General features: G+C 31.3%; 9 protein-coding genes and 1 non-coding gene across 25 annotated transcripts; 4 read left to right on the top strand and 6 right to left on the bottom strand.

Annotated features, from left to right (window-relative positions):
* Nucleotides 1-571: 571 nt before the first annotated feature.
* TRNAY-GUA lies at nucleotides 572-661 on the bottom strand. The gene is given in 2 exon segments: nucleotides 572-607; nucleotides 625-661. It is a non-coding gene; the product is annotated as a tRNA-Tyr (tRNA).
* A 1,838-nt stretch (nucleotides 662-2,499) lies between these two features.
* LOC113870835 (probable xyloglucan endotransglucosylase/hydrolase protein 32) lies at nucleotides 2,500-4,281 on the bottom strand. Its single transcript, XM_027507330.1, has 4 exons — nucleotides 4,083-4,281; nucleotides 3,896-3,996; nucleotides 3,571-3,788; nucleotides 2,500-2,866 (listed from the first exon to the last, which is right to left on the bottom strand). Exons 1-4 carry the CDS (start codon nucleotides 4,279-4,281, stop codon nucleotides 2,500-2,502), a joined length of 885 nt encoding a protein of 294 aa, XP_027363131.1.
* A 7,828-nt stretch (nucleotides 4,282-12,109) lies between these two features.
* Nucleotides 12,110-16,710, top strand: LOC113872964. 9 transcript variants are annotated; one of them, XM_027510882.1, is made up of 6 exons: nucleotides 12,110-12,247; nucleotides 12,839-12,951; nucleotides 13,222-13,362; nucleotides 14,020-14,107; nucleotides 16,165-16,231; nucleotides 16,325-16,710. In XM_027510882.1, the coding sequence occupies exons 3-6, from the start codon at nucleotides 13,254-13,256 to the stop codon at nucleotides 16,376-16,378; spliced, it is 318 nt and encodes a 105-aa protein (XP_027366683.1). In that variant the 5' UTR covers nucleotides 12,110-12,247; nucleotides 12,839-12,951; nucleotides 13,222-13,253; the 3' UTR covers nucleotides 16,379-16,710. The 9 variants fall into 9 exon arrangements, with proteins under 9 accessions (XP_027366683.1, XP_027366682.1, XP_027366675.1 ...); XM_027510881.1 differs by having other exon boundaries at nucleotides 13,219-13,362; nucleotides 16,325-16,614; XM_027510878.1 differs by lacking the exons at nucleotides 12,110-12,247; nucleotides 12,839-12,951 and adding exons at nucleotides 12,286-12,312; nucleotides 12,474-12,539 and having other exon boundaries at nucleotides 13,219-13,362; nucleotides 16,325-16,614.
* Nucleotides 16,711-17,607: 897 nt separating this feature from the next.
* LOC113873280 (pentatricopeptide repeat-containing protein At2g22410, mitochondrial-like) lies at nucleotides 17,608-19,609 on the top strand. The gene has a single exon (XM_027511332.1). The coding sequence runs from the start codon at nucleotides 17,666-17,668 to the stop codon at nucleotides 19,598-19,600; it is 1,935 nt and encodes a 644-aa protein (XP_027367133.1). The 5' UTR covers nucleotides 17,608-17,665; the 3' UTR covers nucleotides 19,601-19,609.
* A 1,992-nt stretch (nucleotides 19,610-21,601) lies between these two features.
* Nucleotides 21,602-28,564, top strand: LOC113870937 (FAD synthase-like). Of its 4 annotated transcripts, XM_027507513.1 has the most exons (17): nucleotides 21,602-21,830; nucleotides 21,920-22,026; nucleotides 22,858-22,903; nucleotides 22,986-23,143; nucleotides 23,327-23,444; nucleotides 23,675-23,757; nucleotides 24,631-24,645; nucleotides 24,866-25,111; nucleotides 25,771-25,867; nucleotides 25,997-26,047; nucleotides 26,137-26,217; nucleotides 26,471-26,542; nucleotides 27,064-27,126; nucleotides 27,327-27,479; nucleotides 27,760-27,817; nucleotides 27,909-27,961; nucleotides 28,053-28,564. In XM_027507513.1, exons 2-17 carry the CDS (start codon nucleotides 21,926-21,928, stop codon nucleotides 28,128-28,130), a joined length of 1,473 nt encoding a protein of 490 aa, XP_027363314.1. In that variant the 5' UTR covers nucleotides 21,602-21,830; nucleotides 21,920-21,925; the 3' UTR covers nucleotides 28,131-28,564. The 4 variants fall into 4 exon arrangements, 2 of the variants coding, with proteins under 2 accessions (XP_027363314.1, XP_027363315.1); XR_003505713.1 differs by having other exon boundaries at nucleotides 21,652-21,830; nucleotides 24,586-24,645; nucleotides 27,064-27,082; nucleotides 27,372-27,817; nucleotides 28,053-28,523; XR_003505712.1 differs by having other exon boundaries at nucleotides 21,653-21,830; nucleotides 23,006-23,143; nucleotides 24,586-24,645; nucleotides 27,327-27,817; nucleotides 28,053-28,460.
* Nucleotides 28,565-31,874: 3,310 nt separating this feature from the next.
* On the bottom strand, nucleotides 31,875-34,385 carry LOC113870938 (S-adenosylmethionine synthase 3). Its single transcript, XM_027507515.1, has 2 exons — nucleotides 34,280-34,385; nucleotides 31,875-33,288 (listed from the first exon to the last, which is right to left on the bottom strand). Exon 2 carries the CDS (start codon nucleotides 33,284-33,286, stop codon nucleotides 32,114-32,116), a length of 1,173 nt encoding a protein of 390 aa, XP_027363316.1. The 5' UTR covers nucleotides 33,287-33,288; nucleotides 34,280-34,385; the 3' UTR covers nucleotides 31,875-32,113.
* A 568-nt stretch (nucleotides 34,386-34,953) lies between these two features.
* On the bottom strand, nucleotides 34,954-36,393 carry LOC113872998. Of its 2 annotated transcripts, none has more exons than XM_027510925.1 (6): nucleotides 35,985-36,393; nucleotides 35,812-35,909; nucleotides 35,662-35,733; nucleotides 35,473-35,597; nucleotides 35,320-35,392; nucleotides 34,954-35,243 (listed from the first exon to the last, which is right to left on the bottom strand). In XM_027510925.1, the coding sequence occupies exons 1-6, from the start codon at nucleotides 36,241-36,243 to the stop codon at nucleotides 35,139-35,141; spliced, it is 732 nt and encodes a 243-aa protein (XP_027366726.1). In that variant the 5' UTR covers nucleotides 36,244-36,393; the 3' UTR covers nucleotides 34,954-35,138. The 2 variants fall into 2 exon arrangements, with proteins under 2 accessions (XP_027366726.1, XP_027366727.1); XM_027510926.1 differs by having other exon boundaries at nucleotides 35,040-35,243; nucleotides 35,473-35,623; nucleotides 35,703-35,733.
* A 1,092-nt stretch (nucleotides 36,394-37,485) lies between these two features.
* LOC113871221 (protein PTST homolog 3, chloroplastic) lies at nucleotides 37,486-44,183 on the bottom strand. Of its 4 annotated transcripts, XR_003505779.1 has the most exons (14): nucleotides 43,946-44,175; nucleotides 43,756-43,875; nucleotides 43,556-43,653; nucleotides 42,891-43,451; nucleotides 42,201-42,348; nucleotides 41,978-42,038; nucleotides 41,837-41,887; nucleotides 41,647-41,700; nucleotides 40,460-40,579; nucleotides 39,504-39,628; nucleotides 39,069-39,120; nucleotides 38,674-38,815; nucleotides 38,406-38,522; nucleotides 37,486-38,183 (listed from the first exon to the last, which is right to left on the bottom strand). XR_003505779.1 is itself a non-coding variant. In XM_027508164.1 (13 exons), the coding sequence occupies exons 1-12, from the start codon at nucleotides 44,098-44,100 to the stop codon at nucleotides 38,717-38,719; spliced, it is 1,635 nt and encodes a 544-aa protein (XP_027363965.1). In that variant the 5' UTR covers nucleotides 44,101-44,175; the 3' UTR covers nucleotides 37,489-38,183; nucleotides 38,674-38,716. The 4 variants fall into 4 exon arrangements, 3 of the variants coding, with proteins under 3 accessions (XP_027363965.1, XP_027363964.1, XP_027363963.1); XM_027508164.1 differs by lacking the exon at nucleotides 38,406-38,522 and having other exon boundaries at nucleotides 37,489-38,183; nucleotides 39,069-39,111; XM_027508163.1 differs by lacking the exon at nucleotides 38,406-38,522 and having other exon boundaries at nucleotides 37,490-38,183; nucleotides 41,647-41,691.
* Nucleotides 44,184-47,331: 3,148 nt separating this feature from the next.
* On the top strand, nucleotides 47,332-48,693 carry LOC113873315 (transcription factor RAX2). Its single transcript, XM_027511379.1, is given in 5 exon segments — nucleotides 47,332-47,467; nucleotides 47,652-47,781; nucleotides 47,984-48,160; nucleotides 48,296-48,649; nucleotides 48,651-48,693. Coding segments are annotated over 5 exon segments (840 nt in total).
* A 4,363-nt stretch (nucleotides 48,694-53,056) lies between these two features.
* Nucleotides 53,057-56,151, bottom strand: LOC113872994. Its single transcript, XM_027510922.1, has 5 exons — nucleotides 55,756-56,151; nucleotides 55,123-55,223; nucleotides 54,437-54,553; nucleotides 54,253-54,354; nucleotides 53,057-53,343 (listed from the first exon to the last, which is right to left on the bottom strand). The coding sequence occupies exons 1-5, from the start codon at nucleotides 56,060-56,062 to the stop codon at nucleotides 53,173-53,175; spliced, it is 798 nt and encodes a 265-aa protein (XP_027366723.1). The 5' UTR covers nucleotides 56,063-56,151; the 3' UTR covers nucleotides 53,057-53,172.
* Between the last annotated feature and the right edge of the window lie 13,026 nt (nucleotides 56,152-69,177).

Below are 69,177 nucleotides of genomic sequence, written 5' to 3'. Positions count from 1 at the left end.
TAGGTCATTAGATTCTTTCATAACTTAAAATTGTCTTGAGAAGAAGAAAGAAAAAAGGAAAAACTTTGAATATTGTCACATTAGAAGAACATTCTAACGAGTGTATTTTAGTTTGATTTTCAATTATAATCACGTCTCAGGCAAGAAAATTAAAAGATATATTTCAAAAGTAATTATAAAGTTGACACAAAATAAAAAGGTTTAATCATGTTATTTATGATTAATGATATCATAAATTTATTCAACTTTTACAATACGATATGTAATTTATGTCATGTCTTTTATATAAATAAATTAAATAATTAAAATAGTACATAAAATTATATAGCTTAATTGCTAAACATACATGATAAAAATTTAAATTATAAAATTTTTACGTTCTTAAGCTTTAATATTGAACTTGAATTTTTTTAACCTTATAATTGTGTTGATAAGTAACGATGAATTGTGATAAGTTAAGTTTTATTAATCTTGAATTAAAATAAACACCCATTAAGTATTCATGAAAGGAGGGGACCCCATTAAGTCACGTGGGAAATTCTAAAAAACAAAGATTAAAAAAAGTGAAAATTCCGACCTGCCGGATTCGAACCAGCGACCTAAGGATAGCTGTTGGATCACCCACTACAGTCCTCCGCTCTACCAACTGAGCTAAGGTCGGATGTATATGGGGTTTGCTGCTTATATTTGAGAAAGGCTCTACAAAGATTAAAGAATGTCGATTAGATTTGTTTCAGGAGCCAAAAATAAAAATAAAAATTATAACAATAAATACATTAATATTTTAAAAAAACTTTATTTAATATTTGTTTTTAGATATTTGACAAATATTACTAGAAAACTTGTTTACCTTTAACTTTAATTAAAATGTAATATGAATTAAGAGCAGACAAGATTAAGTGTAATTCTTAATATTATTTTCTACATAAAATTGAAATTTCATTTTAATTGTCATTACCAATTTTTATTGTATAAGTCAACGAAATGAATTTTTTATTTTTATTATAAAACTATCACTAACATTACCCAAAAATTATAGTGTTAAATTTGTATCGTTATTTTTGCAACTATTCACTAGGATGACAGAAAATGTCAGGTAACTTGTCAAAAAGAAAAAGAAAAAGAAAATCAAAAGCATAAAGGAGGACAAAGAGTGGGGATTATTTATCACCAATGTTGCTTAACCACATCTATTTGCTAATTAGGAAACATTTCATCTTTTTCACTTTATTAATGGTTCGACTTCGAAAGCTCTTCATCTATTTGTTGATCTTTTGATTATGGGCCTCCACTTTCCGCATTATAATCGTCTCCATTATGCCATGCATCTTTAACAAGAAATCACGCATGCTATTTTGGAGGAACATGTCATTTCTCCAATTCACATAACACAATTAAGTTGCCATTTTAGTTTGTTTTCCCACTTTCTTTTTGCCTTTGTATATGTCTTGATTACTATGATCCGCGTGATAACACTGTTCCTTTTCTTCAGGAGCGCATCACAGAGGATATCAATAACTATTCAAGAGCAAATTACTCTTTATACAAATAAACGATAAATTTGCATAAGTTTTTGTAATAAAAACAATGTTGTGATAAGCACAAATTATAAAAAATAAAAGTAATTTGCTATACATTTATTGTTTAAGGCCTGTTCGACAAAAAGTATCAACAATTTATAAAAAACAGTCTATAAGTTATTTTTAGCTTATTTCAATAACTTTTTTTGGTATAATTTATTAAAAGAATTTTTTTTAGCTTATTTTCATTATTTTAAAAAAAGTTGATTATATTTCAAATTTAGTGGGTCAGTGTCAATGATATCCTTGATCATTAGATCATTGTAGCAGTCTGAAACTAGACTAGTATTGCTGATTGATTCAAGAAGATCATGGCAGACCCTTGTGGTGAGAATCTGCTGAAACACTATAGAAGTTTCTTTGCAATAAATCGAAGAACCCATTGGAGTCTCAGAAGTCAGAACAAGTGCAATTTTAGTTTCTCTGATAAATATCATTGTAGATTGTTTCGCGTGAATCAGACTCTCTCAACACACTTAACACAAGTTGACCAACAAAAGAAAAACAACAAACTTAACACTAAAATGACAAATCTCATTTTCATCATTAAAATGTCTAACATTATTATAAAATGAATAATGTGCTTATAATATTCGCACTCACGCTGGCCCAATACTCCTCGGCCTAATCGCTCTTCATTGCACCTTGATGTTATTATTTTCTCTTATCTCCCTTTTTTTTTTCATTGTTCTAAGCCGAAAGAGAAACATAACAAATACGAAAAATCCTCACAATCTTGTGTCTAGGAGGGCTCTATCCCGTACACTTGCATTAATGTAATGTCAAGGGAAGTGCCTCATCTCATGTTATCCCTATAAAAAAGAAATTAATTAAACTCTCTCAAAAATACCACAACACATATATAACAAATCTCATTAAGGGCACCTAAGGCATCCCTAATTTATTCACTTATTAAGATTTAAGCCCAACACTCAGGTGTTAGTGTGTGGTCTCTTTTGGGGTCTTGGCAATAGTTATAAACCATGTGGTGTCTTTGCACCCATCTCATGGCCCAATGCTGTTGCTTGGTCAACCCACCAGACCTATATGGCGAGGCTGAGACTGGATGACACCAACGAGAGGCATAGGCTGAACAACCACTAGCTTTGAAGTTGGTGTACCTTGCAACAAAAGGTTGGTATTTGTAATCAGCTTTGTACTTTCCATCTTCTGTTGCCCATGACGAGGCATCCCATATAGAACCATAAAGCCACATCGGCCGTAGTGGAAATGTTGCACCACTCTTCCTTGGGTACCTCCTTATAGGCACATCATCCACAAGGAATCTGAGACATTGTTTCACGAAGTCAGTAAAAGCAGTTAATAAAACTCACTTTTAATATGGTTCTGGTGATTGTATAACTATAATGTTACAGTGAAAATAATTTTATTATAACGTCGGTGCCCATAAAGTATATCACTAAATTAATGTTACTTCATTTGTTAGGAGTAACCAGATTTTAAAAAAAATGATAATACGTGCCCTGAGGAATCAAAAATAAAAATATTTTGTTAAAAAATATAAAAATTCACTAACTTTTCTGTTTTTTTAATGCATTCCAACGCATTTCATCAAGGGAACTGGTCAACAGTACTTTTTTATTATTACCCTGCACCCATAATGGTTCTATTTCTTCCTTTCTGTGCTATTCATCTGATATTGATTTTATATGATTAAACCTGACAAAGCCTCCTTTGCTTTTCCTCCTTAATTTCAGAGAAAACGAAATTCTTTTCCTTTCAACTTTTAGAATATCACTCTGTAGTGCCTTAACTGTGATACCCTTTTATAAGAACCAATCGAATCATAGCCACAAGCACAAGTTTATACTGTTATTCTTTTTATGCTCCTTCCTATTTGCTCCAGTAGAAAATGAAATGTTGCCTAACCTGTCTGTACTACTTTTTTTAACTAGGACTAAAAAATCTAGGCATTTCGAACACTATCATACAGTCATACGCATACACAGTAAAATGTATAGTAACTTACATGATCTCCTTAGGACTCCACAGTATAGCATAGTGATGAAAATCTTTGGTAGGATCAAACCAAAGATGGAACTTCATCTCTCTGCCAATAATTTTGCCATCCCCACTTCCTCTTATATAAACATTGGTTTGTAAAGTATAAGGCTTTCCAAATGTTGTCCCAAGAAACTCAATATCCACTTCATCATGGAAGCCCGGATGTGCTTCATTGTTAGAAAGCTACCATCAATTAACCAAATCATTAATAAACCTAAACTAAAAGTGAATGTGTAAACTTTCATCAATCAACTTAATACTTCTTTCAAAATCATTTAATCATATCTTACATAAAAAGCTGTTATAACTCCTGCAGTATAGCCAGGGTGAAGCTTAATGGAAGCACCAAAGTACCCGGATCTAAATGGACGAACTGACTTGAATCCACTTCCTGATAACCCAAATATGTGTCACATTTCAATGATATATATAGTAGATAGAGCATTGGAAGTGAATTGAAAGTAATAAGACTCAGACCTGAGGTTCTATCAAGCCAAATTGTTAATGCATTTTGGTCTAAGCTTTGGTGCTGAGGGCCCCAGAGATTTTTAAACCCTTTGTAAAAGCTCATAGACCTGAATTTGGAACTTGGCCAGTAACCAGGTGAAGGTGGCCAATAGGCATTGCTTGAAGAGGCCAAAAAGAATAAAATAGCAGAGAGATATATTAGAGCCATGAAGAAAGGTGAGTAAGCTAAAGTGTAAGGAGTAAGCAGAGTGATGCTGCAATGTATAAATGCAGGGTGCGAGAGTGAAAGGGAGAGAGTGACTGCTCAAAGAAAGGTGCATATGAAAGAAGAGTATGGGAGTACAGTTTGATATAATTAAGAAATTAGTGGGTCCCCCCAACGGTGAAACTGAGGAGAATGAAGGAGTTAGAGAATTATGAATAAATTAAATTTTCTGATATCTTATATTTTTTAATGAAAAATTATTATATATAAATTTTTATTGTGTGTCTAGAACATACGATAAACAAATCGATTAATTATTGATAATTGCAAGACAAAAAGGGAAGGACTTTAATTATGGGATTACATTCAATAACACTTTGCAGGGTCCCTTCAAAATAATGCCATTCTCTTTTTCCCAATTCAACTACTTTCCTTCTTACTATTAATGACAGAAAACCTTTTAGCATGGTTGGAGAGCTTAGAAAAGTTGATGGCATGCAGAAGAGGGTAGATGGGGTGTCTTAAATGTACCTCTGTAAATCTGTGTTGTGTTTGCATGGCTCTCGCTAAATATAATGATGTTATTTGCACACAATGTTCCTTGCACTATTATAACTTCCTTTTTGAATAATAAAATAAGAAAATACTTGTCTCAATTCACACCCTCTTTATTTTTCCAAACAGTAAACTTAATAGAAGTAGTGAGTGAAATATGGTGTGCAAATAAAACAGCCTTTTCTATAGATGTGTCAGAGCTCTGAAAGCAACTGTTGGATTGGCCCAATTTTTTGCATTTTTCACCATACCATCTCCCTCTTCATTGTGTCCGCTACTATTCACTGAAGCATAACTGCGAGTGGAGAACAAAATAAACAAATAAAGAATACATAAATATTAAGTTAAAGCGAAAGAGGTGTGGGCCAGATTCTGATATAGTCAATTTTTATGAATCTCAAGTGAGTAATGGTGTGTTTTAATGTGTGAAAACTTCATGAATGGAGTGGGTCTGGAACTATCCATTATTAATGGTCCCCAAAGCTTGAATATCAGGGGGCACACGCATAATTGATTGACTCGTAGAATAACCCTTGTATGGTCGATTCTTAAGGCGAATAATCAATTAGAGGAGTCAATATAGAGTGCAACCAACCACACTAGATATAGATAACAGAACATCAAATTTTCTACCTAGGATCAATTAATCGAAATCCACCCTCTTAATTTAAAGTCAAGTAAAGATTTTGAATCGTTAGACATGATTATATGTAAATAAAATCATTTGAAATATATATTTTGATATAAGTATGTATTTTTAATTGAAAAGTATAATAATTGATCTTCTTAATACAAAAGGACTAAGCGCTGGAATTTCTGCTCCAAATTAGTTTATCTTTTTTCAAATGGAGCAGATCATAGGATATATCACATTATTGGCTTTAATCTTTTGAAGTGAACCTCTAGATAATATTTATAATTTATTTGAATCAGCATTTAAATACCTGTAACTTTATATTTATTGTAACATTATTAATTGCCTAAGTTTACACATTTTAACTTGTTTTTAAACACTATTTAAGATGCTAAAGGTATTAGGAAGACAAATTAACAATAACCATAGTGGGCTGGTAAAGTGCTTCAAGTTTTTCTCTATGGGGAGATAAACACGTGTGCTTACCATATTTTGTTCACAACTAGTTATACAATTCCAATCGAAATGGCATGAGCCCCCAAAATAAGCAATTAACTAGATTTTTTGAAAGACTATGTATGAGCAGTTTTTGAGAACTAAAATACCAAAATGAAAAAACTGATAGGTTAGAACCACCTTCAAATATTTGATATAGTGGACCACTGATCATTGTCCCGCGAATCTAACAATATAGAGTCTTGGATGCTTAAAGGTACAAGAAATTAAGGCATGGTTTCCCATAAGCAAACCACAAAATCGCAAGACATAATAGATCTAGACTAGAAGGCATTTGCGAGTTCCAGCGACAACCACCGCTACAAAATGTTTAAAAATAACAACCCCCTTAAAAAAAAGAGAGTCGCAAACTATACATATAAAACCCCAAATTATGCAAATAATAAATGTGACGAGAAATATGCATAATAGGGATTTTCAGTTACCACTTGCAAGAGCTTTTCTTGATCTATATGCTATGCATGTAGACGATACGATACACACGGTTGGAAACACGCACTATTCTGTCGGTAACACTGAAGAAGTGAGATTGAGGGCATGATGAGAATGGCTGTAGGGCCACCATGCCTTAGCCGACACATATCACAAAGCTTATATCATATGACACTTGAATTGGTTCCTCTGCCATATCAGAGGTCTTGTCCTTTGGGTCAATTGTAAATTTAAAGTTGCTCATATGATGCTGAATTAGACCATGGTTCTGGGGAATGGATTTGGGTGCTCTATAATTATTGATATGACCCTATAATTTTAATTTTTTAACTATTGATATTAAAAAATAAAGTTTAACCCTTTTTATTTTACAATTTCATTTTGAACTTTTTTTGAAAACTTAGAGGAAGAAAGAATGAAAGAGGCTGTTAGATAAGGAAAGACGAAGGTAAATAATAAAATTTCTCAATTAATCATAACTTAAAAATATAATTTTATGAAAACTTTGTAAAGTTTATAAAAGCTTTCTTTTACATTTAAATACTCTTAAAAAATCATCATCAAATAAATATTTTTGTTATTTCTTCTAAAATTAACTCTCAAATAAAATTTGTTTTATAATTTTATTTTAATATTTTTTAAATATTATTTCTCTAAAGTAAACACCAAGCTTATGTATTGGCTATTTTGTTAGTTTGTTATATTAGATTTGAATTTTTGTAAATGGTTTTATCTATTACACGCATTGAGCATACTTTTTATTTTGTAATTAGTTTATTATATTTAATTTAGTTAAATACTTTATATGTTTTATTTTATAATTAAAATAAAAACAATTCTTTTATTTAATTAAGGAGTGAATGTTATCTATATACACATAAAATATTAACATTACTACTTCTTAAAAAATAAATCATATTTAAAAAAATATAAATATTATAATACTTTCCTCAAACTCTATTCATTGTCTTTTTCCATGTACGTGACCTGCTTGTTTCCACCTTTACATGCATGCTGATGGTTTTTTCATTAAACAAACAACAATTGGGTAAAGAGCAATAACAAATATATCGCATAAGGCTCTAATATGCTCAAATCCATTACTTCAAGTACCAAAAGAAAGTACTTCAAATTCATCCTAAAAAAAAACAAAGTAAATGCACTAAACAATTATATAGATTGATATTATGATTTTAAGATGAATTTAATGTTTCTCTAGCATCTATGGATGTGACGCATGTTAATCAAAAGAAAAGAACATTTAAGAAGAAAATCAATCTAGTGAAATCTATTGGAAATCAATTTCTACAGAAGTTTTATCATCTTAATTAACAGACTATAGCATTGAAGGTGATGGAGATGTAATCCAAACGTAACTTGGCTAAATATGTGGACCTAGGAAGTGGGAACACAGTTGGATGCTTAGTAGAGGGCTCTCTAGTACCAATATATGATGAAAACCAATTTCAACCACTAGATTGCACAAGAGCTTGTACAGGAAAACTCATAAATGCAATTAAGAAATAATATCCATTTATCATATATATATATATATATATATATATATATATTACAACACAATTTAAGATTTTTATTAGACAATATTTAATTACGGTGTTATTATAAGTGTTTTTGTGTTATTTTTAATTTAAATTTAAATTTTACTTCATTAATCTATAATGATATTGAATACAAATTTTCTATAAAAATAACACTTTTATTTTAACTAATAAACAATACAAAGAATACCTAAAATATAGCACGTAAGTTTTCTCCTTTAGGTGTTTAAAACGAAACTTTAGCATAATGTTCATTATTATAAACTAGAATTTGCATCCGTGTAATATATTGACATGCGTTTTCCTATTTTTACAAATATTAGTTACTCAGAATTTACTCATTATAGTGTTAATTACGTTAATATTATTTAAAATTATATATATATATAAAATAAATTTTATTTTAGAAATACTAAATTATACTTATTTAATTTTTCAAATATTATTTTTTTAAGTTTGCTAGATCAAACTAGTCTTTTAAAGATTAATAAATTATTTTATATAATTTTTATATTTGTAAAAGTTATTTAATATATCAAAATATTTTAAAAATTGCATTACTGTCTATTTTAGTGCATATTTAAACTTAGATAAATAATAATGATATTATTATTATTATTATTTTTAATTCATAAAATAATTCACATAATAAGAAATAGATTAATTTGTATATCTATTATTAGGTAAGATAAGTGAAAATATTACTTTTAATATTGATTAAAAATAAAATTTAATATCAATTAAATAATTGATATAGATACAACTAATACAATAAATTATGATTTTTAATATCAGTTATAACAACTAATATAAAAAAAACTTATTTTTTATATTAGTTATAAAATAATTAATTTTAAAAAATAATATTTTCATTAATATTTATCAATGACTTCAATGTTTAGTAAGTAATTTGTTAACGTTATTAGTGTTTATTAATAACATTAATATTTGTTATTTTTATCTTCGTTGATTTTGTAAATAAAAATATATAATATTTATTAATATTGTGTATAAAAATAAATGGGTTAATAAAGAATAAAATATAATATAAAACAAATAAGATTTATTATTAATATCTCTGAACTTAAGTAAGAATTCATATTTGTTAATAATGTATTAAAAAATGTTAACAGAAGATTGACAATATAAATAAGAGTTTTTTTTTTAATTTATATTATTTTTACTATTGTACTAATTCAAATCTTACATTTTAAATTGCCTTTAAATTGATTATGAACATAATAATTAAGAAAGTGACATTTACATCAATTTTAAAATATAACTGATATAAATAATTATATTTAAATTACTTTGTATTGACTCTAAAAATAATTGATATATAAAAGATATTTTTTACATCAATTTTTTGATAACCAATAATTTTTTTTTATAATTTTTTATATTTATAATCGTAAATGGATATAATTTTGAACATAAAACTTTTATTTATATAAATTATTAATCAATTTTAATTATTTTCTAAAATTACAATATTTTTATATTTTTTTATTAGAATAATATATATATATATATATATATCCATCACAGATTTGAATCAATGTAAATATTATTTTCTATATCAGTAAAGAATAAATTGATGTATAAAATATTTTTTACATAAAATATTTTGTCAATTAATTTTAAAAATTTATATTATTTTTAAAAATGTCAATAATATACAATGTATTATATCAATTAATTATTAATTAATGTAAACAATATTTTTTTGTACTAGTAGGTGAAATACTCTTTAATACATACTATTTTAGATATACAATAAAATTTAGATACCACTAGTTTTGTGTTTTTTTTTTAATTCCTATTTTTTTCTTCAAAACTTGTGTCTTTTATTTTATTTTGGATCTATACTCTCATATTATATTAGGATTTTTAGTATGTAGGCTTATCCATGGACGAAGGAGAGAAATTAGGCTCAATAATTGGTAACTCACTTGTCTAAACTATTTTAAGCTATTGCTCTCTTATTTATACATAATTTGATTTGTTACTAGCTCTTCTTTTTTTATAAACGTTATTTTTTCTTAGTTTTAAGTCTTACATTAAATAAAAAAAAACTGAATAAAATATAAGTAACAATTACTCATAATTTAATAACCTTAAAATTTTAGGTAGAGTATAATATTCAAGTTTTTTTTTTCATATAATTTACTTGAGGAATCATAATGATTTTTTTTAGTGTTTTAACCTCTGTCCTTCTCTCTTATTTAAAAATATTAAGAGAGTTAAAATATAGTCTATTTTAATATTTTTATTATAATAAAATTTATTAATTATGATTGATAATTATAAACGTGTCTTTCAGTGATATTTAATCTTTTTCTTTTTTAATAATCATGTTTTTTTTTATACTTTTAGTGTCAGAAACAACTAATTTTAAATGTTTTATTATTGATTTTAGTACTTTATATAGTAAAATATACTTCTCTAATTAATTTTAAATATTTACTTTTAAAGTCCAATGCCACAAAAATATAATATAATATTAAAATAAACTCAAATATAACCCATATGATCTTTTGAAACAAGACAATATGTTTTAAAATGTAAAGGACAAAAAAGTAAATGAAGACTCCAATTCAATATACCTTTCATTATATTTTTAACGTAAAAAATAATAAAACTTTAAATTAATCAACGATAAAATTAAATTATTTTTAATTCAAACTTTAAATTAAAATAATAAAATTAACTTATAAATGACTGAATATATACCAAGTATCTTTTAATTCCTAACCCATATTAAGCATCTTTTAGAAACGTCTATTAATATCAAATTTATCGATCAAATTATTAACTAATAAATAATTTCATCCTAAAAAAAATTAACTTGCATAAACTCTAAAAAAACTTCAACAAGAATTAAAATAGCATAAAATATTAATTTTTGAACTGATTTTCTCAACTTATGTCAAAGAATAAAATTATAAAAAATATGTAGTCTCTTTAATTAGCTTTCATCATCTAACAATGTATTAAATGTAATAAATTGCGTCTTAACGTAATATTTATATAACTATATGTGTTATTGAATAATATAATTTAATTTGGTAGAAAAAATTTAAAATACTGAATAATGATGTATGGCTTAGTTTACTGTTTCACTTCAACTCATTTTGAACTAATTTTCACACGACATTATTACTTTCTTATTCTTTTGTGTATGGTATTATTGCTATTTTATTTATTAATTTTTTATAATTTTAAAATCTAAATTAAATAATATTTATACTTTTAAAGATAAAATCAAACGATACAAATAATTTTAGAAATTAAAATATTAAATTCTATATAATTCACAATTTTTTATTTACTAATTTAAATAACTAAATTGATTCATATATAGTTTAAAAGGCTAAAATAATTAAATTTAACAACATTAAAACTAATTTTTTTTCATAATTTTAGAGATTAAATTGATTGATGCGGTAGTTTTAAAAAATAAAATAATATGTTATTCAATAGAGTTACATAGGATTCTAATTAAAGAATTTTTTTAATTAAAAAATGTACAAATATATTAATCTTTGATATTTTTAATGCATTTTAATATGGTTTTAATAAATAATTTTGTTAACTTTAAATTGTAAAATTAAGTTAAAACATATTAAAATAGTATTAAAAATAATAATTTTTACATTTTTTTTATTTTTAAAGTGTTAAATTATTTATTTTTAATAATATGCTTCCACATTTAATCATTTATTATCTTATATTAAGAATATCATTTATTAGTTTATTGATTAATCATCTTGTATGTATAGTTTATGATTACAAATTTTTTTAAATAATATTTTTTTATAATTTTTTGGTATGAAATTAATTTTAAGTAAAACTTTTAATAATATCAAGTATAATTTTCTATATTTAAATAAATAAAATCTTATCTTGTTATGGAGTTTTGTTTGATATTCATTAATAATTATAAATTTTTCATTTTAACAGTTATAAAATTTATTAAATTTTAAATGATTATATAATATATTTTAAATTTAATTGTTCAAAAATATTTTTTAATTTAATAACATACCTAATGCATAAAAAATTATTAAAATCTCAAAGTACCATTTAATTATAAAAAAGGGTTATATAGTTTTACTTCTACTACAAAAATTACAAATAAACTGAAGTAGTAAGTGGAAACTGGGAAGAGTGCCTGACGTTTGCTCCTTCAAGCAAAGGGAGGGATTTCAGCCATTTTCTCTCTCTCTTCATTTCCAAGTGGTCGAATATTCCGAAGGATCCTTCGTCCGTCGTAAGCAAAAACCAAACTCTGTAATTTTTTAGATAGAGTCGCACTTTCAATCTTAAATCCCGTTGATAACAATTTTTTTTTTCTTTCGTGCTGATTGTTTAGGCACTGGAACTTCGCTGTTCAAATGGCTATTAATTAGTATTTTCCGTTATTATTATTTTTATTGATAAGTTTTCACTGTTCAATGTGTTAAATTGGAAGTGGATTCGATTCTATTTGACTAAAGAGTAGTGTGCTTGCTGGAAAGAGTAATAGATTGCTTGGAGCAAAAATTTGATGCAAGGAATCAAGGGTACTTGTGTGTGTGTGTGTGTGTTTATTATTTTTAATTTTAATGAGTAGGTTTTGTGGTATATTTGTGTTGGTTTGTGGCATTTGTAATAACTGCTAAGATTAATTGAAGACTGAGAATTGTGAAAGCAGAGGGAAAATGCTTATTATTCGTTTAAGGTGTATATGCTATGAGTATGTATTAATCGAATCGATGCTTTGACACCAAAAAGGAGATTTAAGCATAGTGGTTCATCGGTGATGCATTTTTCCTGACAGTGTTTCATCTTTTCCTTTGGTTTTGGTTATCCTTTTTCCCAGGAACTGGAGCGTTTGATGAACCCTAAACATTCGAGACAAACATTTTGTTGAATTTTCTAGAATTTCCCAGTTGTTTGGTTGACTCACAGTCTCACAGAGCATTCCTTTTGAAAGTAATTTATTTTTCCCTGTTGACGATTTCTTTAATACCTGAAAAGTGAGAACAGTAGAAATGTAAAGTTGAAATTTGAAAAATTAAGTTTTAGTTTTGAATGTGGAATATATTAGCTATTTTTTTTAAAAGAATAGTTCATCTCTAAGTGGCGCACATTTTTAGTTCCCAAAGACCGAATTGCCCTGCATTTTTCAATTGCTTAAAGTTGAAACTCTATCTTGATCGTTGGTCAAAGGATTTCCTCTAACCGAAGCATGTGGATTAGTAGTTTAGAAGGCATGGTTGACTGGTCCATAGAAGATGGAACCCAATGGTAGTAGTTCGAATGCCCACCAGAATCACTCTTCAGAGGGTTCACATGATGCCAGCAAAGACAAGTCCACTCAGAAAGAAGTCTTTGTAAACCATGGTATGCCCTTCTTTTACATTTTTATTTCTAATTTAGAAGACAAAACATGTTTTAATGTGCAAAATCTCCCATGTTTTGAGTTATTCAAAGTGTTATATAATGTGCTGCCGGTTTTCTTAGTAGTATTCATAAATAGTTTTCAACACACATCTTACACTTCTCATTTTCAAGACTTGTGTATTCTTTTTCAACATTAAATTAGTAGGATTAGTGAATCTTGAATTTTATATTGAAAGAATTTTAAAATGTCCCTAAATATTGCTTTGTTTACCCTGTTTCTTTTGAATATTATAATTTCTGGGCATGATATTTCTTGTTTGATATTTGGTTTCATTGTTTCTCTGTAGTTTAACTTGATTGGGGTAAATAATTGCTCATGTGTTTTTATTAATCTCTGTGCAATATTGCAGTATGATTCAAAAGTACAAACTAAGAAATATATGCATGCAAAATATCTATATAATTGATATAGACTACAGACTGATGTAAACAAAGATCTGGGAACCTGTTTGACACTAATTCTTTCTGGTCCCTAAAACCTTTGGAAAATATACGTTGGCCATTTTGAGACTCTTTTATTGATTTCTCTAGTGTCAAGCGCTGTCCACTTTAGTACCTGTTAGAAGATCTTTAAGTATATTTTATGTTCTCATGCAGCTGAGATAACTTGGCATCAAAAGAGGAAAGAATGGGTTGGTAATCAATCTGAGAAACTGGAGAGACCACCAAAAGATTCAATTGTGAGGTATATGCATACTTCTGATTTCTTCTATTATGATGATATGACCAAGACGAAGGGGGCAGAGATGCTAAGTTAATGTATAATAATACATTTTTTAAGGATTTAATTTTGTTCTACCTTATAAAGAGTATTACACTATCAGTACGCCATGTGGTGCCACATGCAACATATTTAAAAATTATTAGATTTTAGAAACGTTTACTGAAGCTAATAATTCTACTTTGTCAGATGTAAATCCCCCCTTTTTTTTCCTTTAAAAAGAAATGTATTTAGGGTGCATCTTGGAATACAACTTAATTAAGCACTTACTGAATAAGCTTTTCTTGTAAGAGGGCTTATCCTATAAATTTGACTATACAACTTTTTTGAATAAGCTGAAAAGAGCTATAACCTATTTCTATAAGCTCTTTTAAATGCATCCCTTATTAGTTTAGAAAGGGTTTGCTACACCCTGAGTTTCCCAGTTTATAGCTAAATTGGGGACTATTGAATCATGTATGTTGTATTTGTAAAAAAGGGGTATCTGCATTAATTTGAAGTTCCAAACATCTTCATTTTCATTAGAAACATATTTGTTGTAAATGTGGAAGATTATTCTATCAGTGGGGGTAATTCTGCACTACGAAAATTTGATCCCTCCTCCTCCCCCCGCCAAAAGAAAAAAAAAGACCATGAGTCAAACACTCGAGAAATTTGTGGTTGAACAATAGATTGATTATGAAGTGCAAACGGATTGGGTTACAGACAATATTGTGGATTTGCTTGTTATTGCTAATGCATCCTCCTGAATTACACAAATTATAAATATATTTCAGTATCCCTGGCAGTGTGTAGCATCTTATGAAGCTTTGTGGCCATGCATGCAGAGAAAAGCTTGATGTATGCAATTAGTCATCCATTTGGTTTATAATTGGTTTACTGTCTGGGACTGCTACTGTTTACCAAATGTGCTTATTTATTTATTTTTATTGCTTTTAGAAAAGTAATAAAAAATAATTAACTCCAAATTGAATCCTCAATTGAAAGAGTGGGGCAATAAGTGAATCATGAGGCTCAGGGACAAAGGAATGGACATTTTCATATGCCAGATGTTGAACTTTTGAAATGGGTGGGAACTGATTGTAATTTGAGGGAGGACTGGCAACCACCTCCATTTTTCTATTTGTCCCCTGATGAAAGAGTATATGAACGGCTTTGGATAGATAACAAGTTGATGTTGGATACTTGGATGAAATAGTACCTTGGAAGTTACTAAGAATTTCTGGTATCCAAATGAAGTTTTCTAGCTTCGTTCTTAGTAAATATGCCTCTTGGCTGAATGCTAGTTCGTGCAGAAAATCCCCTATCTTGAAATCTAGATATTGAGTTTTATGATTTGACAGCCTAGCCCTTTAAATCCCACTTTAATAGCTTATTTTGATTAAGCTGTGCGAAGGGATCTGGACAACAATATCACATGTCCCACATATATAATTAATAATTGAAATCCCTTCAGAGAATCTGTTCTTTTAGTATAGGTTGTGCAGTTGTCAGTTAAACTCTTTATAGAGAAGAAAAACTGAAAAAATGAAAAAGGGGTGTTGCCATTCAATTATGATCATGCTGATGAAATATATATAATAGAAGAAAAAGATTGACTTCGATTGATGTATTAGATGGTTTACCTGCTGTTTGAAATCTTGAGTTAAATGTGCAGCATGACCCTGTGCGCATAATTTATCTGATGTTCAAATCAGAAGCATTATATTCATATGGGCAAGAGGTTTGGAAATGTTGATTTTATTAGTAAAATTCCTTGAGATAGTGGTTTACAGTCTTCTATGCATGCCATTTTAGGATTCTTTATGTTAAAGATAAGTGCTTTTTTCTGTTGAATGTCAAAACTGAAATATAGACACCAAATAGATAAAACAATTGTCAAGACACCAAATGCTTGTGCCTTTGTAGTTTCTGCCATATTATGCATCTTCATACTGTTGTTTCTGTATGAATCCAACTAGTGTTGTGAAAACCTATATATCCATGTGTGTTACCAAAAGTAACCTGGACATCTCTTGCAGCTTGTCAACAAGTTATGAGGATCTGCTTTTATCTACAGAACCTTTTCAACAGCCAATACCATTAGCAGTAAGTTCTTTAAGATACAGAGGCTTTGTTGTCAAATTTGGGGATAGAATATGTGAAATGAAAATGATGGAATGTTGGGTTATGCTCGTGCAGGAGATGGTGGATCTTTTGGTGGATTTTTGGCATGAGGAAGGTCTCTATGATTAGATGATATAATTCTACTGTAAGTTTCAGTAAGAATCTTGCACGGTTTTGTTTGTGCAGATTGTTGCTGAGGCAAACTTGTTTGGTGGATAAACCGTTTACCCTTAGGATTGATTAAACGATAGTATAGTTGATGATTCTCCTGGTAAAACAAACAAGCTTCATTGCAATTTAGATTTGAAAAATCTCAAGATTTGTTAATCATATTGTCGCTGCTGCTGCTGCTTAGAATTTATCTAACCAAAATTTTACAATAGAGCGGATTATTCGTGCTGTTTTATGGACTATCTCAACATATGTTTTGACGAAATTTGATAGAAACACTGAATTCTGCCTCGTTGTTCAGCAGCTGTTCGAAAAAGCTGTATTTAAATTGTACAAATAATTTATGACTGACCGCCAACCACTTAAAATTTGTGGCCAAGAGAGAGCAACCGGTGCACTTATGTTACAAGAAGACAGAAATTTTGCACACATTAAAAATGTCCGATGATTATTACTTGGGGTGATTACGACTGGATATCAAGTTGTTTTTGAAAATAAATAATATATATATATATATATATATATATATATATATATATATATAAATTAATCTGAACAAGTTAATTGGATCGGTAACTGCATTTATTCTGATCTCTTGCAAAGATTTTGCGAAAATGATTGAAGCTATGGTAAATAATATATATATAATATTTTTTTTTCTAAAATTATAAAAAAATAGTTATGGTAAATAAAATTAAATAATTGTGGACTTTAGTGGGTCGTTATTTGTTCTATCGACCCTCAACATAGATTGAAGCTAAATTAGTTATTAAGTTGAAGTTAATGTCTACTTTGCTTAACGCACCTCTTACTCATTTACCAATGCTATTTATGTAACTTTGCACAACATTTTGACTTTAGTGTAACTCTCTGATCTCTTGCAAAGATTTTGCAAAAATGATTTTGTTTTATATTTTTTTTCTAAAATTATAAAAAAAAGAGTTATGTAACTTTTCTTTTTCTGTATATTTTTCTTACGTATCACATTGCATTAATATTTTATCCCCAATGAGTTCCTTTATAATATTAGTATTATATTGAGTTGGGTTAAATTCATTTATTTGCAAATCACTTTAATATATTTTATTTCTGTGAAAATCTGCATGTGATGAAATCGTGTTTCTTCTTCTTCTTCTTCTTCTTCGACCCTTGGGGTGAGTTTCCAGCATTTCTGCAATGAATATTGTTTGGTCGGGAAGCAAAGCAAGTGTGAACTAGTAGTTATGATAAGATGAAGAAGCATGGATGTATAGGAAGAGCAATCTAGAAATGAATGGATTGAAAGCATTGTTTGCATCATGCAAAAGCATTCAACAAGCCCTCCAAATCCACGCTCACATGGTGGTCACCGGGCAACACCACGATCTCTTCCTCTTCACCAGACTCATCTCCTTCTTCGTCACCACTTCCTTGCACCACTCTCACCTTCTCTTCTCCCAAATCACCAACCCCGATTTGTTCCTCTTCAACGCCATGATCAGAGCCTTCTCTCTCTCCCACACACCCCAATACGCTTTCTTTCTCTACAAGTCAATGCTCTCTAAATCCCCACCCATTTTCCCCGATGCCTTCACCTTCCCATATCTTCTCAAGTCCTGTGCCAAGTTATCGCGTCCCAAACACGGGCTTCAGGTTCATTGCCACGTCATCAAAAGTGGGTTTGAATTGGATATCTTCGTTGTCAACGCTCTCTTGCATTATTATTTCGTTTTCGGTGATACCAATAATGCGTGCAAAGTGTTTGAACAAAGTCCTGTTAGAGATTGTGTTTCTTATAACACGATGATTAATGGGTTGGTGCATGTGGGTCGTCCTCGTTGTTCTCTGAGGGCTTTTGGGGAGATGAGAGGGTTTTGTGTTGAGCCTGATGAGTATACCCTTGTTTCTCTGTTGTCTGCTTGTTCCCTGTTGGAGGATCATAGGAGTGGGAAGCAGGTGCATGGCTTGGTGTATAGGAAATTGGGTTGCTTAGGTGACAATGATTTGTTGATGAATGCGGTTGTTGATATGTATGCAAAATGTGGGCGCTTGCAGGTGGCTGAAAGAGTTTTGAGTAGGGTGGGATTGGGAAGTGGCAAGGATGGTGTTGAGGCTTGGACTTCTTTGGTGAGTGCATATGCTTTGCGCGGGGAAGTTGAGGTTGCTAGAAGATTGTTTGATCAAATGGGTGAGAGAGACGTGATTTCTTGGACAGCCATGATTAATGGTTACTCTCATGCCGGGTGTTTTCAGGAAGCATTGGAATTGTTTGTGCAGTTTGAGGGTTTGGGGATGAAACCGGATAAGTTTGCGGTGGTTGCTGCTCTTTCTGCGTGTGCTCAACTTGGTGCCCTTGAGATGGGAAGAAGGATTCATCACAAGTATGGTGGGGAGAATTTACAACGTGGTCAACACGAGGGATTCATTTGTGCTGTTGTTGATATGTATGCTAAGTGTGGAAGCATAGACACTGCTTTGGATATATTCTGTAAAACAAGTGATGATCTAAAAACTACTTTCCTCTATAATTGCATTATCTCTGGTCTTGCTCACCATGGCTTTGCCGGAAATGCTATGGCATTATTTGAAGAAATGGGTTTATTAGGATTGAGACCGAATGAGATCACTTTTGTAAAACTTTTAAGTGCTTGTGGTCATAGTGGTTTAGTTGATGATGGAAAGAGGCTGTTTGAGTCCATGTTGACTGGGCATGGTATTACCCCTCAAATGGAGCATTATGGCTGTATGGTTGACCTTCTTGGAAGGGCTGGTCGTCTGAATGAAGCATATAATTTCATTCTGAACATGCCATTTAAGGCCAATGCTGTGATATGGAGAGCACTGTTAAGTGCTTGCAAGGTACATGGAGATGTGGAATTGGCTAAACTTGCAAACCAAGAACTTCTTGTTATGGAGCATGACCATGGAGCCCGTTATGTGATGCTATCTAATATGCTAACTGACATGGATCAGCATGAAGAAGCTGCTAGTGTGAGAAAAGCAATAGATGATGGTGGCATCCAGAAGCCACCTGGTTGGAGCTATGTGGAAATGAATGGAGCTCTTCACAAGTTTCTGGCAGGCGACAAGTCTCACCCTGAAGCCAAAGCCACTGAGTTGATGCTTAGGGACGTTAATGTGGGAGTGAATTCTATTGGGCATGTTATCAGTGCATCAAAAACGGCGTTTGACATAGATTAAGGATGTGCTTTGGGCAATTTTTTTTTTAATTTTTTAATCAATACAATTTTTATTATAATATTTTTATACTTTTATATTATACAAAATATTTTTATAATTTAATAATAATAATAAAAAATCCACCCTCCTTCCTGCTGATACTTTCCCCCATTTTGGGGAGATTTTATTTAAGGTTCTATCACTACAAAAATCCATCTCTTTTCTTCCTTCCATGCAAAGACCTAAAATAAATTTTTTGGACTAATGACTCAATGAAGAAATTCAAGTTAGAGTAACTGAGTTGAAATGATTGAATCGGGGTGCATCACTAATTCAATCGGTTACAGTTAATATATACTAAATAATGGGCCTGCATATCTCAACGCTAGAGACACAATGGTGAAGCAAAATCAACCATGATTGCACATTTAAAGAAAAATATAAATTATGGGCTTCTGCAATTGGAAAAGGCAGTCGAATTGGTGATAACCAAACCACAGTGCAAAGTGCTCTGCCGGCTTCCATAAAACCAACCCCCACTTCCTCCAATTCCTTGGGCATTCGTTATTAGTTCCGATACAAAAATTTTCAACATATGATGGAATCTTTTTGCTCGAGAAAAGAGCACTTGTGTAAGTTAAAAGGCGATGTACAATTAGTTTGCACTTTGCACCAATAAAAACATGAAAAGCAGGTGAGAAATTGAGGAGATACATGCTACATACTAAGAAAAATATTCACTACTTATCCATTGAAGAGTTGATATAAAAAAACTTCGTTACAAAATAATTCTAGTTAGTACCCTTCTCCCCCACCCCTTTTTCAGGATACCTTTTAAATACATTTTTGACGAAAGTAGAGAATGTCAATTGGAAAACTCAAATGGAAGGGAACAATACAAATTAATTAAATCTCACAATTTACTTTTCTTCATTGCAAATTAAATAATTCTGTTTTGAATTGTTTTATTTTGAATTTAAAATCACATACAATTAAGTTTTAAGATTTTTTTGTTATTTTAAATTTAATAAATTCAAACATGTATCAACAAGAAGAGTTGTGATATTTTAACTAAAGTTTTCTCTTCATAAGTTATATAACATTAGTCATTATCAATTTTCTCTCTCTCTTATTTTTGCTTCATCAAAAGAAATGATTCACGGTTTCGAGATTATGAGAAAGAAAAGCTTAATTGTATTTTTAATTGTAATATTTTATTTTATGTGAAAATTTAGATCTCTTCATTTTTTTTTATATTTTCTGTTTATAATCTCTTAATTGTTAAAATTAAGTATTTAATTTAATAATTAACAAAATTGTTATAGAATTGAAACATAATAAAAATTTCTATTGCTTAAAAAAATGAAAAAAGAACATATAAAATATTTAAATAGAATAAAAAATAAAAATCACTGACATTTTATTTAAATGTTTTAGATACTTTTTCTTTTGTTAATTTATATACATAATTGATACGTTGTATTTTAATTATATTTCCGTTAATACTTAAATTAAAATATGAAGTAAAAAAAAGTATGAAAAGTAAATGTAAATAATTAGAATTATGAAAATTAAAATTACATGTGTATTCAAATATGTGGGGTTAAAGTTACTATTTTGCCCTCACACGCTCCTTCTAAGAGAAATCATACATAAAAATAAAACTTTTATTTCCCAAAGGAATATTCTTTTAAAAGTAATCTTAAACTATGACTTCAGAAGAGCAAAATCTTCTTAGTGGAAGTTTAGGTGGGCAATCTCCTTAGTGCATGATTGCGTGGAAATTCGTTCTTAACAATTTTTTTAATTATTTAAAGAGGGAAAAAACTACAAAGAGAACTTCGAAACTTCAAAAATCTGAAACAAAGTACACTTTATTTCTTTTTTCAATTTAATTAAGAAAAGGTATCTAGTCAAGCATTTCTTAAGTAGTTTAATAGGACCATTTTTCACTTTCATAATAATAATCGTATGGTTTCTTTGGCTGAGATAACCAACCTGTGACTATTGCATGTCCAAATTGAAAACCTTTGGTCCAAATTATATTATCTCTTACAGATTCATTTTATTTGAACCAAAAACCAAAACAATTTAACCATTCAGTTCACCTTCTCTAAACCCCACTCCTCAATCTAATGCACTTCAATTTTAGGTGCAACACAATCCTTACCTTCCCCACATCACAATACCACTTTCCAATTCGAAAGCAAAATCTTTCTGACAATCCCAGATTGGGTTTGTGAAAAACGACGTAAAAAATTGCAAGCTTTGAATACCCCATTTGCTTTAATTACATGTTTAATTGTTTTATTTATTTATTTCACGTTTTTGTGTGTGCAGGGTGACATGGAGATCGACAAAGCAGTGAGAGAGTGTGACGATCGAAGACTTCAGACCAAGTACACCAATGCTATCTATGTCATTCAGAGAGCTTTGGCTTTGTATTCGTAAGCTATTCTTCATATACTTTTCATGGGGTTGTGTTGCTGTCTTTTTAGCCTTTGCATGAGCTGGCTTTGAGTTTTTTATGCGTGTAGAATTGGATTCATTTTTACGTTTTCTGTATGTCACTGTAAATTTGAGGAAGAAAATAATGTTATGTTGGATCCTTTTGAATGATTTTAATTTGTTTTGCTGGCTGCTTTGAATGTAAGTGAATGCTATACAAATATGTTAGAATTTTTTGAGGATGATTGCAGAAAATTCCTCTGGAACAAAGGTTTAAATGATGAAGCTGGATAGCAAATGAAGTTTCACTAGGTCTAATTTGCCTTAATCAACAACGTGTAATACTTGTGGTGGTGTTGGGTGACATGAGGAAACAGTTTTGTGTTGAGTTTGTGAAGAAAGATAATAACGGCTGTGTTTTTTGAGTGCCGATTTCTTATAGACAACTTGACAACTCTTGCTGTTTCCTAGGAATACTATTTCTCATTTGGTGGCTGCCGAGTGCATAATCAAGGATTCAGACTTGATTTCTACTGGATGTCCATAGATCATAGATCTTTAGCATAATGATGTCCTTTACTTTCTGGAATCTTTTTGTGGTTTCATTTGTTATTAGTGTCCTGTCTGTATTAAATTATAAATTCAATTGTGTTTTGAATACATCTTAGTTTATTAACTTTGACGACTATCAGTTTTCTCAAACTCAATTGCCCTTGTTTTAACTGACGAAAAGAGGAAAGTTAATGAAAAAATAAAGATGATACACAAGATTTTATTCTCTATGGAAAATTGTAAGTTTACTGATGTCCACATGTATTTCTTTCCAACAGTATTGAGCAGGTTGCCTTCAGTTTCAATGGCGGAAAGGATTCAACGGTAAGTTTTAAAAAGTGTAATCTTTTATCACTTGTTTATCTTTTTAACCTCATTGATGGCAACACTGAGCCTTTGCATGAAGGTTTTATTGCACCTACTCAGGGCTGGCTATTTCTTGCATAAAAGGGGGAATAATTGTGCCAATGGGGATCTCAAAGATTTTCCAATTCGAACAATGTATTTTGAGATTCCTTGTGCTTTTGCGGAAATCAATTCATTTACCTATGATTCAGCTGCTACGTGAGTGAAAATTCTTGCCCCCTTTTACTTTTGAATTTATTGTTGGTTGTCATCCACAGTTAAGATAACATGGAAAAGTGTTCTTTTCCTCCCTTATTTCTGAATTATTTTATTGTTTTAATCTTTGAAGCTTGTTCTCCATTGAAAGATGCAGCAGCTAACTTATTATTCTTGCTTGAGCAGCTATGGTTTGCAAATTGACACCATTCGTTCAGATTTCAAGTCTGGCTTGGAGGCTTTGCTAAAGGAAAAGCAAATTCGAGCTATTTTCCTTGGAGTTCGAATTGGAGATCCTACTGCGGTATCCTTATTTTTTAACCGTGAGATGACTGTTAATTTTGTAATCCATGTTCTCTGACCTGCTATTCTTCCAAACTACTTGTTTTTTCATGAAAATTGAAATGGAATCTCTTTCTTGGAATGGTTTTTTTTTTTTTTTGGTTATCTGCTATTCCTCCAAAGTCCATATTGTTTTATGAAACTTGGAATTTTGGAGAATCCTATTCATGCATGTCTGGTCCAACCTTGCAGGTTGGCCAAGAACAATTCTCCCCTAGCTCACCTGGGTGGCCACCTTTTATGAGAGTGAATCCCATTTTAGATTGGTCATACAGGTCCAGTCCTTTGTTATATCTGTTTCTTCTTACTGTTTTTTATTAAATGAAATCATAACCTACAGTTATATTTGGTGCCTGCTCTATTTGTTATAAAGACTTATCTGACCAGGTGAGTTGTGGACAAAGACAAAGATCTGAAGAAATATAATTCTCTTTTGTATTGGTGCTAACTAATCCAAGAAATCATTCATTTGACAATGAAATAAATTTCAATCATGATGTATTTGTTGCAAAATAGTTGTAGCAGAGGTAGAAGATCTGCGATAATGAATTGCATGACTAGGGTTGCTAATTGGAAGCCTCGTTATACTTATTTCCAAATATATTTCTTAGCCCCCCCTTTTACCCACTAATTACATATCCAAAATTATCCTTTAAATGGCTTGTCCTTGGTGCAAGTGGTCTTCTTCGAAGTGTAAAGTTATGGCTTACTTATATGTTTAACCTTGTACATGAATAGATGGAGAAAACTGGAAATCATTTGGTAATAACTTCCACTTTCTTTCATTTATCTACTTAAATAATTCAAGATTTTTTCAAACTGTACATTGTTCTTATTACTGTCAAATCTTCAGTTCTTGTTACTCTAAAAGACTATCAGTTCTTGTAGCTCATCTTAAAAAAGTCACTAAAGAAATTGGTCCAAACATTTAGTTTCCTTCATTCACTATATGTGTTAATTTGATTGCACTGTTAATGGGAAATATACCGTTTTTTTCTTTCCATGATAGTTTATATTAATCTATTCAAATCTGATAATACAAATTGCTTATTCAATTTCAATGGCACATTTGATGGTCTGACAAGCTTATATTTTTCTGGCAGAGATGTCTGGGCCTTCCTTTTAACTTGTGAGGTTAAATATTGCAGCCTTTATGATCAAGGGTATTATTCTATTGATATTCTGGACCTTAACGTTGGAATTAATACATTTGTTTGCTGTCATATTTTTTTTAACAAAATAAAAAAATCTGCAAAATAACCTGTCACATCTCGGATGCAAGTGCAACATTTAGTAATTGGACCATCATAGTTCACATTAAGCTCTATTTGTTTGGGTTTATTCAATAAAAAATGGTGTATGATTATTTTGTTATTTGTGCAGTTATACTTCAATTGGGAGCATACATGACACAGTTCCCAATTCATTATTAAGAATTAGCAATTCTTGCAATAAATTCAAACCTGCATATTTGCTTGCCGATGGAAGATTAGAGAGGGCAGGGAGGGTTAAAAGGTTATCTTCTACTTGTGCACAACTTCCTGCTGAAAACAATGGCTTGAGTGGCTGGAATTTGCATAATAACAGCATGCTCACAGCATCAGTCATTGCTGTGGGAGATGAGATTTTGTAAGTACCTTGTTGGTATCACACGATCATGGAAAATTTTACTGTTTAGGTTAATTGGAAATTGTAACTTGAATGAAATAATTAATGTCCTCTTCTTTATAATTTTCCAGTGGGAGATTTTACAATTTATTATACATTTACACTATTTTCCCTGTTTTCAAGGTTTTGAGTCTCAATGGTTTACTCTGTCTTTCAACTTCTGATTGTATACTAGATGACTATTTAGTAAATTTTTTGTGTTTACTTAATCTTTATGTGCAAGATTCTATTAATTTATCTTTCATTCGTTCTAAGCTTGCTTGGTTACATTGTCTTACTGAACTTCATATTATATCTTAACGTTGTTGGCCTGATGACAGATAATGTTGAAAGTTTGAAACAATTATCTATAAGCCTGTGTAATATGGATGTTGAAACTTGAAGTTACCTATTTTAGTGATTTTCTATTTTGTTAACAATATTTTGAAAATTTTGAAATAAATAACATGAAAATTTTATTGCAGTGATCTTTTGAGGAAAGAATAGATTAAATGAAGAAGATATAAAAATTAACTTTGGTAATCATGTCATGCTGTACAGAGCACTGACTAAATTTTCAATACTTTTCTCAACTGTTTTGATGATACTCTCCTTTTCCTTTCCTCCGTTCCCTAGCTCAGGTGTGGCATTGTTGAGGATCAATTGGGACCTTCTTTGTCTAGGAAGCTTCATTCCACTGGTTGGTCTCTTCTACAACTGTCAGTTGTCCACAACAATGTCAGTTCATTTCTGAAAAATCCCTACTTGAGTGTACATCAATTTTTATGAATCATATTTAAACTTTGTGTAAGCATTTCTATCCTAATGTTATGTTCTTTGGTTCATGACACATATCTTTTGTATCAGATAGATTCTGTGGCAGAAGAAGTTGAGCAACAAAAATCTTCAAGTGATATGGTAAATAGTAACAATGCTTGGAAGGCTCTTTGCATGAAATTTCTTGATAAATGATAGCACAGGTTATTCATTTATCCTGATTCTTGTAGGTATTAATATATGGAGGTGTAGGTCCCCTGCATTCAGATGTTACCTTAGCAGGTGTTGCAAAAGCATTTGGTGTTCGTTTGGTGCGTTACTTCATTCAATTTATTATTCATTTTAATGCTATTATTATCATTCCTGGATATGTCGCATCCACTGGCATATACAGTATTGTTTGTTGAGTAGTGTGACATTCATGATGAATGAAATTTGACTTTAGTTAAGCTTCTGCTGACTTGACTGACTTAGTAGTGTATATGAGCATTGTATTTTTGTCAATAATTGCTTTTAATTTATGATAAAAACATCGTACCCGTCACTCATTTGCTTCTGATGTAGGCTCCTAATGAGGAATTTGCAGAGTATCTCAGGCATACTGTTGGTGATAATTGTACTGTTGACCAGAATGAGGTAATTTTGTAGAATAGCAAGTTATTAAACTTATTTTCACTTTTAATTATAAATTGTGTTAATCTTGTGATTGAAGAGGGAACCGTTTTTTTTTTTTTTTTAAATTGTAGGAAAGGGTGAGCACGATAACATTTTTCTAGTATAGTTTTACTATAGCCTTGTAATGTATTAAAACAATTGTTTCTTTGGGAGGAATTATACTTGAGACCCTGATCACTAATTTTAACAGTAACACAAAAATAGCAAGATCATAACTTCTCGTCAAGGTCCAACCTTTGACAGTGACACCACATCCTAGAACAAATACCATTGGCCTACTATTCTTTATGGGGGATGAGGGTGGGGTGGCACAGTGGAAAAAGCTAAATTTATTATTGCTTATTAGAATGACAATCTTATAGCCCAATATGTCCTCAATTTTCATACTTAGATTATATTTGGCATCTCACAATATACTTCTGTGTGATGATTGATGGCAGTTACTGTATGAAATTAATCCATCTTTGTCTCTCACCTTTCAGATGGCTCAACTGCCTGAGGGTATAACCCAAGTATTGCAGACTGAAATTTTTTCTGTACCTTTGGTATGTGTTGGAAGTTCGGTAATAAAGATTATATTTCCCAATGTTTTCATTTGTCCGGAAGTTCAATTATAAGTTGAGAAGAACTTATTGCGAGTTTGATCTCTATCTTTTTTTGTGACTGATTTCTGTATTATATATTATGTGATGTGATTGAAGTGTGTTGGTTTAAGTTTTTTCATATCTTATGTATTTTCATGCAGATCAAGTGCCAAAATGTAATAATTCTTTGTGCAACAAATGTGAAGGAGCTGGAAAAGCAGTGGGACTGTTTGATGGAGTCAACAAGATCTATTGACTTGCTTGCGTCGCTGGAACCATATATATCCAAGGGTGTAATGACAAATCTTTCAGATGTATGTGTTAAATTTAGTTTTGCAATGCAATTGACCATCAACGATTGTGTATTGGGCATGATTATATTCCCTTCAGCTTGAGGATTATGATTTGTTGTGTGCATTTATATACTCTGACAAGTAGCTTTCTATATCTTGAACTTCAGTTACAATGAATCTGGAGATTTGTCTTTCATGAAAAACTTTTGAAAGCAATCTCATTTTACTTGTCATCATCTTTCTTTAATTTTTTCCCTTCTAGGGTCAATTTCATTTTCATACTGGGATATTTAAACTGCAGGTTGAAATTGCTCAACCTCTTTTAAAGCTTTGCCTAGAATTTCCAGACCTGTATATTGGTATGTTGTTATGGATTAGTGTTTTTGTAGCACTAAATGACTCATTACTCAATTGTTTTCTAAAACTGCATTTCTTCTTTGCAACATCAAGGATGTTACCGCAAATCCAGACATGAATGTCTTGTAGTATGTTTCAAAGGAAAGGTACAATGGAACTTCCATATTCTAAACTTTGTTTCAAAAGGTCAAATGTGAGTTCTATCAGTAGCAACCAGGCTTTCTGATTATGTTACAGGACCAAACCCGCATTGAATCCGCCATAAAAGCATTACACAAGAAGTTTCAACCTGGTGCTTTCATGGAGATGGACTAGTATGATATTTGACAAGCCATGGTCCTCTCTCCTGAATTCAAACACAATGGAGATTTTAGATGTGTGGTTCATACCATTCTCATGCTTGGAATCTGCAAATAAATGATGCATGATATGATTGGGATGCAGATGGACTAGTTAAAAAATCAAGGAAGCTGTCTTAGTAGAAGAAAGAACAAGGGTACAAATAGAATGAAGAAGCTTCAATTCTCTTGCAAAAGAGAATGGGATTCACACTACTTTTAACTGCTTCAAGAAACTTGGATAACAAATTGATTATTATTCAGTTACTATCTGATTAATGATTAGCTTAATTTATCGCACCGTACCTTATACAAATTTTTAGTCTTCGAAGTAATGATGATAACTACCTCAGCTTTGGCTGCAATTTCCGTAATTCTGATTGAAATAAGCCTTTCAGTGGTTGGCACTGGCAAACAGCTACCCATATATAGTTGGACAAGCACTTCTAAAGGGAACCGGAGCAAGAGGGCATTCATCATTAATCTAATTTAAATTGCATTGTGATTATTATTATTAGTCACTAAAATTTAAGGGTAAATATAGTTGCACATTTTAGTAGCCATTTTTTTACTATTCTATATTGATGACATGGCTTGCTCACCATTCTGGAAGACCAGAGGGTTATATAATTCTTATGTTTGCCTTTTGATCAATGACATAACAGTATCATACTTTTGTTCAAGTCATTCTAAAGATTTTAAGGTGACTTAAGTAGAAGTGTATGTTTACTTTTAAATTACTAAGGCTTTTGTTTGAAAGTTTAGAGGGAGAAACAAGAAAAGGATTTGAAGGGAGAAGAAGGAGAGGAGAAGGGAAGGAAAAGGAAGTTAAACTCCTTCCTTGGTTGAATGTTAAACATGGAGAGATGAGGGTGATAGGGAGTTAATAATGTAAATGAAATTATTGCATTTTATATATTTTATTTATATTTTTTATTTTTAAGAAATACAAAAATTGAATTTTTTTTCTAAAAATTAATATTTTTAAAAACTAATATATTTTGAAACTATCACTCTAAAAATATATTTTAAAAATTATACATAAATTTTTAAAAAATATCACTTTAAAAATTAATATATTTTGAACAAAAATTAATTTATTATTATTATTTTCTTTAATTGTTTTAAAAAATGAACAAATTATATATTTTTCTCCCTCTAAAAATTAATATTTTTAGAATTTATATTTCTATTTTTTTATATTTTTAAAAAAATTCTCACTCTAAAATTAATATTTTTTTAAAAAATATTTTTTTATTTTTTAAAAATTAATATCACACTTTTTTAAAAATATTTATTTTTTTATTTTATTCATTTAATAATTAATATGAAGAAAAATATTCTAATAGACTAAAATACCTTCTAAAATAGGAGAACTCAAAATCAAGGTTAGAAAAGTTTTAGAAGATTTAGAAAAATCTCTTAACCCTTTTTTTCTAAATTAATTAACTCTCAAATAATAATTAAACTCCCTTAATCCCTCCCTTTTCCTCCTAAACTCAACTCAGAAACAAACTCTTAGAGTTTAAAATCATAATATACTTAAATTTAGTGCAATATACCTTGTTCACATATTTTAAAGATAAAACTCACTCGAGATGTTTTTTTTCTTTTCACATCGTCCATCATGTATAAAGTCTTTTAGAAAGGACTCAATTGATCAACTAATTTTTTGCTATTTTGAAATATGAATTTAATAAAAATGAAGGTAAAATATGCTTCTTTCTTTAAAAGGTGTTTGAATTGCATTTTTTTAAAACTTCTTTGATAATCTCCTTCCTAAGGGATGAAAATGCACTATAATATAGTTTAGTAGGATGTTCAAAGCAAACGCCTTATCAATTATATTTATTATAAAAGAGTGTTCAAAATTGATTTTATAATTTTAAATTTACTTGATACTAAAATAATTTTAAAAAAATTTATTGTAGGAATATTTGAACTATATTCTAATTTTTAAAAAATTTGTTTGTTAGGTCATTTTGAAAAACTGCGATTGGGTACATAAGATGGCTAAGGGAATAGAGGCTGCACCTACATGATCTCCTCCGGTTGCAAACTCCAATTCGTGAGTAAAATAAAGTACCTTCACCTATTTAAGACCAAAATTTGCAAACAGAACTGTAACACCAAAAAATTGAGTGTTAGTCCACTAAGTAGCCATTGACAATTAGCTATATTTGGGTGCAAGCAGCCATTAGTTTACAGTTAATGGTGAGACAGCAGGACTTTGCTGTAGCTGGTTAACAGGTTATTGGCAACTACGTGATTGAGTGCAATTTGCCGTTAGTTGACTGATACTCAATTGTGCATTAGGTGTCGACTGATCAACAAGTAGTCACTAACAGTTAGGCCCAAGTATACTTTTAAGGAAAAAAATTCTTAGACTCACTCAGAATACACATGGAAGCTAGCTAGGAAGTAGTTATATCAAATTAGATAAAGATAAAATTTGAATAGATTTAACTATTATAAGATGGAATAATTACCTCTTCAAAAATTAGAATGTGGTTAAATAGATTTAAATTGAAGATTTTCAAGCATTAACCACCAACATTCATGTCCAGTTGAATTTTCAAGTCATGGAGAGTAATTATGCATAATCATGGTTGATCAGCTGATGTAACTCTGGAATTAGTTGATGGGGATATTTTTATAATAATTTTAGTTGACTAGCAGTTATCGACCTTGTGGTTGTCCACTGCTCTCTCAAATAATTGTGAACATGCTTTGCAATGTAGAAAAAGTGGTAGATAGACATGGAATCTACCAAACTAATAGTCCAAGTATTCATTAAGTTAAAATTGTATAGCACTCGATACTTAATCAAATACATTTTCAACTTTTATTTTTACCTTATATTTATCGTATTTACTTGTTGTTTTATTTATATATATCTCTTATAATTTTTTTCACCAACACTTAAGTTTTTGTACATTAAAATAACTCTTTCACCTCCAGATGTTTTAAACACTTTTTAGAATTGTACAAGTTAAAACGCTAACTATATTCTTTTTAACACACTTTTATTTATTAGCTAAATTTTATTAAAAATTATAAAAATATAAAAGATAAACATGAAATTAAGAGTAAAAAAGAATATAATTAATATAATTTTTATAATTTTTAATAAATGTTAACTAATAGTTAAAAGTATGTTAAAAAAGAAGTGTTAAAAAAATTGTGATAAAAGAGTGTGTTAAAAAGACTGTTAGTTTAAAACTAATATTCCTCTTGCACAGTAACTTTACCACTAAAAAATATAATCCCTTGTCGAAATCGCCAATAATGGAAAATCAACTAAATTTGTGCGTCAATTGATTTAGTTAAATTTAGCACCAACTTCTACAAAGATTCTTAACAGAGTTTTCTTAGGGCCATAAGTAGTAGGAGAGCCGACTTTTTCGATGGGCACACTGGGAAAAGGTTGGGATCACGGGGAGACAGAGAGGGGAGGGAGATCGAACCTTTGAACCGTGAGCCAAATATTGTTGTTTCTTTTTGTAACATTTACCATCCAACAATTTCAGTGCATGTCAGATTAAAACATAACATTAGAAACTACGGCCGCGCAGCAGAAAACAATTGCTAGGTCTTTGCTATGGCAAACAACATGGTAGAGTAAAAATGACTAAAGAATCAAATAAATGTCATTCTAAGTTTACACCAACCATACAAGATCGGTTGCAAAAGAATCAAGCCGAAAGCAGAAAGAAAAAAAAACTTAAAAGAAATAAAAGAAAAATCGAAAGAGGTAGCTAATGCTGCATGCTCCTATTGTGCGAACGCCTCCACTTAGGACAGCACATTTATGCTCCCATTTCACACCCAATCTGAAAAGCATATTATAAATGAAGTATTTACTCGCCGAATCTCCTTCGTTATTATTTTCTTAACCCAAATTCAGAAAGATGATTACTATGATAACCACCTTTAGAAATACCATGGCCAGCAGCTCAATCAAGCACTGGGCTTTAGCATCTTCCCGGTCTCCCATGTAAAATCAGGATCGTCACGTCCAAAATGCCCATAAGCAGCAGTCTTCTGATACCTAAAGTTGCCTCCTCTCATGAGGTCAAGATTGATGGCAATCATTCCAGGCCTGAAGTCAAAGTTCTCCTTGATCAAAGCCAAAATATCCTTGTCTGGAATCTTCCCCGTTTTGTAGGTATCCACAAACACAGACAATGGCTCTGGCACTCCAATTGCATAAGAAACCTGCACGATACAACGACAGGCAAGCCCTGAAGCCACGACACTCTTTGCTGCCTGCCTAACAATGTATGCACCACTCCTATCGACCTTGGTTGGATCCTTGCCTGAGAAAGCACCTCCACCATGAGCACCCCACCCACCATAGGTATCAATAATGATCTTCCTTCCAGTGAGTCCCGCATCTCCATGGGGTCCACCAATCACAAACCTACCCGAAGGGTTGAGGTGGAAGATGGTCTTGTCATCAATGTATTCAGCTGGGATGACAGGTTTTATTACATGCTCTTTCAAATCTTTGGCAATCTGGTCATTTGTGACAGTTTCATCGTGTTGAGTTGAGATGAGAACAGTGTGCACACGAATAGGAACCATGGCCCCATTATCATTCCTATACTCAACAGTCACTTGGGTTTTACCATCAGGCCTCAGCCACGGGCATGTCTTATTCTTTCTTACTTCAGTGAGTTTGGCACCAAGTTTAGTAGCAAGCACGTGAGTAAGTGGCATTAGTTCAGGTGTTTCATCTGTGGCATAGCCGAACATGTGACCTTGGTCACCAGCTCCAATTTCCTCAGGTTTTTTGCTCAGGTGACCATGAACTCCTTGGGCAATATCAGGACTCTGTTGCTCAATGTTGACAAGAACGTTGCATTTGTCAGCATCGAGACCAACATCAGCTGACACGAATCCAATGCCTCTGCAAGTGTCTCGAACTATTTTCTCATAGTTCACCTTTGCCTTGGTTGTGATCTCACCGAAGACCATAACCATGTTGGTTTTTGTACAGGTTTCGCATGCAACCTTACTCTCTGGGTCTTGCTCCAAGCAAGCATCGAGGATGGCGTCCGAAACCTGGTCACAGATTTTGTCGGGGTGGCCTTCGTTTACAGATTCTGAGGTGAAGAGGAAGGTATCCATCTCTGTTGTTCAAAAATAGAAAGAGCGGGAGCATTTATATGTTAACTGACTTAATAAGTAGAAGCTTCTATTGCATATACATCCATGAAATGATCAGTTCCTAAAATGTCCAGCAAGGACTGGCTCTACCGCCAAGGAAAGAAAACAATTCACACTTCAAATATATACTGCTATGAGACTACCCAAAAAAAGTGGATTAACTTACTTAAGGAAACATTTTGTTTAGCTTTTTTCCCCCCAAAAAATAGCATTTCCCAAACATGCATAATTAAACACAAGTAATGATTAACAATTCCTTGGGTTGCTTTAAATTCATCGTTACGTGATATTAAGAAAATCTTTAAATAACCTACATTATAAGTAAAAAAAATTATTTTTAACTGAATTTCTGCTCATTGAAATAAACAAATTATTATTGACTCCATTGACCTTCTCCTTCACTTACTAAATTAATACCAAAAGTATAACTTGAAAAAAAAATTATATGAAATTTATCATTAGCATTTATGTGAATTTCGCACAAAATTGTTGATCATTGAGTTGATCTAGATGTGAATCTAACATTAGAAAAAGGCGATAGATTTTGTTTATCCAATTCCTCAGTTCAGGAGTATTAGAAAATCACATGAAATCAAATCTTAATATATTCGTTTCAATATCGCAAATAGAAATGGCACGTCTCTTTTTCAAACATCATCTACAATCTCAATTCACAAACAGCAGAAGCAGCGAAAAAAGAAGCCGGCCAAGCCACAGATCTGAGAGTGACCGATCCAGTAACAATAAAAAGCAGAGCAAGTCCAAATTCGCAATCGCAATTATTTAGCATTGGCAGAATAAAGCAGAGAAAATTACGATCGAAATAACAGGAAACGGGAAGATGCATTCAATTATCGACGAAATTGCACCACCAAGAGTTAGACCTTAAAACAAATTAAAACGGAAAAAGAGAATAGGAAGGAGGCATCTTGAATTTGAGAGAGAAATACGTACCGTGTGTATATATGTTACTAGACTGAGGAGATTTAGAGGAAGTGGAAGAGATGAGATCGATGAAGTTATCTACATATATATTGCAATGGCAAAGGGTAGTGAGAGAAAGTAGACGGAAGACTCGCTCTCTCTCTCCCTCCTCCCTCTCTTATTCCGTGTCTTTTTACACAATTTTCCTTTTTAATTAGAAAATTTTAAACATAAATCTAAAATAAGCTACCCAAATTCAAGCTTGTGTTAATTGAACGCATTTTAATTAGTTAAGGGTAATAACAATGCTCATAGACAATACAAAAATTTGTTTCCTAACTTAAAGCATTGAAATGTGGAGTGTGGTACATTGATGCTGATACGATCTTGCCAGGTCCGAGAATGCAGCCTCGTGATCTTCTGAGACTGTGGCCAGGGATATTTGAGACCACGTTATTATTTATCAGCAGTCTTGCTAACATTAATTTGAAGATCTTTCACAAGGACCAGTTCCTGAATTGCAAATTGCGTATCAAAAGTGTAAGAACTACAAATTTGGTTTCACGTTCAAAATGGTTGTGAATCTCCGTTTACTTTTAACGCTTAAATTTTAATGTATTTTCAAACACTATTTATACATCTCGTCCTCAAATCACAAGTTCTCACTCCCGTTTCCATCGTAAGATTAGAGATAATTTCTTGTAGGATTATATCCGATGTTTTAGTATGAAATAAGTAAAATGAACGTGAACTATTTTTAAAAGTAAAAATGATAGAAGAAGACATAACATGATTGTAGTCTTGAGTTCTGAATTGGAGCTAGAAGCTGTGTAACGAAAGACTGCAATATAAAAATCCTCAAAATAACGAAAGTTGAGTGGAATTGTAATTAGTAACTGAGGCCTAATTGAAGACCAAAGGCAGCGTGAATAAGAAAAAGTGTCATGATACCACTGCCCAAGATACCATGAACATTCCTCAGTCCAGGATTTCCCTGCATATCATTAAAGTAAAGGGTGAAAGACGAAGAAAAGGAAAGGAAAAAAAAGCTCACAGGAAACAAGCATTACCTCGAAAAGTGCAGGCAAAATAGTTTGTATAGTCAACAAAGCAAGGCCAATGACGCCAGTGACAGCATGTGGACTGCGTGCAATTGAAAATGAAAAAATTGGAAAGCAAGTAACAACATGAAGCTTGAAATAAAAAGCGTGGAATTCAATTACCTTTCAAAAATGGGTTTATCCGAAGTGAGTAGAGACGTAACTCCACCAGTAGCTCCAAGAGCAAAGAAGAAAAACATACCAGCTAAAAGCTTGGGATGCAAGTCCTTGGCCTTAGCCTTTTCATCCTGCAAAAAGCTACATAAACACCAAGCTATTTAAGTGAAATAAGAAAGAGAAACGACACCGTACCAGATCATCAGAATAACGAATGCGAAAACCGAGATAGGTACCATAGCCACCCATAGCAAAGAGTACAACTGCCTGAAACAGAAGAAAAGAGAGCAATTCATTTGTTTGTTTGTAAAATGGATTAGTTTAGTTAATAATACTGATTCGTACCATGTTACCAGGGTGACCCCAATGCACGAGCCATTCAGGGAGATTCCACGACTTAACGAGATCAACGAAAGGCTCAAAGACAGATCTCACAGCTTCACCTGTTAGTTAATAATACACATTGAGTTTGAATTAAACAATAATGTGAGAATTGAGAAAGGGATTGATTCAAATACCTCCGGGTAAGAGAGCAGCGGCGTAGAGTAACGGGAACGGAGAGAAAGAGTGTAGGATGGTTTGGGTGTTGTCTTTGGATTTCACTTCCTCTACAGGTTGGGGTAAGTCTTCCTTTGTGGCGAGACACTTGCGGCCAAGCATTGAAGTTGTGGTTATGGCGAAGGAGTGGCGGGATTGGAACAGAGCTGAGGATGGAGAAGGTTGAGTTTGAGAGAGAGGACGGAGGGTAACGCCGACGGAAGTAACGACCGTTGCCATTTTTGTAATGTAAAGAATGGTGTGTTGAAGCGTGAGTGGGTGAATGATGATGAAAAGCTGAAGCTGGATATGGAGATTGGAGAGGAAGAGTGGAAAGGTTAGGAAAGAGACACGCCATTTACAGTGCCAAGGGAGCTACGTCTTTCCACGTGGTTTCCACACGCTTCTTTCTTCCTCTTCTTGGGCCCTATATATCAATGGGCTTAGTGATATTCACCTATCCCACCATTTCATAACTTTTATGCTACGGTATATAAGTATTCTTTACGTGTTGTGTTTTAGAACTTTAAGTTAAAAAGAATTATTAAATTATAAATTTATGTAGATTTGAACATGTGTATTTGGTTATATTTTGTTTATATTGTGTATTATAATATTTTTATAATTTAGCATATTTTAGTTGTAAGTATCTTTAATTATTTTGATCAATGATTCTTGGATAAAAATAAAGTATTTTTTGTGTAGTCTGGTGATGAAAACTCAAGTTTAATAGTTTTTTTTTCTAGATAATAATTGTTTTTTTTTTTTTGTGATAATCCTGTTTAAAGTAGGATTATGTACATCATGATCAAACCAGTTCTTCCTGTGATTTTTTTTAATATTCGTAATGTTCAAAATTAGAATCAGATTCTAAATGTTTTACTTAAATCAATCAATTGTTAAGTATACGCGTTATGTTTTTATTCGAAAACAACACCAAATATAATTATAAAACATCAACTACATTTTATTTTTTTAAAAAGGGAAAAGAAACAGCAAAATTTGTCCCATTCGTGTGGATCATAACCATATACTAAATTACTAATCAATTCACGTGCCAAACTGCTTCTGGTAATTGCTTTGCTTCTCCATTTTACTAAAATATCTTAGTAATGCACTATATTAATTTTGGCCAAGTGCCAAGAAGACCATACTATGTTAACATAAAGCATTTCAAACCGAACAAGAAAACATCAATTAGATTGGCACATAGTATAATGCCCCAAATAGATTGTCCTATTAATGATTCTCCATTAGTGAAAGAAGCTGAAGAGGTCAATCGGCATGCCTCCAACATCAATAAAAAATATTAAACGGAGACCCGAGTTTTTCAGGCAAACAGGCTGGACCAAATTAATCAATCCATTTTCTTTTAACGATACCAACAACGTTCAAGTCCAAAGAAAAAAAACCTTTTTTACAAGTCTTGACAAAAAAAAAACGTTCATCCAAATTTGCTGTGAATTAATGAGAAGTCGCGCAATTCAGGTTCTTTGCCCTTTTAAAAAAAAAAGGTTTTCAGAACCAGAAGAAAAATCTGGCCGTAATTATAACGTCCATAATTGAGCAAACGAGGTTCAATGTGCCAATTGTCGTTCCCACTCATGAGCTTGAGTCATATCAGTCCATACAGATTAAGCTATCCCTTCTTAACTTCTTTCAAATAATAATTTTGCCTGAATTCATCACTTCGTTAGTGCTAAATTGAAAATGCAGTAATCGAATATCGCGTGTTAAATTTACAGAAGCTTGGGAAACGAACTTTTATCCTGGTTCTTGTGTGTGGCTTTGACAATAAAAACCACCAAAAGAATAGCAGAAATAAGAAGTGAGGAATACAAAAACGAAGGGGGCTACTATTCTCTCCTGATTGATACAATGATAGAATGGTTTGAAGCTACCACCACCTCTTGCAAACTAGCCAAATCCCTCCCTACAAACCCATCTTTACTTCCTAATATCTAACTAACTACCGCGAGTCCCAGATGATGTCATGATCTCAATATTAGTCCAAGACGCAAACGTACATACATGTACATACAGGACAGTGGTAAATGATACTCGTTTAGATTCTGCTCATTGTTGTGTCGTGTGCTTGTTTCTACCCTCTTGTCCATATTGCTGTCAAACGTTATCATTTAGAAATCCACAGAAACCATTTTCTACAATTTTTATGTACCCTACAACAGGACAAAATAACATTAGGGAACAATAATTAAGTCAAACACAACTTCAACATTATACAAAATTTAATAAAGTTCTAAGATTATAATGAAATTAACTATAAGCGCAGGTAACCTTGACAAGATGTAAATTAATGATTAAGAATAAGGCAATAACTCAATATTTAAATGCATCAACTATCTAATCTTAGAACAATTCTGAATTCTGATTAGAGATACCTCAACAGCGTCACGGCCCATTTGACCACCCCACCCCCACTTCTCTATCTCTCTTCTGGTCACATCACTCATCACATCTATTACTTCTCTTTCAGGGTGTCTATGCCAAACGAATATCTATCAAACATTTTCCATCTTAGAATGTTGCTCATCCATAATCTTCAATTATCAATTGAAACCCATAGTTCGACAATATCATTTTCAGTGTATCTCTGGCAACATTTGAATTGATGATTAAGAACAGTCAAGATGGAAGCCATCATCTTACATTTTTATATACATCTAGCAATTGTGACCTGAGCCAGAATGCATCATCTATCTACTCTTAGAATGTTGTTACAAATGTGACCCCTTGTTACTGTCTCCCTTTGAGGATCTGTGCTCCATTGGCCATCAACAACAAATTTTATCTACAACAAAAAAATACAGTTATTAAATCATTCTGCAGTATTTATGCTTTACTACTCAAAAAAGGTAACAGAAACAAATAGGTAATAAACAATCCAACCTATTCCAACTGCTACCCTACTAAACAAGAAATATAATAAAATAAAGCCCATAAAATGAACAGGAAGAGAACCGGAAAACAGGAAAGTTCCTGTCTGAAAGGCAGTGCTAATAATGACAGATTCTAATCAGTAGTTTCATTGAAGATGCACACACCTCATATACACCAGGATAAAGCCACAGCATCGTTGACCAAGATCTGGATCTCCTGAATATTATTTCATTGAACAACATATATCAATGTAATTATGAAGAAAGGTTAACTTTTCAAATAAATACATGATATTTATTATGCTGTTCTTTTATCAAGGTATGCAAAGAGTTTTTCACTCTGTTTCCTAGACGACATTGGCTTATTCCAATAGCAAATCATTGAAATGATACTATCAGTTTCAGCCTCAACATTTGTTGCCATCTAAACAATGAAACCTCCGCCCCCCCAACCCTACATTTCCTCTTATACAATCAACAAACAATAAGTAGTCAACAAAACCAGAATGCTGACAGATCAGTTAACAGTAGCTAGATGAACATGTTCAATTGGATATGAAGCGTCAGTAAAAAGTATTTTATCCCTAAAATATTAAAAACCTTGATTCTCCAACTTCTATAGCACTAGTTGACAGTTGAGGATCCATTTTTATTTGGTGATGCCAACCATTGAAGCTACCAGCCACCTCCACAACATCACCATCACCACAGAACTCAATCTCAACCTGAAATATTTGGGCACAGTTCTATCAACATGTATAGAGATTTTAATCAGAAAAAGAAATTTTCAATTTTTCATCTTTTGGGATAGAAAATTTCACTTATTGATTATCAAATACACCATATACAGGATCAATAGAACCAACATCTTTTTCATGTGAAAAGGCATACTCCTGTCAGCATGCATTTACCGAGGCTAATGACTAAATAGCTGGATGAATGTTTGAGTTCAACTTTAGATTTTCATAATATAAAATATGAAGTTGCTGGTAAATTCTAATATTGGTCCAATGTTATTTTAACATCCAATGGCAAGCATTTATATCGAGTTAAACCTCACCTAGTCCTCATAATAACTGGCAGAAATTGCCTACAAAAATGTCTTCTGATGCATACACATCCTTTTAGTATAGTGCAAGGAATGTATATACAGTTTCCTATAAATTACATTAAATCCAGGGACAACTTAGACAATTTCATGCACAAAGGGAATGCCAAAACTTAAGAGGACCACCAAAGCTCCCTTTTCAACACCAAGAATTATAGATGGTGTTTAAAGTGTTTCTTTCTTATGAAATTTGATCTGGTACTGGCTTTGATTTTTCGCAGAAGTAAAACACAACTCTATATAGGCAGGGATCAAGCGGTCTTACAGTGATCTCAAGATTTGTTTTACAATCATGAGTTGAGGGAATGTTCAGATACAATGCACTACTTTAATATTCTTATCATAAAACTGCTCAAAAATTTAACGTAAAGTAACCCTTAGACCAAGCGTGCAAGATGCTCTGAATACACTACTGGATTAAAAGTCCACAAGAATGCAGATGCAATACCTCCTTGAGTCCTGAAAGACTTTCTTCAGCAATGTGTAACTCTGCATCTTTTTCATATATAAGTTTTCTGGCTTTGCTGATTTCTGCCTCTGCCTTGGTTTGTAAGACAGACAAAGCAAGCTGAAAGCATAATAACATGTGGCTAAGTGAGTTTCATGGATAAAATCTCATACCATGAAGAGACTAGAGAGGGATGAGAGAAATGCTAAACATTCAGTTACTTCAAGTATGCTAAGATGTTGGTTACACTCTCATACCAACAAAAAAAAAATGTTGAATTTTGTCAGATTTGGGACACAAATTCAGATTGAATTTCAGTTAACTTTGAACCATCAAAAAATAAAGCCAGTTCAATGTGATAGAATATACTTTGCTAATATTAAGACAAGACAAGACACTTCAAACAAACTTAAAACAACCATATGCAATTTCTTATACTCGTAGTGTCAAATTTTGAGACTTGAGAGTCTGGGATCTTTTCGAAGACCAAGCAGTTTCCCATATAGTTTCAAGTTTTAATTAAAGAAACTTTCACGCATGTGATCATGGATCATCATCCCTAAAAATGACTTGCAGTTATGACATAAATTTCAGGTGATTCAAATGTTTCCATAACAGGAGTAGGTAGAGATACCCTTTACTAGGTTATCGCAGGAAGGAGAGCATAATAAATACATATTAAGCAAATAGGACTTCATGTCATCATGGAAATCAGTTTTGGCACTTTTTTTTCCACTGTTAAAATGAGTAAAATCAAATAGGTTGACATACAAAAGAAGTAGTTCTTATTTCTTCAAAAAGCAAAATTGAACTGTACGTTAATTTTGTTCATGAAATAAAATTAAGTTACAGTCATCTATTTTCTCCCTTATGTGTTGTTTGATGTCACCTCCTCAATCTTCTAACTCATTCTCACTTGTTCATGCACTCAAGTTCCTGTCTTTCTAAAATCCTTACTCTTAGGTCATAATGAGTTTAGAAATGGTTTTTATTCCTGGTGAATTAAAGGTGCAAAATCCCAAAGAATTGATTGGGCCAAACTCAACCATAAAAGCTAGTTCAACAATGGTTGCCCAAGTCATTATAAGAAGTACATTGGCACCTAGCCATCTTAGCAATGTATATACACATGCGGGCACACACACACACAAAAACACAAATATACTATAGTGCCAGTTCTCATTTACCTTTTCCTTCTCAATCTGTTCCTTCAGCCGGGACAGTTCCAACTCCTTCTGATACTAAGCACCCAATACCATTTGCAAATGGAAGTGGGAAAAAAAAAACGGTAACAAGTTATACTCATAATTAATCTAAAAAAAATTAATCAGGTTTAGCAACATCTAAACCACAAAAGAAACTTCACATAATTACTACCAGCATGAATTTAAGATGATTTATCTCACTTTCGTTTTGCACTTTTGGAGCCTGTATAATTAGAATAAGTAAAAAACAAACAATTAAGGTCACAAGCTGTCAATTGAGAAATAATTTCTGGAAATTTAGACATGAAATGACCTCAGCAACCATATCCTTGTCAAAATGAGTCGTTAGATCCTCACGTTGCATGTGATCATCCCTATATTTAATTTGAATGAAGAAAAAAAAAGGAAGGGTTCAGTTCAAATGAAAACATCCATGAACTTCCCAAAATCGTAGTTGTTTACTAGCATCCATGATTCCATATAATGCAAAATAGTTACCAAAGAGGCTGGTTCAAGCTCCAGATGGAACAACTTACTTGTATGTCAATGAGTTCCCATGAAGGGCAATGAAATTATTATCTTCAGATGGATGGGCACCTTGGGGCATATTGACAGCAGGTTCTGATTCAATATACTCTTCACTTTCCTGACCATCATCCCCATTTGAAATGCCAGAGACATGATCTATAAATCAAACAATTAGGTTTGTGCATTGTCCAAAGGTAAATTATTCTAAAATTTGTACTGAAGTGGGAAATAAATTATTCGATAATTTTATTGTTCCATTAAAGGGGCTTTGACTAAAGCATAGGCACTAGTTGCCAAAGATTTTTTAAGGAAAATGTTAATATCAGCCCTTAAGGCTGGTGTTAAACATCCAAAGTAGTATGATTTTATTAGAAAAGTATTTATAAGTTATAACATTTAAAATACCAGAGTGTAATAAATGTTTTCTTTTCCGATAAAAACCTTACTAATTTTAAATATTTTAAATCAGTCCTAAGGGTTGATATTAACAAAATCATTTTTTAAATAATGTTTGAAATCAAGGTAATGCAGCCCAAAATTCAAGGTGAAAATTGAAGTTAAGGAAAGGTAGATTATCTACATCCTCAATCACTTTTTCTTTTTACTCAGTATGTTGAAACTCAGATCAGAAGCTACTATTTTAAGGGGATAGTTGTAGAAATTCATGATGACAATACAACACTTCATATCAGAACTACCTTCAACTGGGTCTAAATCTCCATTCTGAATAAAATTTGCAACCTTGTCCTTCAAAGACAAGTTGGCCGAAGTGTCAAGATTCATAGAACTGCTGTCAGCAGAATGAACAACTGAATCAATTCTGTATTCCCCAGCAAAATTTTCCCTAACAAAAGCTTCAGAGGTCACCGGAACATCTTCCACAACATTCTCATTGCCGTCATCTAAACCTTCCAATGCAGGCAAGTCCTTTTGCTCCAAGGACAAATCAATTAACGGTTCCAAATCTTCATCTCCACTATCAATATCAGAATCATTAGATGAAGCACTGGAACAGTTTTCCACAGAAGGAACTGCCAATGGCAAGGTTATCTCATTCTTTCCAACCACTTTACCCGCTAAACTATCCTCAAACTCCGAATTCACAGCACACATTGCCTCAAATGATGATTCACCAGAAATTTCAGTAGGCATTGAACTACGGCCATCAAAATTGGGATAAAGACCTTCCCTCGAACTATCAAAATCATTATTGACCGCTTCAGCATGATTGACCAAACTATCCACCTTCTCATTCTGACCTTTAAATTGCATTATATATACATATTAGGCCATCCATCAGTCATTATCGCAAGCAATAAAAAAACTAATTAGAGTCCATTAGGAAAGAGGAAACATAATTGACCTGTTAAAGAATCAATGTCAACACGTAACGAACTTGCTGTTAGAAGCTCATGAATCTGTTTATGCCCTCTCCGTCTCACAATGTTTGCCAAGTCATTCCTATAAACATTAAAACAGAATAAAACGAGCAAAAATAAATAAATAAATAAAATAAAATAAAATAAAATAAATTTGAAGAGGAAAAGAGAAAGAAGAAAGAACCATCCATGAAGCAAAAGCTCCTTTGTAGAGGGAATGTGGTCTTCGGGGAGGCCAACCGAAGTGAGAAATTCCCGAATATCGTTACAGATCTCGGCGTCGCTTTTGGTCCTTCGGCTTCTCCTGAATGGTGCAGTGAAGAAATTCAGAAACGTGGAAATTGAAAAAGAAGAAGAGAAAATGAGAGAGAGACCTTGTTCTGGTCCTTGTGGTGCTGGTCTGTGAAGCGCGTAGTTGGAATTGGGTGGATATGGATGAGGGATGAAGAAGGTGCGTTGGAGAGAGCTTGCACGCGCTACAAGCGAGAGTGGTGCAGCTCGGGAAGTAACACACCCACACGGTGCTCATTTACACTCTTTCCTTTCTCTGTGGCCTCAACGAAGAAGAAGAGGATCACACCCTCCTTTCTCTTAATTCATTCACTTATTTACAATTTGCTTCATCATTTCATCGTTGAATCGGGACCGTATGCCCCCTCCCCGTGGAGTGAAAAAAATCAAGAGAATAAAAAAATAGACCATCAAATCTATGATTCTATATATTCTCAGAAGAATCACAGCAAAAACATAATTTCTCAATTGCAAAGAATTTGAGCAGAATAATAAAAAATAAATTATTGAATTATATTAGTGTAAGTTAATTTTATGTAATTTAATAAATTTTTATTGTATATTTTTTAAAAATAATTGTTAAATTAAATATTCTAATCACAAATTGCATCTCAAAACTTTAAATTAATTTAAAATTATTTAATATTTTATTTATATATATCAAAATTATCATAATATATATTTTTAAAATATATAAAAGTAAAGACTTTTTCATTAAATTATTTTTATTTTTTTAATTTTAATAAAATTTGAATAGATAATTATAGTAATATATAATTATAATATAACAACTTAATCGATAAAAAATATTTTTATATTAAATTATTGATAGTATAGGAGTAAATATAATTTACAGTTATATAATTTAATTTATTTCCATAATATATCTGTATACAAGTATTTTTTTTATCACTTTAAAATATTTATTATCACATTTTATTTATAGAAAAATTATTTAAAAAATTTAACCATAAATATTTGAAAGTAAATATATATATATATATATATATATATATATATATATATACACACACATATTACAGGCAAACAAAAGTTAAAAAATATTAATTAATGTAAAAAATAATTCATAATATGTCAAAACTATGTGTCACTCGAATTAAGATGATCAAATAAAAAAATCGCAATTAAATACACAAATAATATTAACAGTCAAAAAACTTACAATGAACAAAACAAAGTTTATAAAAGAAAATATATCACATTTTAAATCTCCTTAAAAATGAAGAGCACCTCCTAAACTTGTTGCTCAAATTTTAATCTAATCTAACAATGAACTAATCTTTCGTCGCAATATTATATTGATTACTATAAGTTTAAACGATAATAACTTTTTTTTCCCTCACTGGTTACTATTCTTTCTAAAAAAAACACTCTCTTATTTCTTAATCAAACCTCTTTTCACTTATTAAATTGGTATATAAAGTGAAATTTTTAATTGGAGCTTTATTAACATCAACATAGCCCAGTACCTACCATATTCATAATTCATGTCTTCCACTTTAACAAAGGGACAAAAAGAGAATTTCGACTCAGGAGTTTTAAATAATAAATTCGAACTTTTTTTTATTGTGTAGCTAAAGTATATATTAAATATTTTAAATTATTAATTAAATAATTTTTATAATTTTGTGATAATAAATTTTTTTATTTTCAATAAAAAATTAAACTGTTTAACGTATGTCTTTAGACTTCAATTACAAAAATTGTTGAATTATAGTGATACTGATAACTATTATTATTTTTTTGTTAAAAAAATATGAAAATTTCTAAACTTTTCACGTGTATATATATATGAATTTAATTACACTTTTGATTTTTATATTTAATTTACGAGTAATTTTAGTTTCTTTCATTTTAATTATTTGTATTTAGTCTCATTTAATAAAATTGATTTACTTTTAGATATTTTATAAAAATTAGAATTTAATTTTTTTTTATAATTATATAGAAAAACTATTTTTTATTTTAGTGGGTAATTATAATTTCAATTTTTTAGAAGTTACTTTTTGTTTAGTTTCAATTATAAAAGAATATTTTTTTGTTATTTAGTGATAGTTATAATTTCAATTTTTTATAAGTTATTTTAAAAGTTTTAAAATTAGATTATTTTCAAATAGTGATTTTTTTTTTATAATTTTAACCCAAAAATCTAAAACCTAAAAAGTTGTTCTTTTATAAGGGAAAAAAAGGCGATTTTTTCATTAAAAAAATCTTAAGCAAACGGCCTCTTATACAAATTCACTAAAAAATATATAATTTTTTTTAAAATAACATGCATAAAATATGATTAAAAATATTTTTATTTTATTATTTTATATATTGTTTTACAAATTTACATAAATCAATGATATATTACATATTTATTGTAATTTTTATTAACTATTGAATAAAAATTTGAAAATAAAATTAATTTAAACAATTATAAAATTTAAAAATTAAATGCAAGAAATTTAAACTAAAAGGGCCAAAATTATACAAAAACTAACATTTGAAAACTAAAGTTACAATTAAGGCATCATTCATTTGGCAACTAATGAGTGGATAAATGATACCAAATCATACAAATGAGGGGATGATTTTATGAAGTTTTATTTGATTTATTTGGAGTTAATTTATTATTATATAAATACTTAAAGTGGTTGGTATATAGTTGTCTCTTAATTATACTAGCAAGAATTTGATTATTGGTTGTATGTATAAACGACTTTGTTAAGAGAGGCAAAATATACTTTGGTATTCTCTTCGCCTTAAAGGATGATGAGTCCTCGACTCATTGTCGAGAAATACCCTTAGATTACACAAACAAAAATGACAAAAAAAATAAATAGTAACAAAGTAAATAAATAATAGCTTTTAAAAAAAAACAACGTAAATTTAATTTTTTTTAAAAACTAAAAGTATATTTAACCAAAATTTGTTAACTAAATAAACTTGAGTTGGAATCACCACGAGTCTGCTATGAGATAATAAGGACAAAGAGCTTATAATTGGACCTCCAACTTGTCAATTGTTTTTTAAGACATGGCCCATTGCTAGAAAATTGTGTAGCAAACTAGCAATAGATCATCGTTTTCATGAACTATTCTATATTTATATGTTATATATAACTCGAGGAGCATACATTCTACACTTTATAAATTGTGCTACTAGTGGCAAAGTTAAATTTCCCTTGCATAAGGTCCCTTTACATATATATATATATATATATATATATAATCATATATGGTTATGGAAACTTATGTTATTCAATTATGAGTTTAGAAGCTGATGAAGGTAAAAAAATAAAGCTATGAAGGTTGTTCCCCCGTTGACTTATACTATCTATTTCTTCTGTGAAAAAAAATTTGTGTCCTCATTCAACCTCAAGTTTCTTTGCAGAACTTATTAGTCTCACAGAAGAAATATAAGAGTGTCTCTTTCTTTGTGTGTGTGTGAGAGAGAGAGAGAGATGGGTAGAGCTCCTTGTTGTGACAAAGCAAATGTTAAGAAAGGGCCATGGAGTCCTGAAGAAGATGAAAAGCTAAAGGAGTACATAGAGAAACATGGTACTGGAGGGAACTGGATTGCCCTCCCACAAAAAGCTGGTAAGTTTTTCTTTCTACCCTTTTCTTCTCTTATTCTCATGCTAATTGTTATAGTTTGTGAAAAGTGAAGTTTGAAGAAATGAGCCTTTGATTACTCTCTTTTATGACTTGTGACATGCTGGGATCTTACCTGTTCAGCTCTTTCTTGTGTTCCTGATGGCATATGTTAATTTGTCTCATACAGGTTTGAAAAGATGTGGGAAAAGTTGTAGACTCAGATGGCTTAATTATCTCAGACCCAACCTTAAGCATGGTGAGTTTTCAGAAGATGAAGATAGAATAATCTGCACTCTCTTTGCTAGCATTGGAAGCAGGTATTATTTATTTCATTTATTTTCCACTTTCACTTTTACCAACCTTAGATATATTACATAGACTTTTGTTTTCACATTTTGAGACTATATTATCAAAATATAAATATGATATATGATACATGTACTTTTAGATCTGCTATATTGCAGACTGACAGTATTACTCAGTTGTTTCTTATTTGGGAACTCATTGTGACAAGTGTAGGTGGTCAATAATAGCATCTCAGTTGCCAGGTAGGACTGACAATGATATCAAGAACTATTGGAACACCAAGCTTAAGAAAAAAGCGATGGGAATGGATCCTTCAGCACTCAAGAAATATCACCAAGTTACCCTTTTATCCATCCTTCAAAACTCAACACCATCTTCATCCTCCTCGTCATCAACCTCATCACTATCATTCAGAGATAGCCACAATTTTTACTACCACCCCCATGTGTCTTTCACAGGTTCTGAGTCTATTTCATACTCATCTAGCCTTTTGAGTAGCAATTCTTCTACCTCAGTTTACTCCACTTTTCAAGCACAAGAAAGTTCTTTGCGTCCCTTTCAAAATTACCAAGTTAGTAGTGTCTCTATGTTAGGGGGTGAAACTAGTTGCACCTCTTCAGATGGAAGCTGCAATAATCAGATCAATCAGGTCAAAGAAGTAGATCTTGGATATGGTGGTGATGGAACTTTGGTTGACCAAATCGGTACTCTTAGTTACCTCTCTAATGGGTTGGAAGGTACCCAAAAGTTGATGCTCTCCAATGCTGGTAGGGTTAGTGGGTGGACAGTGGAACAAAGTAGAATATGGGGAGAAAATCCATTAGATTATGGTCTAGAAGAAATTAAACAGCTAATAAGCACTAGCAGTTGCAACAACTTTGTTTGACGACAAGAAGACAGAGGAAATGGTCATGTACTATTGATGCTGGCTGTGGTTAAAATCAAGAATATTTGAAAGGGGTGTGTAGAACTAGAAGATTCAGATTTGGACTTAAGTGTGTGTTTGTGGGGAAAGGTAGTGTTTAATTGGTCCATTTTCTTTTTTACAGTGCATATTGGAAGTTTCCCTTGTACATCATTTACTTGGTGCAGGTATTATTAACCCCACCACAAGTCCATAAACATGAATGTGTCCAAAAAATATGAATCAGAAAGGAAATGAGGAAGCCCTATAAAGTAGAACACCCTTGAATCCTTCACCCACCTAATATAAAAAGGGATTCCTGAAGCAATCCACTACTATTTTTAATATCATGTAACAGTTTTGTTTCCAATCATGCACCTAAAAGCACCTTTGATTTTGCTTAACGATCATGGCTTTATAATTTTTTTCTCCATTTTGAATCCCATTCAGGAATTTACTACGTAGAGCTTAAACCAGCATTTAAATAATGATTAGTTTTGTTTTTTTTTTTTGTATTGAAAGGTCATAATATAGTAGGTGATCTCAACAAAAATTAAAAGAAGAAATTTAAATCCATTTAATATAATTCATTAACCTGAAAATTCAAAATTTAAATATTTATTTTTTTCATTTAACTATATCAAATACATTGATTCACCATTCCGTTGTTCTCAATATAGTAGACAGAATAAAAATCGTGCACCTTCGTTTTCCATTATTAATAATCGTGATAAGTTTTATCTTATTCCTCTCTCTTTTGCTCTACGTTTTATTTCTCACTTCAAAATATTTCATTGCTCAGTTTCCATACGAAGAGAAGCAGAGGATGCATCCACTTATTAATCTAATTATTTAATAAACAGATTGTTTATATTACTAAATATTTTTATAAATTAAATTTTATCAATATAATTTTTAAGTTAAATATGTTTATTGAATAAATTAAGTTTATAAACTTTATATAATTAACTACTGCTTTATCTCATAATTTCATTTCGATACATAATAATTTTTTTAAATATAAGAAAAATTTGAGTATAAGATTAATTTATACAGTTATATATATATATATATATATAATTATATTTTATATTTTATATTCTATAAAAAATATTCAACTGTTATTAAATGAGGCAGAGTCCCGATCTAAAATCCTTTGGACTGTTTATGAAATTAATTTGTACAATATTTGTGGAATTAATTATTAAGGACGAAAACTAAGCTAAGTAAGAAATACTATTGACCTATTAGACAATATCAAAAGAAAATCATTGGGTAGTAGACACATGCAGACTTACATATAATTGGTGGACAAATGTACTTCATTAATTATGTAGACAAAATTAAAATTTGATGATATAAATTTTTATATTTTATTCTCTCTATCTTTATGATTTTGATCCTTTTATTTGAGGGTGAATAAATATACTCTCTTACTTAAAAGCGATAAATTTATCATTAAATTAATGATTTCAAAACATAAAATTATATAAAGAATAATTGCAATATATATATATATATATATATTAATATTACGTGATTTTAACATTTATATATTTATCTTTATATGATAAGTTGGTTTTTAATTAATTATCCCACCTAACTCAAATGTCCGAATTCATCACTGGTCGTAGCCTGTGAACCTTGCTTACAAAATGATCATTGGCGGTTAATTAGAGGTATTCAAAATTCAACCAATTTAATCAAAACAAAAGGATTAAGAAAAAATGATACTATAATAGATCATATTAAAAAAAAAAAAGATTGGATCATTTTTAACTTTAAATGTAAAAGTAATATAATTTAAATGAATTGACTTTTAATATATTTTTTAAAAATAATATTTACTTTAAAAAATATTATTTATATTTACTTTAGAATTTTCCATTATATATTCCACTACAGGTTTTACACTTTTTTCTATTTTATTGATTGATATTAGTTGTTAAGTTAGCATAAATAGATAAAAATAAATTTTAAGTTATTTATAAGGACCCTTATGTCCAGCAACTTTTTTAATAAGGTATTATTTTCTCTCTCCAAAAATTTTAATAACAAATTATAATAGAAATTGACATAAGTGGGATGTGACCAATTTAAAATCTGGAATTAGGCAGTGCTACGAGAAAAACATGCTCTGTATTCACAAAACTTCATAATTTAGGTTGCAAGTATACAGCATCATCGTGATTTGAAATATTTTTCAATTTTTTACGGCTAGATTATCAATGTAAGACACACACATCATCCTCGTTTAAATAATTTTTTAAAACCCCGGTTTAGAAATTGCAAACAATATACTCCATAAATATTGATTTGAAAATGAGTTAATTATAAACAAATCCAACGAGGGGAACAAAGATTTAAAAGATAGTATTTAATTAAAGCATGCATTACATGATGGGACTGACAAAAAATCATTGTGGGAGATTGGCCAAAAGCATACAAAAATATATGATATTAAGATAATGATGCCTTGTACTAATTTTTGTTTAGAATAAAAAAAAAAATTAGTTTAATATTCCAAGGAAATAGCAGATGGAAAAGTTGGAGCCAAATTTGCATTGACCTCTTCACCATTTTGTTTGCATTCCCCCGAGATTAGACCAAGAAGATTTGCCAGCAGTAGGCATCATATAATAGACATCAAAATCACAGCTAAATGTCCAAAGCCTTAAGACGGGCAAAAAACAAAGTGTTTATTAATGCAAGTGAGTGTATAAAATGTCAAAAGGCACTGTTTACCCCTGCCCCCAAGAAAATCTCATGTGACCTCTATATTCTTTCTTTCGTGAGAATTAGTGGTCTAAAAAGTTTTAAAATTAGACAAGATCGATGATTTGACTAACTAGATCGATTCAGTTATCGGTTTGGATCATTTAAAACTTGATAGAATAAAAAAATTGATTTAAAATTAGTTAAATTGGTTAAGAAATGATCAAAATTAAGTCTAAGTTGATATCAGTAAACTGATTTTCTTAAAAGAGAGGTTGAGATACTGTACAAATATATAAAAATATTGAAATTTTGAAAATGTTCTGGATAAAACAGGTTATGTCCGACTTTTTATTCATAAATTGTTTTAAAACAATCATATCACTTAATGTTTGTCATAAAATGTTACAAAGTTTTACAAATTAGTAGTAAATATCATCTTATTAAAATTAATTATTAGAATTTATTTATTAAGAAGCACTGCCCATAATCAAAGTCAAATTTATCAGCAAAAAAAAAGCTGCATAGTAGCATCAAATCAAAGTTGGCTGATCTGCATATTTATGCAGTGGTAATGCCAGAATCAAAGCTGCACTTCTTATGAATGGGGAAGTTATATTCAAACATGTTTCTCAAGATCTTAATCGAGTAGCAGATAGCCTAGCTAATTTGAGCCTACTGCATCACCAACTTTTGCAAATATGGAAGGAACCTCCTGCTGAAGTCTGCTCGTATTCAAAGCTGATTTAGTTTCTGTCATTTAGCTTTGTTGTTTTATCTCTTGCTTCCTTTTGTGTAACAAGAAAAAAAAGTTGAATCCCATTGGCGAAAGTTAATAGTTTACTAATTCAAAATGTTAAGCCATTTTCGAAAATCAGGTTACTCAAGTTTAAAGTTTATTAATTCATTTTCACCCGTGCTGTATACCCAAGGCTTGCACATTAGATTCTAATTCTGTATCAAAATCTATATTCGAGGAAAAACAACAGGTCACACTAATAGATTAGAAACAAGAAAAAGAAAAAAAGATAAATTAGCAAACTACAAGTCTATGGCGTCAAAACATTTTTTTGACACAATCATGCACTTGTTATTTGTCATGAAATGTTACAAACTTTGATGTCACTTTTTATTGTAGTGTTATCGAAATAAAAATTCAATCCTTATTGAAGACTGCATAAACATTAATTAAAAATCACATTAAAGCTTTGTCCAATCTTAAAGTAGACAAATTCCACACCCTAAACCGTCTTTTACTTTTAAATATTGCCATGTAACTACCACAAGAAAGTTATTTTCACAAGCAAATCTTGTGTCATAATAAAAGGCCAAAGCGAACCTCGCAAAGCGATAATCATACCCCTTCACAAAAACTTATAAGAATAACGGAATAAAGAACAAGAAATTCTTTCATTTTAAAGAGATGAGTTAAAGCAGTTCACTCCTCCCAAACAGCTCAAACATCTAATTCCATAATCCATTCTATTGGAATTGGTTGTTGATTGCCCATGTTTCATCTGATTTTCAAACCCAATGGACTTTTCACCACGGTTATATACGTTCAACAATTTTGAGCTTCAAATTTCAAGTTTAAGGTTGAGAATGTCAGAGCTAGCAGTTTATTTTGGCCCAACTCCCAAAGAACGAATAATTGGATATCGACATGACAATAATTTTTTGAACATGTACAGAGATAAGCAACAAATTTTTTTAGTACATATACAGAGATACAATTTTATGTACAAAGTGCACAAAGAATGGTTAGGAAACCTACAATATGTATTTACAGAAAGTCCCATTGCCAATAGACCTTCTCTACAATCCCTCCACCACTTTTAACAGCTAGGTGAAGCGTCTCGGAAGCTGGAGGAACCCCCCATAATAATGGCACTGCAACAGTCATGGTTAGTTTTTCATGTAAATCACCTTTGCTTGCCTTCTCTGCGGCAATAACCTGCCATAGAAGATCGGTTCAAATGTTTAGAGAATTTGAGTTCAGCTATGGTATCGGAAAAATTCAAGAAAAAATCTGGATATTGTGACACATCAATGGAAAAAGTTGCCAAGTAAATGCTTCCACGTCTATGCATTTCACTGGACATGATCCTCAATAGGTGGTATCGACCTACCCAACTAACTTCCAGGATTTCCCAGACTTGCAACTACTCATAATAGTTCCAGTTACAATAAACCCTCACTCTGAATCAAGTTAATGATTGTTTATTGACAAGTTAATGGTCTCCCAATTCAAACTTCAATAATCGTGTAATTTATTGCAACAAGATACTAACAATAGAAAGTAGAACTGAAAAGAATTGGGATGTTTAAAGATGCAATATGCTACTTAGAAATTTTATTGGAGAGACAAAAAAAGACAATCAGCATTCAGAACTGTTGTCTTGCTTGTGTGTATGAGCAAAGATGCGGCCTTGCAAAAATTTAGTGTGCATGTGGATAAACAACTTAATTAAGCACTTACTAAATAAATTTTTAGCACATGAGAACTTATGTCATGAATATGGACATAAAATTTACTGAAATAAGTTGACGAGAACTTATAGAAGTCATAAACTACTTTCATTTCAAATAAGCTCCATAAAAGCTCTTCTAAGTTCCAAAAACCTCCCTAGAGGCCTAGAGGAAAATTGAATGGTATAGAAAGATGAGGGTTCTTTTCCCCTAATTTCTGTGTGTAGCACTATTCTTTAAAGATTATCCTCTGCACAAGGCAGTTTCATAAGCATAACATCATCATATGAAATTTTAACAATGGTTAGCAATTTTGACTAGAATTTCTTCCTCAGATAGTTAGAAGTTAGATCCAGGCCACGGGAGCTTTATTTAAAGAAAAAATATGACCTACCTCTCCGCCGTGCTCTAAAACAGTGTCTTCCACCACATCACTAAGCATCTCAATGGAGCGGCAGAAACCAAAAATACAAAGTCTTCTACCCATATCAAGTCCCTAGAAAAGAGGATATTTCTTATTTATGAGAGCGTAAAGGATAATTCAATGAAGAGGTTTAGTTAAAAGAATCAGTACTTACATTTGTAGCTGCAATATCAAAGAGTGCACCCAAACAGAGGCCTTGATTTGGATTCATGTAATCATTCTCCTGAAAACGTTGAAATTTTTGAGCAGTTTTGGATTTCCCTTGCTTCTTCTGTGAAGCACAACAATATGATTAGCCAATCTCAAAGAACATCTGACAATAAAATGGATTATAAACAAGACGTAGCAAGGATCAAAGATGAGAAAGGTTTAAAAAAGTGCACATGGTGTCTTCGGCTTAAAAACTGATTCTATGATGCCAAGTATTTCACATGAAAAACCAAGATACTTTTGAACACGAGTAAAAGGGCAGAGTCTAACTCTGTTACAATATGCAATATACCACAATTAGTAAGAACACAATGAAAAACTTATATAATCATGATAAGAAGCATGCTGGACTTTCACTTATATGACAGTTCAACTTTGAGCTTCTAAATAGTTGATTTCTGGACACCCAAAGGGCTTTTGTGTGAAATTAGAAAAGACGTGTTAAAATTATCAATAAAAATTATAATTGGATCTTCTCCAATTAAATTAAGATTTTGGAACTATAGATTCTAGACAAGAGATAACTGTAGCAACATACCCAAAAATAAATACCGACCAAACATAACCGACCAAGAAAAGATCACCGGCACAACTGAAAACAAAATGAAAAACAGCAAGATAAAATCATACATCTGAAAAGCTGACACGACGTGGAACCATGGAGCCTCCAATCTGGATCAGTCCATCAGCAGTGAACAACGTAATTCTATCCTCGGGAACCCATTGAATTTCTGAGAAGTTGGAAACATAAGAAAAAGTAACTAAGATTACATATAAGAGACAGGATGGAGACTTAATTAATTCGAGAATGTAACATTTGATCAAGTCAAAATTTGGTCCAAAACGCAGACTCTCAGATAAAATCATCTAAAGTGTATCGATCAGGGAAGACAGGATATGCATTCGAAATATAAAAGCATTTAATCCAAACTCATAGTCATTTCTCTCTATTCCAAAAATAAAATATAAAAAATAGGCTACAGTCTTCTACTTGAACACAATCAAATTCGATTAAAGCCGTAAAACCGCATTCCACACGATTCCTAGAAAAAACCATTTGAAGACAATAAACTTAATTTGAAAGACATCAATTCCGATCGCCACGCTTAATGTGAAGCATAATAGTAGCCGAATTTCGAGTTCAATTATTTATTTTATTATTCTAAAAAATAAAAAGCAATACACATAATTGATAAAGGAAGCTCAATCTTTTTAACAACAAACAGAGTTATTGAAATAGAGAGTTAAAAAAAAAGAGCGCACCGCTATCGGAATCGGACCAAGGGAAAAAGCCGAAGGAGTGATTACCGGAGGAATTGGCTTTGGGGAGGAAATGGAGGAGACGGGGGTGAGGAGTGGAAGGAGAGGGAGAGAAAGGGAAAGAGTTGAAGGTGAATGGTGTTGAAGGAGAGAGGGAATTAGGAAAAGAGAATCTGAACGTAGAGAAGCAAAGTGCAGAGATTTCAGCCATTGGAATTTGGAAGAGAGAAAGGAAATTACTAACGACAGAGTGAGAGAGATATGAAGAAAGGGAAACGACTAAAGAGAGTTTGTTTGTTTGATTATTCATTGGAGTCACCGGGTGTTCGGACAGCCATTCCCTCTCTCTCTCTCTCTCTCTCTCTCTCTCTCTCTCTCAGGTCCTCTCACCACCTTATTTCTTTATCAAATTATTATTACTTCTTTTTTCTGGCTCAGAGTTTCACAGCCATACCACACTTGTTCCTATTTTTTATTTTCTGCCTCAGATTATTGTGCAATTTTTAATGTATTGATGAATATCATTTTTATGAACACTTATTATATTTAAATTTTGATTATGTGTCATTGAATATAGATAAAAAAAAATCATTAAAAGTTAAGTGAAAAAATACATGATTTGTTAATATAAAAATCTGCTGGGAGCAAGAATGTTCAAGTCCAAACAATGTGAAATAAGAGACCTGTTAATGGTAAAGTTAGAAGAACATGAAATGTAAGAACTGAAAGTTACACTCTTTTGCATGCAAAAATTACAATTTATTTTTAAAAAAAGCGCTAATGAATGCATGCTGACGATGAAAAGGAGTTTACTAATAATTGTCTGTTCAGTTCAACTCGGCATAACCATAGAAGCTTTCGAATCGCAGAGTCAGAAGGTGTGACTATTCCTAGCTATGATTCTCTAATGCAAGTGTATATAGTTATAAATTTATAAGTGTTGGTGTTTTATAAGTTGATACAAAATTTAATTAATAATTGATATTATTTTACATTTTTAAATAGATAAATAAATATAAATAAAATTTTAAAATTTATTTACATTGGTGGCTCAACAGAAATGAAAGCTTAAAGCATTATAAGATCTTTTTAATATTTTTAAAAAATAAAAAAATTAAAATAATTATAATGAAAAAGAGAATCTCTTTAAAAAAAATACTTTTTTTGTTATTTTTATTTTTTTTTGCGCAGAGGGGAGGTAGGGATTGGGAGGGGGGGGGGGAATTGTGGTTTTTGTAAGAAACTTTAATTTAAACTAATGCTAATGAAGGATGATTTTGTAAGAAAAATAGATGCATTGTTTAAAGTATCAAAATAGGTATAAAAAGTAATCCCCATTTATATTTCTAAAGTAATAAAATAAGCAGAAAGGAATGTAATTAATGATACAAAATATTTTTCATTTAAGCACGTGCATTATTTTAAGAATTCATGATAATTTTCCCACTAAAATTCTAAAAACGTTTTACCATATATGTTTCTTCCTCTTTCTATTCTCTTTGATGAAAGAAACTTCATTCCATGTGTCTACTTCTCCCTGTCCTATCCAAGTCTTGTACTTCAAAGTTTGTATGCACTTAAAGCAAAACCCAGACATCCAAGACTTTCAATGCAACACAAATTATAGTACTATCAAGTTCATTTTATAATAAAATCTAGGTACTTTATTTTTAAGTACATAAGAATTCTCATATTGGGCCGAGGCAGAACATGTTGCTCTTAATGGACTGCCCCCTTTCCACTAGTCTTAATGGATCAGCCTGAACCCTTATCGTTGATATTGGGCCAATCAAATTATTCTTTTTTAATGAACATAACATCAAGCTGAGCCATGACCCCTCTTTTTGGAACTTGGATTCTTTAGAATTAATTTTAGTCGTTCTCAACAAAAATATAATAATAATAAGTGAAGTTTTTGCAGCATAACTCAATGGTGAAAGTTGGCAAGACGATGCATTATGGACAGGAGTGAACCAAAAGAATTAACTGGAGACCAAAAAATAATATTTAAACAATTCACCAATTTTGAAAAACAAATTTGTTACAAAAATAACTCAGCATTAAAATGGCCTTCAAGAAAACCCCACAAGAAGGAGGGAACAAAATAGCTCAATTTGAAGTTTAGAGACCTCAAAAACAAAGTTTGAACTTGCTTACCCTCATAATATCAATTCTGACTTAACTTATTTCCTCAGCTTCATATGCGACCCTTGGACAAAAAGGAAAAAAAAAGGCACAAATTCTATGCGTTAAGGTGGTGGTGGTGGCTTCATGGTTTATGAGCTGGTTTCATGATCTAAAAGGAAATAATATTCCATCATGGAACAAAGATTGAGAGAAGAAAAAGAGAGAGAGAAGGCATTGTACTGATGTCCAGTGAGGCGAATAATAATCTCGAAAACAAAAAAGCTGATGCAATGTCGGAGAAGCAAATATACATTGAAAGCAAGAGTGAAGAGTGATAGAGAAGGCGCATATAACATACCCTTTGTAATTGTTTGGATGTACCCCTTCTTTAGCAAGCACGCCATCATTCTCTGACATGCAACATTATGTTACATTCAGCATGTACACCTGTGCATGGCAGAAAAAAGAAGACCAAACAACATACGAGAACATACACATTTGTCTTAGAAGCCATCTCAGAAAAGCTGATTAACCCTTTGTCTTTTTGCTTGCTGTCTCTTTGTTTACGCTACCCCCGTCGAATGCATGTAGACAATGCCACATGCTGCATGCTACATTTATTGCCCTTAACCTTTTCTTTCGTTGGTCCTTTTTCTTTCCATTGCTTAGCCAGGTTGAGGAATATATCATCATATCTTCTGAGTCATCCTATAGAGACATATTAAGAAGCTAGATTCTATCGATTGCTACACTACAATGCATGTTATTGCGTAGAATTTGACTCTCGTAAAGTACATAATTCGTTGTAGATTAAAAGAAAAGTGAAATATATTTTTCTCACATAAAAAGTGAAAAATGTTAATCCTTAATAAGAAAATTCAGAAAATTTATTATAATAAATTTATGATTTATTACATAGGTGCTTGAAATTATAACCGTTAATTTTCTCTTAAATATTTGAATTTTTTATTTTTTATTTTTATCCAAATTTCAATTTGTAAAATTTGTCTATTTCCGATTTATTGTGCTCAATCCAGGTTTTGATGCTCTATGAAGAGAAGAGAAATTTTGGATTGTAAATCTATTATCACATAATTTAGTCGCACTAATTTTCCCTAATCTTGATGAGTTCAAGCTTTGGGCTGTAAAAATATTTATGTTTAAGTGAAATCCCTTTGTCCGAGCCCAGATCAAAGGTATCTGTCACTGTATTAGTGGGCTGCTACCTGCCAGTGTGGTAGCAATTGGCAAATGATTTGTCCAACAAAGAAAAGGTTAACTTGCTTTGGGATTAGAGGTGGAGACTAATTGGTTTACAAGGCAGGAAAATGTTTTTATTTTTCACAACTTACAATATTATTAGAGTTCTATCATTGTGATTTAAAAAATGTAATTATCATTATTAAGAATAATAGATTTAGCCAAGCTTTTGCACCTGGTAATTAAGACCATTGAATTTATCTTCAACTGGTGTATATGATGAAAAAACTGGAATCTGAAAAATAGCATATTGTAGCTATTAATAAAATTATTTGGACGAGTAACTAAACATATTGTAAATACAGGAAGGCGAGTCTTAGTAGCATTTTAAGTTGTATATATAATTTTATAATGCCTACACTTACTTTTATCGATCCAAAAGCACTCTTTCTTTTATCCAAGTAAGCCAGGGATTTCGAGTTCAACGTGGCCATGGTAACGTTACAAGTTGATTCATAAGGCAAACGCAGTTAGGCACAAATTCTGGTTAAAAAATCATGGTCGATTCTTTACCCCACTTATCTTTAGATTTTGGCATAAGATTCGATTTGAACACGACCCCGTAAAATGGTTCAATAATTAAGTTTAGCCGCACCGCTTTTACTTCGCTTGCAGTGAACCTATTGTCCACGCCACGACCCAATCTTTTCAGCTTTTCAAGTCATGCATGGCCCCGCCAATTACTTGTCAATCCCACTTTATAACTAACTACTCTTTCAGCCTTCAATTCTACTTCTCTTTGACAGTTTGACTTGCTTCACAGTCAGTGTAACTCAATTTAAGTCAATTTTCAACTGTATGCATGAAAAATATTATTATCAAAATTACAAAATTTACCTTGGCAATATTTACGTTTTGGAATCTTTAAGTGTGAAATGAGATATTTTTTTTGTTATGTAGCAAATTAACTTGCATTAGCAACTCTTTTAAAAATTTAAATAAGAAATTTAATACCAAAATTTAAAATCTTGTTAATCAGTGTTCTAATAATGCTAGTTAAAGAATGAAATAAACTAAAAATGGGGTTAGAAATGCATGAAAAATAGTAGTAAATGTACATTAAGAGCATTTTTAATAAAAAAATACGTTTAATTCTTTAATAAGTGTCCTTTAAGTATTATTTAACATTTTTTAAGTTTTATTATTAATTTAGGAAATGGGTTTACAGAAATTTACTTTTAATAGAAATAAATTTTATAAAATTTACATATGAGTCTCTGAGTGACAAAACGCTGCTTATGATAAAAAAGAAATTAAAAAAAGGGTAGAAAAGGTACTACCAACTTCTGCTCCATCTGAATTGTTGGAGAAACCTAACAAGTTAAGATTTTTGAGCCTTTTACGTAACGTAAGATATACATTTGGTAAGGAAGAGGCCATTTTCATTCAGTCCAGCAGTAACCTGTTCAATCAAATCTTGGTTTCGTGTAACACCCTTTTCATTTTAACGAATATGAAAAGATAAACCACATATTTCCCCCACGGTTACTGAATTACACTCTTAACTTTGTATCCTTTCAGTTGCTATCTGAAAATGAATTAGAAAAAACAAATTTGGAGACAGGCCTTTCTATTATAACTATCCTGCAAGGTAGCAACCTTATCATGATTTTCTGGTGACAACCAACATAAAGTACTATACTTGTCCATTTACGCTATCAATTATGTTTTTATGTTCTCACACATCGTTTTCGTATCAAAACCTCGTTCACATAGGGATCGAATATCTCCCACATTTAAATCATCAAGCCCACAATTTCTTCTTTACCCCATTGTGTGACATGATTTTTTACCAAAGCATGGGTGGTCAGTGGCACGTGTGTACCATACTTAAGGGCCACCCTCGTTTATCTTATTTAATGATTCTGATAGATAGCTAGAGATGTGAAAACACCTTCTGTATGATCATGTAGACTGTTGATTTTAAGAAAGGAAATGACCAAAGAAATAAAATTATTAATATCATTATCCTTTTGATGCCACTGCAATTCTTTTAAATTAATCAATTGAAATATGATAGTCACAAATCAATTATAAAAATTTTGGGGAGCTAAAGCATATTGAACATATAAATCATTTAAAAAGAGAGAATTAGGTTCCTCTCTCTAGCTGGGATATAACGCTGAGTGACAACACAGTACAAAGCCTCATGAACATGAACGAAGATGAAGCTATTAATATTATAATATGCGTTCTATGTGCAAAACCAACAACCATATTCTTTTCTTCTTTTCATAACCCTTCTTTTGGCGGTAACAAGAAGACCCATAAAATCATCCCGTAGAGATTCCGTTGTCTAATGTGATCCGTGCATTTTATGTCATGGAGACATTTCATTGGCTGATTATAGGTATCTTGCTTATACTTAAGAAAAAGGTGACTAAGGTAAAGATTAACTTAAGATTTGTAGCCGATGTAAAAAGATTACAGAAATCTCAAGCAAAAAGGACTAAAATAAAAGCATCTGAGAATGTACGTTCAACAGAGCAAAATGGCCCACTCTTACAGTAGGGCACCATCTAGTGACCTACAACTAAATTTAGGTTGCGTGATTTAACCAAAATAATATTATAATAAATACTCAGATTAGATGGATCTCAATTTTCTCTCGTTTTAACAGAATCTAGACGGGTTTTAATTTTTTAAAGTAAATTTAAATTCGTTAAAAATTTATATCAAGCAAATTTTATATAATCACTGTGTGGGGGAAAACTTCTGAGATTGGGGGGTCAGAGGAGTAAGAGAGGGCTCGGTAGGTGGGGATAAGAGAGTTGGGGAGAGAAGGTGAAGTGGGGAATTTGGCGAGAGAACGGGGTTTCTGCATAATTTTGTTTTGTTATTTTCTCAAATTTTTATTTAAGTGAATTTAGATTTGTTCAATTGAAAGTGAAACTAAACGTTAAATTCTCATCAGAACGTATACATAGATCATAGTTGAATGAGTAACCTACCATTTATGTGAAATACTAAATAGCCTCAAAGGAATTGAAGTAAATAACTATTTAAAGTGATTGTTTGATTTTAATTAAAGTAACTGTTTAAGTTGTAAAATTGATATCTAATCTCCAGTTACAAGTTTTGCAAAAGCAGCAGCCTTCACAATAAGAAAAACCAGCTAAAAATAGAAAGGGAAAAGTGAAAAGAGGGGGAAAAGAAAAAGGAGTGTTGAAACGGACAAAAAAGGGCATGGGCCCTTAAGCATGGTATGGAAGATGCAAAGTAATGATGCACAGGTTCACACATGCATACAATTGCTACCATGAACACCTGAATACCAAAACAGCCACTTCTTTAAAAAAAAGAAATTTGCCATTGGGTAAATAATTTTTCATTATTCAAATACACTATATAGCACCGTTTTTGTCATTTAAGTCACTAATGGTCAACTTGCGATAATCCCATGAGACCCTTCATAACTCCACTACCCTTTTCTGGATTAAACACAAGGACCGTTCCATGGGTTTTCCCAACATTTGGTCAACTTCAAATTATTTGTCTCACAGGAACTCTGGTATCTTCATCAACAAGCTATGGCTAATATTATATATATTGAACATTTTTTGTTGTAAAATTACTCCTTTTTTCACTTCTAGAACCTCCTTCCCCTCCCTAAAGTCTTAAACCAAGTAAAGTACTAGCACTAAAGCATTTCCTTTCTTAATTTGCTTCCAAACCCATATGGTAATTATGTTACAATGGATCCGAGGACTACCAAAATTAGATTAACTTTGTTAATCATCATTATTTGTACCATTAATCACCGTCCCCTCTTTTCACGCCATTTGTAAGAGCGTAATAAATTATGTAATCATGATATTAACATCTTTTATTAGAATCAGTATGGCTGATTCTATGGCTGCATAGGAATGGGATTATATTCAAAAATTAAGATCTTAATGCTGAATCAGTAATGGATATGATACAATTAAGGTCTTGAACATGGCTTAGAAGAAAAGTACATGGGTTTAATTATTTTTTTAATGAGTGGATGAATGAACCTTTTGTTATGTATGAAATTAGTGAAGATATAGTTGTCATGTGAATTATGTATGAGTTTGGGTACCCCTTGTCTTGTACCCATTTAATATGTTTTCTTTTGGCTGATAAACTAAAAAAATCCTTTATTAGAATTAGATACCACAATTTTATCCAGAATTTTCTTGTTCAATTAATACGACCAACCACTTAATCTAAAGTTCGAGAATATTAATTCATAAGAGTTGGAATCTTACACATTAATTGTAATCCTATTTATTTTGAATTTTATCAATGAAGTTAATTGGCGGCATATTTATCTTGTCTAACGAACATATTATCACCATATCGTGGTCATTCGTCACACACCTTTCCAAAAGGAAGCGATTAAGACCTATATTATTATTGTTATTGTGACTATTAAAAATAAGAAAGTGGGAACATATGTCCATATTTTTTTTTTTATCCGCATCAGCACTTTCCTTTCAATCTTAGAGCAAATATCCACTAACGTGTTCTTGAGTTTAAACAGATCATTTGCATACAATCCAATATTAAATAATTTAAACGCCCATTTAAAATGAAACAACTGTACTTAACAGGGATTAAGATGCCTAAACCATGTGGCTTCAACGTTACATTAAATCTTAAATCTAGCTTATGAAAAGCAAATGGGAAGATATATAGTGGACACCACATTAAAGCGAGGGAATATAAATATCTTCTTGGGGATTTAAAAAATATACATTTCATTTTGTGTGAGGTTTGCTGCCTTTAAGGATACCTGTTATATAAAAGGAAGACTTTTCTTTGATTCTTCTCCGTAGGACTCCACTAAAACGTTTTCGGAGTATCTAAAAATACAAATCAAAAGCATTGCACAAGGAGGCAATATTCTAGGAAAACAAATACTAGAGTACAGAAAATTTTATGTATGATTGCATTAGTATATGACTCCATCATAACAAGCTAGAAAATATATTGTTACAACCACTAAAGGGAATGCCTGTGCTAATTAATTAAGAGTGATTTGTGCTTTGACACGAAGCAGATGCAGATCCTGACAAATGAAAGGAAATGAATTGTGAATAACGCAACTTCTTTACTTATATGACTTCTGTGTGTGGCAGCTAGGATATTTAAAAACATGGAAATTTAAATATTTCTTTTCATTAACGTAATTTTAGTAAGCTTTTAAATACACACTTAATTAAGAATTGGTATCTGTAAAAAAAAAATTGCTACAATTTAGACAAACAGTAAGAGAAGAAAAAAAGTGATAAAATAGATGATATGATAAAAGTGATAAAAAAAAAAAGTATTGCTGTTTAAGTTTATTGTAAAAATATTATAATATCACTTGATTGATCAAGATTTTAATTTGTGTCGTAGTTTACACTACCCGTTTCTATGAGTCATTTGCTGGTTTATATCTTGAGGCATCCCACCACTAGCTGGAATGTTCCTTGGCATGCCTGATAAATGTTTGGTTAATATTACTTTTTCGTTACACTCTTTATATACTACCGACTTACTTGAAATGAGAAAGAGGAAAGAGAGAGGGAAATTAATTTTCTTTAATATAAAGGTGATGTACTACAACTTAACGTGAAAAAGAAAGCAATATTACTCTATTATTTAGGAGAGAGAGAATCAAACATAAACCATATATTCAATACCTAAAGATCCATTGTTGTTTTAATTTAATTGTGTGGTGTATTATTTGATACAATAAAGCAATCACTACTAGAAAACCTGCAAATATAGATGAATTTATAGACGAATTTTTTTTTATTATAAACAAATTTTAGTATTATAAACAGATTTATAAACGGTTACAGTCTGTCTGTAATATGCGCGTCTGTAATTACAGATAAAAAAATCCGTCTGTAATTTATAGAAAAAAATTTGTCTGTAAGTCATTTATAAAATTTCAAAAAAATTATTTTATTTTTTTGTAAACATAATTATTCCTCGCTGTTCCTTATTATCACAATTTATAAACATAATAAAATTATATATTTAAATTAAAAATTATTTATAAAATATAAAATTAAAATGTTATTACAAATGAATAAGTAAATATCTAAAAAAATAATATAAAAAATAAAATAATATTGTATATTACTAATAATCAGTGTGATCCTTTTTTGAAAAAGTATCGTCATTAGTAGAGGATGAGTCAAAGGAGGAATGACGCATGAAGCTGAAGATTGGTGGTGTTGGAGCTAGTGGAGGAGGAAGAAGAGGTGTAGAGGTGCTTGCTCTCATGACCTCAAAGTATGCATGCATCTGTTGTATCTGCATATGCTACTGCTGCATCTGTTGCTGCACTTCCCTCTACATCCTTAATGCCACATTCTTCTCTATCTTTTTCTCCATTTCTTGGCCCATTTCTTCTTCCATGTACTTTTTTTGGTCTTCCAAATCTCCTCATTTTGCTTCTGCAGTTCTTCATTGAGGGTATGGACCTGAATGCAGACCATGTCCTCTACTTCCTCAGGTACAAGAGAGGGGACATCTCCGGTGACAGATGCAGAGGATATGGAGTCTGCAAACTTGCCATGTTGTAAATGCGGCCTTTATAAAGGCCACCCACCGTCTTTAACTATATAATATTCTCATCAACTGATTCTGCATCCTGAGAAGATACCTCAAGCCTTTAAACATAGTCATCCTATAGTTCAATGCAAATAATTATATATTAGTCTCAAAAAATATTTGATAAATCATTAATAATAACATATAGTGTCGATAAGAATGACTTACATATGTGACTTGAGATCATGTATCAACTCATAAGGTTTTGTCTCCCTTGCGAGTATGTGTCTCCTTAAACACCTCTCCATGTGTAGTCAGCAGTGAAGGGGGAGAAGCAACATATCCAGGGTTAGGCATCATGATAAACTGCTCTTATCCCCTATCATGCTAGGTCTGCATAGTAGTTGTTGTGAATGTAGAAGTGGGAGCAATTAGTGAAGGAGTGTTGTCACGATTAGAACGCTGAGCAACACTTTTTTTTACCTTTACCTGCCATATTTGAATCAAATATAATATATGTTTAGAGACCAAATACACAATATTGTATCAACATTTTATTTTACATTACATAAATGTTTAATGTAAATTTTGACAGAATCTCCCCTAATATATAAATATTTCCTTATATTTGTTTACATTTAATACAACAAATTTCTAATATAAATTTTGGCAGAATATCTCTTACTACATGAATATTTCCTTACATTTGTTTACACGTACTTAATATAAAAATCTAAATTTCTTTTACACATAATCTATATATTATGTAACAATCTATTAATCAATGCATAAAAAACATATACATTACAATCATAAACCGTTCTAGAGCACATCTCCTTATAACTCCACAACATGCATATTCTACAAACTCTACAAACACAAACAATCCAACAACACACAATAATCAGGTTCGGAGAAGGACGTTTACGCTCTTTCCCCAGTCATACAATCTTCAATCCTACAATTTTATATTAGAAATTTTAAATTTCTAAAATACATCAAAAAATAAAAAAACTAAACCAATTAAAAGTTACAGTTTCGTACTAGGAATACAATGATGCAAATTATCTTTCAAATGGATGCTTCAATCACTCGAAAAGGCAAAAAAACTGAAGCTCTTAGAGAAAGAGGCGGGAGAGAGAGAAAATTATGCAAAATGAGGAAGAAGAAGAAGGAGGCGCGAATTTATGTGTTTCACATATTATAGGCAGAAAAACTCATCCATAAATGGTTTAATGAAATGATGTGTTTTAAAAATTTAATTACAGACAGATTTATTTGTCTATAAATTCGTCAAATATAGTTACAGACACAAAAATTCATCTGCAGATTGTCAACTGAAAAATTTGGCAATATTTACAAACATATTTTGCGTCTGTAGCTTCCGCTCTAAATTTCTCTCCCATTTTTAAATTATAGACAAAAAAATTTGTCTGTAATTTCTGTTTATAATACTTCGCGCCAAATGGCGAGCCAACTACGGACTACCATTAAGGCAGATTTTTATCTATCTGTAATACAGACAAATTTTTCAGAAAATTTTAAAAAAATAAAAAAAACTAAAAATCTATTTGTATTACAGACGGATAAAAATTCATCTGTAAATAGCGCTTTTCTAGTAATGAACTAACTAAACCAACTACTAACTAATTGGTAAATTAACTCAATTGCTACTAATACTAATTGAACTTTAATTATACACAAACTATGGTGATAATAAATAATTAATATTTGTTAATAACACTTAAATAATTTAAATATCAATAAAAAAATATCATTAAAAAAGGGGCCAAAAAAGTTTAAAAAGCATGACAATTAAATTTTAAACTTTATTCCTACTTGTTTTGATCTTAACTAACTATAATAAGAGAAAAAATTGCCTTGATTAGATTTAGTTTATGTTTTCTTTGATTTACAATAAAGTGAGCTAGAATACATTGAGAGTGGCATAAATAGTCCTTGTCAAACTTAAATCTGCCTTATTATATAAGTGAAAGGTTTTGTTAATTTCAACTTTTAGGGTTAAAAATAATAATTAATTTAATTAAAATAAAACTTCGAAGTTTCCACAACACACATGAATCAACATAACATATTTACTAAATTTTTGTTTTAAAATACAAAAAATATTATATATTGGTAACCACAATAAAGAGTTAAAGACAAGGGAAATGCATGATTGGCGTCACTAAAGCATCACTTTTGAGAAAGAAGTATTTGAGTGGGTACTTGAGTATTTGTTGTATTTGATAATTGTTATATTGTTGTTAATTAACTTTAATCCTGTGGCCCTATTGACACGAGAATGGAAAACTCATTATGGTCGTCACCTATCATAAATAAACAACCACGATAATTTGCTCTCCAAAGGAGAGAGAGGGAAGAGGCTCCCTCTTTTTGACTTCTCAATGTCATCATCTCTTGCTCCCCCAAATTTGGCTGATTATAAGCGAATATGATATCATTGTGATGCGAAATTAATCGTGCATTTTCATGGAAGTTCGATCACCGACCGCTTTATCTTTGCACTCAATCTTTTACAAATTAAATATGAACATTTATTTGACTATTTTTCCCCCCTCATTAATTTATTCCCCCCCTTTCATTGAATTTTGGACATACTGTTTAGGATAACAGTGTCGTGCCAATATCATCAAACCCATATTTTACTTCTCTAGTTTATGAAATAACGCTAAGACAACGAATTGATTGATGGTACTTACAAGTTACAACGTGGAACTCTCCACTTTAGTAACTTACGTTTTCCCTGCTTTCAAGTGTCCTCTAAATCCGTGGTCAGGGATCTTCATTCTATCTATTAGTGGGGCCAAACCCCGCATTAATAATAATTAATTTAGAGTTTTTATTGGACCTATAATAAATGGCATGCAAATGTTTACACGAAGCCTGTGCTGATTTATGGTCAAAGTCCCTCTTTTCTTGCTAAAAGGACAATACTTTAGCAGAATAATGGATAACATAATGAACTATTTGAAGTATGTTTCAAAAAATAATCAATCTCAAAATGTCATAAAATAAAAAGGTAATAATCCTTGTATATTAATTCCATTACGTTGACATCTTTTATCTTGATACTTATACAGTATTTTTTCGCGAATCTAACGAAGAGAAATCTGATAGTCTAAAGAAAAACTGTTACGGCTCGCACACATGAGGTAAAAGATGTAAAAAAAATGACATACTTAGAAAGATAATATATATACTAGCCCAATAAAAATAGATAATATGCTTCACGTTGTGATGTTTTGCTGATTATATAAGATTCGAATGCGAATAACATACAATATATATTGCGTGATATACTAAGATGGCATATTGTTGAAGATTATGAGTATTCTGTGATATTAGGTATGACTTTAGCTCTCTTATGATAAGAATGAAGAGAGCATAGAGTGAGCAAGTGTATTTTATGTAGCCACGGAGCAGACTTTTTTAGTCCAATTCAAATACCAAGGTGTGAGCAAAAAGTTTCAATAGAAAATATTAAACATTTTTGAGTTG

This window comes from Abrus precatorius, unplaced genomic scaffold, assembly GCF_003935025.1.
Source record: "Abrus precatorius isolate BTA unplaced genomic scaffold, Abrus_2018 Scaffold7, whole genome shotgun sequence".
Classification (NCBI taxonomy): Eukaryota; Viridiplantae; Streptophyta; class Magnoliopsida; order Fabales; family Fabaceae; genus Abrus; species Abrus precatorius.
The sequence above is the reverse complement of the archived record's forward strand: the minus strand, read 5'-3'. Positions and strand labels throughout refer to the sequence as shown.

Excerpts from the sequence above, each read along its gene's own strand:
- LOC113871221 (XM_027508162.1), bottom strand. The coding sequence starts at position 44,100 with ATGAGCACCGTGTGGGTGTGTTACTTCCCGAGCTGCACCACTCTCGCT. Across the intron at positions 39,629-40,459 it reads GTCTTTCAGGACTCAAGGAG|GTTGAGATTGAGTTCTGTGG; the intron begins GTATTGCATCTG and ends CAAATATTTCAG. Across the intron at positions 39,121-39,503 it reads ATAGAAGTTGGAGAATCAAG|GAGATCCAGATCTTGGTCAA; the intron begins GTTTTTAATATT and ends AATAATATTCAG.
- LOC113870938 (XM_027507515.1), bottom strand. The coding sequence starts at position 33,286 with ATGGATACCTTCCTCTTCACCTCAGAATCTGTAAACGAAGGCCACCCC.
- LOC113870937 (XM_027507513.1), top strand. The coding sequence starts at position 21,926 with ATGGAGATCGACAAAGCAGTGAGAGAGTGTGACGATCGAAGACTTCAG. Across the intron at positions 22,904-22,985 it reads ATGGCGGAAAGGATTCAACG|GTTTTATTGCACCTACTCAG; the intron begins GTAAGTTTTAAA and ends CTTTGCATGAAG. Across the intron at positions 26,048-26,136 it reads AAAAATCTTCAAGTGATATG|GTATTAATATATGGAGGTGT; the intron begins GTAAATAGTAAC and ends TGATTCTTGTAG.
- LOC113870835 (XM_027507330.1), bottom strand. The coding sequence starts at position 4,281 with ATGGCTCTAATATATCTCTCTGCTATTTTATTCTTTTTGGCCTCTTCA. Across the intron at positions 3,789-3,895 it reads GAGTTATAACAGCTTTTTAT|CTTTCTAACAATGAAGCACA; the intron begins GTAAGATATGAT and ends AATTGATGGTAG. Across the intron at positions 2,867-3,570 it reads TGGAGTCCTAAGGAGATCAT|ATTCCTTGTGGATGATGTGC; the intron begins GTAAGTTACTAT and ends ACAATGTCTCAG.
- LOC113872994 (XM_027510922.1), bottom strand. The coding sequence starts at position 56,062 with ATGAATAATCAAACAAACAAACTCTCTTTAGTCGTTTCCCTTTCTTCA. Across the intron at positions 54,554-55,122 it reads GTCGTGTCAGCTTTTCAGAT|AAGAAGCAAGGGAAATCCAA; the intron begins GTATGATTTTAT and ends TGTGCTTCACAG. Across the intron at positions 54,355-54,436 it reads TTGATATTGCAGCTACAAAT|GGACTTGATATGGGTAGAAG; the intron begins GTAAGTACTGAT and ends CCTCTTTTCTAG.
- LOC113873280 (XM_027511332.1), top strand. The coding sequence starts at position 17,666 with ATGTATAGGAAGAGCAATCTAGAAATGAATGGATTGAAAGCATTGTTT.
- LOC113872998 (XM_027510925.1), bottom strand. The coding sequence starts at position 36,243 with ATGGCAACGGTCGTTACTTCCGTCGGCGTTACCCTCCGTCCTCTCTCT. Across the intron at positions 35,910-35,984 it reads CGCTGCTCTCTTACCCGGAG|GTGAAGCTGTGAGATCTGTC; the intron begins GTATTTGAATCA and ends ATTAACTAACAG. Across the intron at positions 35,393-35,472 it reads GATAAACCCATTTTTGAAAG|TCCACATGCTGTCACTGGCG; the intron begins GTAATTGAATTC and ends AATTGCACGCAG.
- LOC113872964 (XM_027510882.1), top strand. The coding sequence starts at position 13,254 with ATGGAACCCAATGGTAGTAGTTCGAATGCCCACCAGAATCACTCTTCA. Across the intron at positions 14,108-16,164 it reads CCAAAAGATTCAATTGTGAG|CTTGTCAACAAGTTATGAGG; the intron begins GTATATGCATAC and ends CATCTCTTGCAG. Across the intron at positions 16,232-16,324 it reads AACAGCCAATACCATTAGCA|GAGATGGTGGATCTTTTGGT; the intron begins GTAAGTTCTTTA and ends ATGCTCGTGCAG.